The sequence below is a fragment of the Pieris napi genome, chromosome 23 (assembly GCF_905475465.1).
Source record: "Pieris napi chromosome 23, ilPieNapi1.2, whole genome shotgun sequence".
NCBI classification, from domain to species: domain Eukaryota; kingdom Metazoa; phylum Arthropoda; class Insecta; order Lepidoptera; family Pieridae; genus Pieris; species Pieris napi.
Genome location: NC_062256.1, coordinates 548960 through 609907, shown reverse-complemented (window position 1 = coordinate 609907; position 60948 = coordinate 548960). Strand labels below are relative to the sequence as shown.

General features: G+C 33.9%; 2 protein-coding genes and 2 non-coding genes across 4 annotated transcripts; 2 read left to right on the top strand and 2 right to left on the bottom strand.

Moving 5' to 3' along the window:
* Positions 1–2630: 2630 nt before the first annotated feature.
* Positions 2631–11307, top strand: LOC125061646. Its single transcript, XM_047667172.1, has 7 exons — positions 2631–2668; positions 3349–3519; positions 4844–4988; positions 5731–5915; positions 6965–7093; positions 9203–9366; positions 10594–11307. Exons 2-7 carry the CDS (start codon positions 3356–3358, stop codon positions 11055–11057), a joined length of 1251 nt encoding a protein of 416 aa, XP_047523128.1. The 5' UTR covers positions 2631–2668; positions 3349–3355; the 3' UTR covers positions 11058–11307.
* Positions 7501–7703, bottom strand: LOC125061658. The gene has a single exon (XR_007119070.1). It is a non-coding gene; the product is annotated as a small nucleolar RNA U3 (small nucleolar RNA).
* A 4043-nt stretch (positions 11308–15350) lies between the features above and the next one.
* LOC125061493 (M-phase inducer phosphatase 1-like) lies at positions 15351–48382 on the bottom strand. The gene is made up of 6 exons (XM_047666965.1): positions 48224–48382; positions 19802–20504; positions 18248–19178; positions 17762–17913; positions 17118–17290; positions 15351–16565 (listed from the first exon to the last, which is right to left on the bottom strand). The coding sequence occupies exons 1-6, from the start codon at positions 48271–48273 to the stop codon at positions 16334–16336; spliced, it is 2241 nt and encodes a 746-aa protein (XP_047522921.1). The 5' UTR covers positions 48274–48382; the 3' UTR covers positions 15351–16333.
* Positions 48383–50436: 2054 nt separating this feature from the next.
* On the top strand, positions 50437–50555 carry LOC125061653. Its single transcript, XR_007119066.1, has one exon. It is a non-coding gene; the product is annotated as a 5S ribosomal RNA (ribosomal RNA).
* The last annotated feature ends 10393 nt before the right edge of the window (positions 50556–60948 follow it).

Sequence of the window (60948 nt, the reverse complement as noted above, 5' to 3'; positions counted from 1 at the left end):
TGCGCGGTTCAGAATCAACAAACGGAAAACCAAGGAAATGCGTGCTGGAGTTGAGAACCAAACCCCATTGTTAACGCATGGTGGAAAAGCGTGAAGTATTCGGCACGATCTTGATCCAAAAATTATCGACATATTTTAGACAGAAGGTTATTTTTACAAACAAATTGACGTACATACAACATACGCCATACAACATACAACATATCGCCCCTACAACATACGCGACTCGACAAGCGAAATCAAGTACATACAACAGTAATTAAAAAAACTACCAAAAGATTTAAAGTATTTGAAACAAGAATTGAATAGGTACTGTGTCCTAATTTTACTACATATTAGAGAACCGAAATGACGTCCTTTAAAAATGAATAATGAAAGGAAAGCAAAAGTTGAGCATTTCGCTCATACCTGTTATATAGTCACTTACATGAGAACTTATATACTAAAGATACAATTTATTACGTCGTGGGTCATTGAAGAGCTTCAAGGATCAATTATCGAAGTATAACTTGGGTGGACTTTCATTTACGCAGGTAACTGGGATCACTCAAGAGATGGTCTTTTAGTCTAAATTTAAATATTGCCAGGCTGTCTGCACTTTTTATATTTTGTGGAAGTCTATTATACCGCAGCACTCCCCCAACGCTCAATGTTTTTTTACCGTTATTGGTTCTGAACTTCGGTACAATAAGATTGTGAGGGCGTCGTGAAGTGCGCTTCTGAATTTGATTTATTTTAGTGAAAGTAATGTTAGTGTGTATATAGTCATTTAGAATTTTGTAGATTAATAAGCTGGTATTGTATTGAAATAATTGTTTTATATTCATGAGTTTTGTTTCACTGTAGATTTTTTGTGTAGAAGTTAAGTATGGGTAATGAAAAAGCAATTTAATTACTTTATTTTGAGCAATTTGAATTTACAAAATCTCTTTATGATCAGTAAGCGGCCGGGAAATACCTATATTAAAGCCAATCGCTAAAGTTGTTAAAAGCTACCGAACATCGGCCGCCTTCTTCAAGATATCATGATTTTACGCAGGTTATAAATTTTATTTATATAGGGAGATCGTTGGTACATATTATTTCAAAAGTTTTGCCGATACTTCGTTGTCGTTTTTTTGTAATTTCAACTTATATGTTCAAAACTAACCAAAAACTCTACGATGATTTTGTCTATAGATATGTAGCGACATAATCTGCGCTTTCAAATCACTGCGATAACGTCACGTCACACAATCGGGGAAGACGTGGACCTTCACTTCCTACCTCGCTCACTCTACTGTCCACTGAGCTTCGGTCCTGTCCTTCAGGCGACCACCCCGGACGGCCCAAGCCGAGGAAAAAGCACCATTCCTAGCCACTAGAGCCTTTGGTTAGACTGGTTGAGGATTATCCCTTTAAGTTATAGGAGCAGTAGGTACACCATCCTTCATCCACACATAGATCATTTGCCTGGGCACAGTGAAAATCTTAATATTGTTTATTTATTATTTTTATTTAATGATAAATAATGTTTAAGATATCATTTACTATTAGTCCTTTTGTGGAAATTTATTAAAGAAACCTATGTATCTCCGGTGGTCGGATTGAGTCTTTCAAAGCTTGTGACCTGTGAATAAATAGAATCTTATCACGAGTCCAGACCCCAACAAGTAGGTCACACATGTCCGCCTCACCGGGTACATGCACCATTGAACACCCATACGATCCTTTATTAAGGGAACTGTCACGTTAGTAGGCGAGTTCATTCGCTGAGCGGGTGATTACATTCTTATTTTATCTTAATTTAGAGAATACAATCGATCAAACAAATATAGGACGCGAATGTTAGAGATGTATTATTTTAATAGGACAGGAAGCAAACGAGCAGGCCATTCGCTTAAAATAAAATGCCAACCGCATCCCATGGATTCCTGTAATGCTGAAGGGCTTACGGCTGTGATGTCGGTCTTTAAAGTATGAATACTATTTCAAAAACTTGACTTACTATTTGTAATTATTTGACCAGATTTATTTTTAAAGTTGCATGTATTGTAGTTTTAGCGAAGTTAAATGTCTATACTAAATTGTTGAATACAATATTGTGATGTGTTTCTTGAAGAGAAACGTGAGTAGAGATCTCTATCTGCAGTAAACGACGCTTTGAGGACAAGCGAGTCTGATTCATTTTGTGACAGTGTTCATGTCTTGAGACGTAAGATTTTGCCGCCATTGTTTTGTCACCAATAAAACCGCAAAAAAGAAATATATTAAATATTTAAATTGCATGTATGATTACTTAATCTTGTTTATTATCGTTTATTCTTATTGTATTATTACTTTTCCCTTTTATATTTGTAATGTTTCCCCTTAAATGTTGTGCACACTTGTTGCACGAATTTATTGTGTTTTTGTATGTCATGTGTTCTTTGTAGGTGTCTGTCTGTATGTGTTTCGTTAGTGTGCCTTTTTAAAGTAAATAAATATATAAATCCTCAATTAAGTGATTGAAACCCAACCAAAGACAAAAAGCATTATTTTTAAACGACTTCTATAATAAAATGGCGCACACGCGTCGCTCATTACCGTATCCCATAATGTTTATTCAAGCATGATATAGGCTCTAACATGTTTAATATTCAGTTTTAAACAAACCATGAGCGAATATTGGTGTCAATAATAGTGAAATGTAAGTATTTAGTCTATACAGAGACATGTTTGTGAGTTTGTAGGGAGTAATCTCTGGATGTACAGAACTGATGTAGAAAATCCGTAGACACTATTTTCGATGCGAAAAAAAGGCCGGTGTCGTACCAGCTTATATCTTTTCAATTCCGCATGCTTTTACTAATTTCCCACTAAATTTTTTCATAAATCTATCGTTAATTATTAACAACTACTGGACAATTGCCATAAACTTAACTGATTTTAAGTAGTTACAGAGCAACATAGTCAAAATAGACTTTACGAGTAAGAATATATTATATTTTGTGTTCATATTTCTGAGTACCATTAATTTTTGCCTCTTAATGATAACAGTGAAATTTTTCATTGGGCTTTTACGTCTGTTTATGAAAGCTTTATTTTATTTTTGCTCTCAAACACACATGTTAAAATAAAGACAATAAAATACTTAAAAAAGTATATACAGCTGTGAAAATGACATGAGAACTTAAGAAGATGCAGCACTAACCAGATCCATGCAACTTCCTCACAATCGAGTAGCCCGCAATATCGCAGCACAGCTCACGAGGTGACTCTTTTCAGAGCAAGCGATTACCCCCCCAAAAACAGTTATTACGTCAGCAATTAAAACTCCTATATACCATGTAACGAGCTAGGAGGTTGTTAATAAATTTGTTCTTATAGATTAAGAATGAATAAAGAAGAGGAAGAGAAGAGTCGACCGTCTTCGCGGCGTAACTCAGTCAGCCTGTCTCGTCGGAGTAGTGTCGACAAAACAGTGCATTCAACAAACTCAACACCGAAGAAAACTCAAAAGTTTGACTTTGTCGTTACGGGAAAGCAGATATTAAAAAAGTAAGTTAAATTTTTAATGAAAACAATAATAAGTTTTTTTAATATAAAATGTTTTAACACTTATTAATGTGATAGAATCAGGCGAAGTGGAAACGTATTTAGAATTTCAAGAAATTCCACTTAATGTTTTAATAAGTTATAATGAAAACAATAATATTAATTTTCAGATTTTTGAATATAAAATTGTTTCAACACTTATAAATGTGATAGAATCAGGCGAAATGGAAACGTATTTAGAATTTCATGAAATTCCACTTAATGTTTTAACAAGTTATGTAACGCACTAACCTTAAAGTCATGGAATGTTTCAATTAACTAAAAAGTAAAAGTCAAAAGTCAAATCTTTTATTTCAATTAGGCCTATTAAAAAGATACTTTTGAAAGTTAAAATAACAAGTTAAAAATTAAAAAATGATGTAGTTTCATATGTAGAAGAAAGGGCAAGAATACTTACTCTTTTAAAATAGTTTATACAATATTTTGTATACATTGGTTTGATAATTATATGTGAAGACCAGGTACTAGAGTAAATAACTACTACACTAAAATAATGGCGCATAGTGTTATAAAAAACAATGCAGCAGATGACTATATTATTATGAAGATCTAGATAATAGTACGAGTATGTGCTCAAATATTGCAACTATAGATTTTACATAATTCTTTATAAAAAAAGAAATATTTAACATACAGTTAGTATGAAATAAAAAAAAAATCTTGGCATCTTCATCATCTTATTAGATCTCAAGTCTCGCCGGGAGTAAACATTTACAGTTTAAGTAGCAGTCCCTTGGCGTTTCGTAGGGATGTGGATCTCTGCATCTTCTACCGCAATAATCTCGGAGTGTGTTCAGAGGAGTTGTTCGGATTATCACCTGCAGCTTAGTTTCATCATCGTACGAAGTCAGGATATTTATTTCTTTATACTTTACGTTACCTTATACAAAAACATACATATAAAAAAAGCAGGTTACATAAGGCAACGGGCGGATACGTTATTCCACCCGTATCACCACGACATCCATCGTTTCACATCTGAGCGTTTCTTAAAGCAGTCTTGCCGCGAACCACCACTATGTGGATCCAGCTGCCCACTGAAGTATTTCCGCACCAATTCGACAGGCTCCTACAAGAAAAGCGCGTCTTATAAGGCCGGCAACGCGCTTCCAATCCCTCTGGCATTGAGAGTGTCCATGGGCGACGTTATCACTTAACATCTGACGACCCTCCTGCCTGTTTGCCTCTGTTCTCTAAAAAAAGTAATATAGTTGTATTAAAAGTCTTTACAAAAGTCTTTAGTCAGTGTTAAAATTGCCTTTTTTAGAAGTGACAGGGCTCAATCTCTTCCTGGTGGTTTGCGGCGACAGTCAGCCGATTCGTTGAGGAAGAAAATCGAATCGCCAAAGAGAATTCAAACGAAGAGTCGTGACGCATCGTTGGACGATGATATGTGTTTGGATTTATCTCAGGTATTTATATTTTAATTAATAACAGGTGTAAGTTAATTGTTTAATAGTTAAGAAGAGATTGTTAGGGACAGATCACATCACAATGAATGAAAAGAAATGAGAAATCATTTCATATTTTTTTAATTTCCTTAATTCTCTTAACACTGCTGAATTTTAATATACTTTCGAAAAAGATAATCTACTTTAAAACAATTTGTATTCGTATTTTTTAAAACGATATCGTTTAATATTCATCATTAAAAATGTGAAAGCTAAGAATGTCCTGTATCTTATCGCAAACATTCATAATTCTAAGTTTAATTTGCGTTTTAATAATAAATTTATCCACAAATGCTTCGAAAAATTAATATTGATTCACACACGACCTTTATATTTTATAAAAAATTGTAAAATTACGTTTTCTTGTAAAAGTAAATTATATGGGAGACATGAATTGCGTGAAAACGAATTGTTAACCTATTGGTTTTATTATTAAACTCAAATATTTCATAAAACATGATTTCTTATAGTAGTTTCTGACTAGTGCATATACATATTATTAATACGTATATATAAGTAATTATGTCTTTACATTATATCTTAAATTTATCTTTGGTAGGAGCTACTTTTCAATCAAAATTAGACAAAAAGGTATAAAACCACCAATTTATTGTATTATTAACTAAATAAAAAGATATCAACAATCTTATTTCGGAAACCAACGAAAATGTAATGAAATTTAAAAACGTTTTCTTCCTCTTAGGTCTCAGATTTCGAAGATACCAATTCAAAGTATGGCGTGAAAAAGTTCACAACATCAACTCCTAAAAAGGTGCACAAGCGGCTGATTCAGAGTGTGCTGACAGACAAACACAACAAGTCACTTGAATCTCGGAGCAAGGAGAGCTCGTTCAGTCGGGACAGCAAATCCAGTCTTGGTACTTACAGGTGCGTATTAAATCAGGTTCACCAGATTGGTTAGGCAACGGTGGCCAGGAATATAAAAAATTAGTGGCGCTACAACCTTTTTAGCTCTGGGCCTCAGATTTCTGTATCTATTTCATGATCAATCGTTAATCTAATAGGCAAGTAGGTGATCAGCCTCCTGTGCCTGACATACGCCATCGACTTTTTGGGTCTAAGATGCTTTCCTTCACCGTTCGAGCGAATGCTAAATGAACACATAGAAAAAAATCCGTTGACGCACAGCCTAGGATCGAGCCTACGACCTCAGGTATGAGAGTCACTCGCTGAAGCTACCAGAAATATAATAGACTAGCAGACCGGCCAAGCGTTGTTGTGGCTAAGTTTTTAGTTATATTACATAGTAGTAACCTATTCAAGGGAAACGGTAGGAGAACACCAGTCATGGGGACCACCATGCTTTTTTGGTGGTAATGCCATTAAATTGTAGCTTAGTTGAAACGTTGGTAGGTACTTTCAACACAGCGCCATCAGTTAGAATTGTGACTATCAAATAGTAAACAAATATTTTGCAATAAAATAATATTGCGGGTATAAATTAAGATGTAAGTTATCCTATATTTTAAGTTGGATCAAACTACACACAACAACGTGACACGTAATCTATATATATTAAGATATAATAGATAATAAGTTAGATATCTAGATAGAGGCACTTGTATTCCAATTCCGGGATGAATCCGATTTCAACCACGCAAAAATGGTTTTAGTACGAGATGTACAGTTGTTTTGACCTCATAATAATAAAAGCCTTTATTCACTAACCAATTACATACATTTACATAATTTTAACCTAAGCGATAACATACATTTTAACTGTATTTTCTTGTCTTCCGACATAGGCCTCCCATTGTTATTTCCATTCGTCTCTGTTACGAGCTGATCTTCTCCACTCTCCCATCTCTGGAATACCATTATATTCCTTGTGACCCTTCCTAATTATTATTAGTAAACCGAAAAAATTGCGGGCTTAACAAGAAAATATTTTATCATTACAAAGTAAATTTTTATAGACATACAATGAGCACAGAAATGGAATGCTCATCAGCATCACCTGGCTCTGCTCCGTCATCAACTGACAGCGTGCATGGGTTCCCACCGGATACGTTAATGTCTTCAAGAAGTCAGGATCTGCTTGACAGGTGAGGCGGGAAAATGGCATTTTTTTTTTTACTTTTATTACTTCTTAAGCTGTTAATTCAGCTTTAGTCAGACAAATCCAGTCATAAAGGTTGTGAAAGGTTGGCTGTTTGCCTCATCTTTCACATCGCTCAAGACAAGATTTTGTTATGAATTGATTTAACCTAGTATTTTTAAAATGAGTGTTATATATATAAATCAGTCGTGAAGCAGTAATTTTATGATTTGGCATTCTAATAAACAATAAACTACAAGCACCCACCTTTTCGGTTTTTCGGGTGCTGGAATGGCATTTGAATTAATTTCAAATTTCAATGGGGAAAATTGCTTTAAGGAACAACTGTCAACTTTACAGTTTATACTTTATTAATTCGTAATTATTATACATATATATTTTAAAAAACCAGTAACCACTCAGACAGCGACAGTACCCCACGCTTTTCCGCAAGCAGAAAAGTGAACGATCATCGAGGGCTAATGACATACGTCACTGCCCGCCTCACGCTCAGGGTACCGCGCCACGTCTCCTCATCATGGCTGGAAATTTCCCACGTATAGTGAGAAGTTGCGTGAAGAGCTTACTATAGAAATGATCCTATGAAGTAAGGTCTTAAAGAAATATCCTTCCGCGGATGTTAAGTACTATTTGCGATATACTTCAATAGCGTGTTTTACAAACAGCTATGTTCGGTAAGTGACATCTAGGATTCGCGTAATAAAGCTAACATGCGCACGGCGGCGCACGCGCATAGGCATCGCAGTTTGTTCGCGACATCTAGTGAACCATTTTGTTACTACGCATATATACTACTATGTACATATTTTATTATGAAGGACGAAAGGGTATGGGGTAGCGCCCTAATAGAGCTTAGGGGGCAATATTATTTTAAGTGTAGGTTTGGAAATACTGGAAATCATTTAAATTAATTGGAATGCTCCACAGAATAAATATAAAGTATACTTACGTCTTTTTAGTTTTAGCAGACACAATATTTAAGCTCAAAAATAAAAAAATAGCAAGGATAATGTAAAAGCTACTAGAAAAATAATAAACGAACTTACAGGTTATATGTTAAAAGTTAAAGGGAATTTAATAAAACCGGGAACCGAGGTAACTTCTACCTTTTAAGTTTTTTAAATATGTATCTACCACTGAATACAACCAAATCCCTGGATTCTACACCTATTGCTGCGATATCATTACTAGAAAAAAGTGTGCCTAAATGTGTTAAATTAAATTGTTCAGTGTTAAATTTCAATTTAAAAAATAGTATAGTGTATATTATGGGGTATGTCAACAGTCATTATAATTTCCGTTATTGGCGATATGGAGTTCTCTGACAAAATTTATCACCTACCTATAATCTGTTCTCACAGGATCAAACTATTGTTATTCGTCAATGGTAGTCTAGTCTAACTAACACATTCATTAATCAATAAATAAAACTTTGATAGATAAATTAGACTATCAATTAATTATTACTATTTATTTATTTACTTGCTTGCCAACGCTCAGCACACAAACATAACATACACTTCAGCTTAGGCTTCCTAGAAAAGCGGTGCCGTTAACTAACGGCCGTCATTTTACGGTTGTTAATAACCGTTTTACTTTTTAACATAATGTAAAAAAACAAACATTTTCGCTCGTTCAAGTCACGTTTCCACTCATTGTATTAATTAAATATGGGCACCGCTACTCGCGAAAAACGATGAACTAATGTTTATCACCGCTTTGACAGCCGTCATCCAAATGTCAGCAACGCTATTTGACGTTACGGTGACTCTCAACGTTCTCTACGAAACCTACTCCGATGTCATTTATAGACAACGTATGAGTGACATCACCATACGGCCGTTACATAACGGCACCGCTTTTCTAGGAAACCTAAGCTTAATCAAAAAATTGACAAAGCAATTAAATTATAAAAACTAAACGAAAATTGATCTCAAAGTGCGAGGGGAGCAATATCCAGACCAGGATGTCTGGCCGTCTGGGGTATCTGGAGAGTACACGAAATTTAAATTTAGTTGTAAGGCTCGAGCAATCAACCTGATTCTTAAATATCTTAAATGCAAATGATATATCAATTTATGCTATAATTTTACAGCTGCTGCGTAAGTACGTGGCAAGAATCTGAACCGAAGCCAACTGGAGAATGGAGCAATTTTTGGGCTAATTATAATAATTCTTTAGCCAGGGTTCCTATAAGCCGATATTATGACCAATGTCCTACACCGTACCGTACTGAGGACTTTGAACTTACGGATTTTGGTAAGTAACATTTTTGGTCACTAGTATTGATTTGGAGATCACAGTTGACACTAATATAAAGTATATATGTATATCTATTATTGTCAAATATGCCTCCAAATATTTCATAGTTACATTGTGTGTTGTATCCAAACACAACTTTTAATTAAATGACAATACTGAACAATAAAGAAATCTTAAAAGTAAATTGTTTTTATATGTGATATAAAATCAATTTTTTACATAGTCAAGGACTTTCGCCTTTTTAAATGATTTTCAACAAAAGCCACATCAAGCTAAAAAAACTTTTTTTCAAATCAAATCATTTATTTCAATTAGGCCTATTAAAAAGCACTTATGAAAGTCAAAATTACAAGTAAAAAAATATTTAAAATTAAATGACTAGTTGCCCTTCCTCTTTTAACATAGTTTTTACAATATTTTGTTTACATTGATTTGATAATTATACCTATGTGAAGACCTGGTAACTAGAAAACTACTACACTAAAATAGGCCCCTACATCTACATTATTATGTAGATACATGGTGCTCACATATTTACAAATATAGCGACTACACATTTTACAGTACGTCAAGGTTGATTTCTTTTTCAAAAAAGAATAATTAAGCAATTATAACTGGATTAGCAACCAATTGATTTAGTCTAGTTTGATTGTCCTATGGAGCAGGATTTTGTCTTTAAAAAAAGTTATATTAGATATTTATGAAACTGATAAACACACATGATACAGTATTTACAGGTAAACTGTTATTTAAATAATGTAGCTTAATTAATAGTGCGACGCCTTGGCAAATAAACATAGCAATGTATTTATTAATGGCAAGTGTACAACATACCAAAAATAGCTTAGATGTAAATTTTTCGTCTATAATTAAGCTTTTTTTTTTGGGAGTATATGTGCACGTGATTTAGAACATACTTAATTAGGATCATATTCTATAGCAATAGAGCTACTATGTTTGTTAATTTGTCAATTTAATAGGCAAGTAGGTGGTCAGCCTCCTGTGCCAAAAACGCACCGTCGCCTTTTTAGGTCTAAAGCAAGCGATTTCCTCACGAAGTTTTCCTTCACTGTTCGAGCTAATGTTAAATGCATACATAGACAGAAAATCCATTGATGTATAGCTGGAGATTGAACCTGGGGTCACCCAGGGATCAGTCGCACGCTGAAGCCGCTAGGCCAACACTGTTTCTTCTTAATCATAAGTTTTGTGTTTATTTTTCAGATCTCTCAAACGAAGGCTTAAAACGCTCACCTGACGACATAACCAACATAAATTACATAATTCGCAACGAAGGATTACAACTTACCTCACGTGAAACACAAAATATCATTAAATGTACACACATTTTAGGGAATGTTCTCACAAAAGCGATAGAAAGGCAATCTAAAGAATGTCAAAAAGTTTTTCCCGAACCTATCATAGATCCCGAAAAGGATTTAAAGAAGAAATCAATGTCCTTAAATCTGAAAGAGACAGTGCTACCTCTAGAAGTAAAAGAGGAGAAGACATGGGAGTCTGTGCCAACACAAACCGACATTTCGTTGCCGAACACGAAGAGTGCGCCGAAGATTTTTGAAAAAATTCTTCGTCAATTGTCAAAGTCATCACTCGAAGAAAAGGTGTTAAGTGAAACTCCGGAAGAGAGTCAGGAAACGAAAAATGAGGAAGTTAAAGAGACAAATTAACTTTAAAAAGCTGAAGTAACTCTGAGGATTTTTTTTTAAATATTACTTTACACTTATTTGTCAATTACCATTCTCCTCATTTTATGCAATTAAACTCAAATAAAGACAGACATTCTGAGATCTCTATTTCGATCAAGAAATCGAAAATTCAGTTGTATTGTCTTCATAGCATAGGCGGTACAGGATTGCTCAATGTATAATATCAGGCGCGCACACTACCATAGTACCAAATTCGTATTGGCATGACAAAAAACAGCAAACGACTTACTCCGAAGCAGAAAATAAATTTAATTCGAATGTCTTCATTCACTTCTAACAGAGTGTTTTGTACCGTATTCTATCTTTTAAATAAATGTTTTTTGTTTCGACGTCTTGTGTAATTGTTTGCATTTTTCTTGCAAAAGTATTCTAGTCATTAAGTATGTTTTATTTATTGTATTACAAAGTTATTTGTACTGTGCTCAGTGTAAATATATTATGAAACCGTCTATGCGTTTTTCTATAAGACTCCTTTGGAAATCAAGATATTGCACGTTTCATTAAAGGAAATCCTCTACGCTCTATGACAAAAAAATATATAATTTCAAGAAAATAGTCTACCAATTCTTCCTCTACGCGCTCTGCGTGGTGTTTTGTAATTATCCAATGGTTCGTAGGGCTACATATTTAAGCCTTCTTCCTATTCGGTGCACTCTTGACAGAGCGGTCGTGATCGCTAGGAAGTAGTTGTAGTAGTAGGGGCAGATGTGATGCGTTTTACGACATTTTGCCATCGTCGCCTATCAGTGGTCATCCTGTTGCATTGATTGACAGAGTCTCCTACGGCCGACTTAATTTGGTCAGTCCAACGCGTAGGTGACCTTCCGCGCGGTCTAGTGCCTTCCACCTTCCCCTGGACGACAAGGCGTTCGATGGACTGATCACCACGCCGAGATACGTGACCGAAGAATGTAAGGATGCGAGATTGTACTGTTGAAAACAGACGCTGCTTAATACCGAGTTCTTGAAGTATCGAGACGTTTGTACGAAACTCGGTCCACGAAACCCCAAGCATTCTCCTCCAGCACCACATTTCCAGAGCGTCTATTTTCTGCTTTTCCACATCTCGCAAGGTCCACGTTTCAGCTGCGTACAGAAATATGGGGAATATAAGTGTCTTCACGAGCCTGGTCTTCGTGGCTTTTGTTATATTCCTGTTTCTCCATATTTTTTTCATCTTGTCCATCGCCGTTCTTGTGATGCCCATACGTCGTTTGACCTCATCGATGCATCCGCCATGGCTTGAAATCTGAGCCCCAAGATAAACATAGGATTGGACCACGTTGCATTTCGCGATTTGAGTAACTTGAGGCGAATTATTTCTGGCACGGTCAACAATCATCACCTTGGTTTTGCTGCGATTTATCTTTAGTCCAAACTCATGGCTCACTCGTTCCATCCTTGACAGAAGCTCTTCCAAGTGTTGCGAACTGGATGCAAGCAAAGTGGTATCATCCGCGTAACGCAGGTTCGCAATTCTGTATCCACCAATTGTTACACCGTCTGTCCAGTCTTCCAAAGTGATGCGCATTATTAGCTCCGTGTACACGTTGAATAAGAGCGGTGATATTATGCAACCCTGGCGTACTCCAGCACTAGGATGGAAATCACCCGATAGGACATCATCTGTGCGTACTGAAGCTGTGCCTTCTTCATAAAGCCGTCTCAAAAGGTGCACAAGATGTTTTGGTGTACCCATGTCTAGCAGAGTCTTCCACAGCACCGGCCATCTCACAGAGTCGAATGCTTTTGAGAAATCAACAAAGCAAATGAACACGGGCTTATTAAATTCTCTTGACTTCTCTATGATCTGGCGTAAAATAAGAATTTGTTCCCGAGTGCCTTTGCCGGAGCGATCTCCTTAGAGAGGTAGGCTTTCAGGCGCTCGTTGAGAATATGTAACAATATTTTGCTAGCGTGTGGTATTAGAGCAATGAGGCGGTAATTGTTACATTTCTTCGTTGAGCCCTTCTTATGCAGGGGTGTGAATATAGTGTGTGTCCATTCTGAAGGCCAAACTCCTGTCTGCCACACCTTATTGCAGATGAGATGAAACATCTGGTCGCCACGTTCTCCTAAGGCTTTAATTGTCTCTATAGGAATTGCATCTCTGCCAGTTGCTTTTTTGCTTTTCAGGTGTTTTATGGCAGTTCTTACTTCGGACAAAAGGATGTCTGGTTCCAAATTCTCTGGCTCTGGTTCTGTGCTTATAGACAGTCGCGACTGCGGATCCAGGAACAATGACTGGCAATAGCTCCTCCACGTTTCAGAGATCTGTTCGAGTTCTGTTACCACTTCATTTTTGTCGTTCTCGATAGCCCAGGTTTTAGCAGGTAGAGATTTAGTAATTAGACGAATTTTGTGGTAAAGGTCTCTAGACTCGTGCTTCATAGCATGTTTTTCAAGTTCGTCACAAATGCTATGAAGGTGGGAATTATGGTCTCGCCTGCAGCAGGCTTGGATGTTAGCAGACAGCCGATTCAGTTCTCTTATGTCTGCTCCTGCGGCTTTCTTAAAGCGCCTCTCTTCTATAAGGGCAAGGGTACTGTCCGTCATCCAGTGTTGACGTTTGCGCGTTTCTGATCCCGGACTAGACTCCGTGACTGCATTTTGGATGAGTTCTTTAGCCTTATTCCATAGCGTGTCTGGTGTAGCTTCGGTGTGGTTTTACATATTTAAGCCTGTTTCACCTAATAATTTTCGTGAAACATTCAGTAGCTTACTGCAATGCGTTTGCAATAAATGCTTGTAGGAAACATTTAGTTTCGTGATTTACCAGAAGCAATTTAGACGCTGGCAGCGGAGTTTGAGCGTTTTCGATAGCATCAGTAAGTCAAGTAATAGACCTTTATTGAACTGTTTTGCCACGCTATAAGCGATATTGATAAAGAGAAAAATAAATAAAATATTCATATTTTTCCATAATTTATTTGAAATCTGTACACAGTTAAAATCTATTCAATAAAATAACTAAAAATAATATATTACTTAATTTAAAATTTTGATACTTTGGGAGAGAAATGACACGAACGAAAACCGATCTTATGGAAAAAACACTGTCATAATGCGTTAAGCATATCTATTCCGAAAGTTTAATCTGAAACCAGCGAAGATATAGCTGTAGAGAAAAGAACAGTTTAAGACTGGATCATATGCGCTTGCGACACTATTAGGTATTTACATTTATCGGTATATATGTTCATATTTTCACCATAAGACCGATTTAATAAAACGATATTTACAACCAAAACATTCCGACGACTATAGCTCTTAATTCATAATTTCAACTACAATTGCTTGCAAATCATTTGAGACTTTTTCATAGAATTTAATTTATATAGAAAACTATGTTTTATTAACATCGGAACAGATTTTCCGATTCTGTTTCCAAATATTAAAACTGTTTTTTTTTTCGTCCATTGTAAAATTTATACAAATAATAATTTTGAACTCAAAGTTTTTGGATTATGTCTCAAATTATTTGCAAGTAACCCAAACTAACACTAGCTAGAATAATTCTTAACAGATATAAACATAATAAGCGTAATTAACGAGGAAACTGAACATTGTTATTTGTCTGAAGACATGATTAAATTATTTAAGATAAATATGGATTTTGTTGAATCGTGTCCTGAATCGATATTAGATAACTACGACCATTTTTTTGAAATGTATAAACACCCTAATTTGACGGACTTCTAAACAGGAGGTGTATGTAATATTTCAGAATTAAGCTTTTAAGAATGTGCTAGTGCTTGCTCCATAGAAACGTTGTGTAAAACCAAAAAACTTGGCGATTAAAAAGAGTAGCGTAGTATTGCCAGTTCTTCTTTTCCGTTCTACGCCCATTTGAGAACTGGCAGTAAATGTAAAATTAGAAGCATTTAATGTATATTTCATTTTTGACGTTCATAAATGTACATTGTGTTACCTATATGAATAAATGATTTTTTACTTTGACTTTGCTAAGTTGTATCGTGATGAACTTTGACAGACAAAGACGTCTCGTTGTTATGAATGCAATTAGACTGATATGATTTTATTAAGTACAAAATTTTCTATTAAAAATATCCTAAACATGCTCTTATTCTTGTCACTATACTAAGAAAAAATATCGTAAACATAATAAGCAATGTTTATTGGATAAGGCCGTGCCATTTTTATACATTTAAACTCTGAATCATTCATTACAAGATAATTATTTCATGAAATGTTTCATTGTTCGACTGTTTACTAAAAATTAAAAAAAAAAAATTCTTTTGAAAGCAATTTGTTTTTAGATTTCTCTTTAATGATGTTATATTTCGTTAGTTGAAAGTAACACTCTGAGTACGGCTTTAAGTTAACTAATATTTATTTGAAAAATCCTTTAGAAATGTTAATTGAGTAAGTCCAGAAATGTTAAGTTTTTGGAGATGAAATTTTAAATTAAATCATGAAATTGTGTTAAAAAGAAATAATTTAATCATGTCTTCAAATGCAAATAACATAAATATATTTTGTAAGCGTATATTATTGCCACGTCGCCGAATCGGCAATCCTCTCGGGCAGACACATATGTCTGTTCAGAGGCCCGCAACTGAGTATTCCTCAACCAAATATAAAACTAATATTAAACTGTATTAAGAAATTATTTTCTTGGAAATCGAACAATCTCCAAAATCATCTGCTCAAATATTCACACAATTTGAGACTGTATTAGCATTATTTTTGGTTTTATTATGGCGAATTATTATGGCCACATGTCACACATATTTTTTTGAAATTTGTAATCTTAAAAATCTATGTATAGCGGGCCTCACATTTGTATCAAAACCTATGTAAAAGCTACGAAATTGTCATGATTCTTAAGTATTCCTTAAAATATATTGCATTATTCCTTAAAACTAAAGGTGGGATATTCCTATAATAATATGGCATCATTAAACTAAATTTAGTCAAAGTCTCATTTAACTTAGACTGGAATTAATTTAGTCCAAAGACCGAAATTAATGTACGAAGTCTAAAGAATCCATTTACATTTAAAAAATTACCTTAATCTCTCTTACCCTAATAGAATTCTGGCCTTTTATATTTACACGGTCTTTTCGAAGTGGCCTTAAACTGGGTTTTTAAACCGCTATATACAATTGGTATAATATCTTTTGCTATACATGGTTCCAATTTTTTTTGGTCTTTCATTGCATTTTACAATACTGGTCCAATTTAGAATCGGTCTTTTCTCGGTCTCTCAGTCTCTACAGTAACAGCCGATTGCGTCTTCCGGACGGCTGCAAAGACCGGTGTTTCCGGAGTAAGTGGCGGTGTTTCGGATCCAGCATGGCGGTGTATCCGTTTGGCGAGCAGAGTTCCGGATAATTCTTGAAGAACGATCTGTACCCGGCGTGTAAGAGATAGATCTCTGGATAATGGAGGTTGGGATAGTTTTCTTGGTTCTTTGCTCGATCCGAGGAACGGAGGAAACGCGATCTGCGGAAGAAAGATTTATTTTAATATGTTTAAAAATATAGATATATCAGTAATCCTTCCTGTATCACGGTAAATTGCTTCGCGTCATAAGAAACGCGTTGAAGGAGTATTCTCGCATAACGCGCTTGTATGATTCTATTAACTTTTCCCGTTGAAGGGTATTTAAATCGAATCAAGAAAATATAGTGCGAAATAAGTGCGTACAAATCTTTATGTACAGAAATATAACATGTGATATCCCCGTGTTATACGAGAGACTGAAATCGCGTAATATGAATATACGTTATAAGAGTACCGTGTTGTATGAGGGTGTACTGTATTATACTTTTTCTTAGAATTTGAATTGGAATTCATTCGAATTTGGAATATGAGACAAATTTAATGACTAATGTAATCATTAAGACTAGATTTAATGATTAAGACACGAAAAATTTAGAATGATAAAAAAATAAAAAATGTGCCTGCCGTGCATTATGAGTTTGCCCCACGTGGGGAATGGGGTTAATATAAAAAAAGACAGTGTTTTTTAACAGTTTATAAGCTAATACTTACAACTTAGGTCCTCTCTCAAGTGAGAATTCGCAGTGGAACACCAATATCCTCCGCTTCTGGTCCCTGTTCAGGGGTGCATTCATCAGTTCCAATACTTGTTCTGCTGTAGACAGATTCACTGCGCCCAGGATATGGCCACCTTCGAACTCGTATGGGTAACGGCAGTCTATCACCTGGAATAATTCAATAAAGTTATTAATTATTATTATAAAAAATAAATCAGTGGCACTACAACCTTTTTAGGTCTGGGCCTCAGATATCTGTATTTCTTTCATGATTTGTCAATCTAATAGGCAAGTAGGTGATTAGCCTCCTGTGCCTGACACATGTCGACTTTTTGGGTCTAATGCATGTTAAGTGCGCACATATAAAGAAAGTACATTGGTGCATAGGCGAGGATCGAACCTACGACCTCAGGGATGAGAGTCGCACGTTTAGCGTGCTACTGCTCTAATTTTAATTATAATTGACTTAGTAATAAAATTATCAATAAACTTTTAGTTAAATGTTAAACATAAGTTTAAATATAACATTATGGCGTTATAAGCAACTTAATAACTATAAAATATTTACATAATTTTTAAATTACTTTTTTTTTCTTAATCTAAAACTTAAATTGATACAATTATTATAATAATATTTACCTGAAAGTCGTGAATGCTATCAGAATAATCTCCCCGAATTAAACCGGCAAGTGTATCACCGGAAATTGATTTGAGGTCTGAGTGGTCTCCGGCTGTGAGTGGAAGTGCAAAGGGAGAACTGAAGTCACCGATCAGGTCTGGTTCCACACATGCTGGAATTAAGAAGTTTATGTTAGGAAAACATAATCTAAAGTACATAACACACTTTGGTTTTTAACTAGACTATTAATTGCCCATTAAATTTCTTTTTTGTGATATTAAAATATTTTTGGGTTAATTTTTTTTATGTGCTTATAATGTCTAGTTAATAATTATATATGTTTGATAGTTATTAAAGGATTATTGTTTTGAAATAAGACCATTGTTACACGTCAATAAAATGTTTCTAAGAAATGAACTTAGTTTTAAGATTTTAAGTTTTGAGACTATTTTGCTTCAACCAAGATTCAAACCTAAACTCATAAACACAAAGATATGTTTACTTACATCTCGCTAACGCAGACATAATAGATGCATTATTCTCTGAGAGAGCTCGTTGTAAAACTGGCCTTTGTGGAGCCAAAGTCGTTTCAGACTTTAACCTCTTATTCGAACTAGTCGGTTCATCTCTCAACCTCTTTGAAACGGGATTGAAACTCAAACTCCTATGCACACAAGGCCGAAGCTTCTCAGTGAAGCTCTCCTTAATTTGACCGGATAACAAGTCACTGAAGTTGGAAATTTTGGGCGAGCTGGAGATCTCTTCCATGTCCAAGAATGGTTCTTCAAATTCAGAAATGAAGCCGCTCTCCATAGATTCCGATGTCAACCGCTTCGATATGCTCGAACAGGGAGACTTGGATGTGCTACTCTGTTTCTCAAATTTCGGGCTTTCAGTGAACTTCAGAGATTTTTTAACCGACACAGTCTTTCTTGGTGTGGTATCTTTAGTCATCGGTGAGGTGAATTCGAAGCTCTCTTCAAAGTTGCTATCATCAAAACTGAGTTTAGTTTTAGTCTTTGAGTTGAAGTCAAAACTTTGTTCCGGATCAAATTCCATTTTATCAAAACTAGACCGGCTCTCGTCGAAGTTCAATGTACGGTTGGATTTCGACCTTTCCATCCTCTTCTCGAAATTGAGAACTCTGGAAGAGCTCGGTCGGTTAAAGGAAGTGGATGTTTCGTTTTCAGACAATGGTGCCCCAAAAGCGAAATTCCTTTGGTTGACCTTTCTGGAACTCGTACGACCACTTGAAATAATATCAGGACTGTCGGTTGATATAATTTCATACTTGGTGCATTCATCAAAGTTGTTAGAATCGAATTCCTCTTCTAAATCTTGTAATGATTCCATATCTGGCTCCAGAGAGGTGGTCGTTTCTGGTACCAAGATATCTGCGTCCATTTCTTTCTCTTTCTTAATGTCAGAGAAGTCGAACTGTAATTGTACAAAATGGACTATTAGAAACAAGTAAACCGAAATATAATTTGTATTTTTATTAACAAAAACGCACTCCAAAAATTTGGTAATGAATTTAAGGAAGCTGAATTACAGAGAGAGAAAAATAAATTGTTTGTTTAAATTATGTATAAATTTATAAACAAAAATGTCCTGTCACAAGCAGATCACATGTTGTAATGAATGTACTGAAAATTATCATACATCTAATATATAAAATTCTCATGTCACAATGTTCGTTCCCATACTCCTCCGAAACGGCTCAGCCGATTCTTATGAAATTTTTATGTATATTCAGTAAGTCTGAGAATCGGCTACTATCTTTCAAACCCCTAAGTTATAAGGGGTGTCCACCCCAAAAATTATTTTTTTATTTTTTAGACAAAATCTTTTGTTTTTGTATTATACAGCATACAAAAATACATACAACCCTTGAATTTTACCCCTCTACGATCAACCCCTATTTTTTATTATAATAGATATTTATTTTTATTGAACTAAAAAAATTTTCCCTATAAATATATACATGGCAAAACAATGTTTGCTGAGTCAACTAGTAATCTTATATAATTATCAAAGTAAAATAATGTTAAGAACATTACCTTAGCCATGGCCCGATCACTTTTTTCCAAGCCAAATGTACAATCTTGAGTTTCCTCTTCAATATTAAGATTTTCATTCTCCTTATTGGCTTTAAACATTGTTCTTTCTTCAAATATCCTAGACAGGTTACTCCATTTTCTCTCCCTTAAGCCTCCCGAAGGAGATTTCTTCTTAAGTCTTTCCATAGCTGGTGAATTTTTAATGTACAATTGTGGAACCTTTGGAGAATACTTTTGAGCGGTCAAAGGTGTTGTTGGCGAATTTTTAATCCTTGACATACCAGGAGATTGGTTTATCCTCGAAAGACCAGGGGAGTTTGAGAGAGAGATTCCAGGTGAGCTATGAATTTTAGAGATTCCAGGAGTGTTTGGGATCCTTGGTGAGTATGTTTTTGGTATCACAGGGGAGTTTGGAATGTAGGATATTCCATGTAGACTAGGGGAGTTATGTGACTTAAAAGTTAAAGGGCTGGAGTCTAGTTTGTAGCTGGGAGAGTTTTGTATTTCACCTAACACTTTTCTTTGAGGTGTTAAGGCCTTTTGTATTTCCCCTAGAACCTTGCTTGGTGTATTAGGAGAGTGTGGGGTGAAATCTATTGAGTGTGGTTTAATTTTGACTTTATAATTGTATGTGAGTGCTTCTTCCTGCTTCCGTTTTGTGGCATTGTTACCAGAGTTTATTCTGAAGTTTTCAGTTATTAGTCTGAAACAAATAAGAAATATTTTAAAAATTGAGACCATCTATTATTATTCACATTAGATAAGTATGCAGTATTTCAGAGACATAAACAAAATAATGGTTTATAATATCAGTAAATATTTTTAGTTTTGTTTCTACACTTTATGAAAAGAGAAGATGATGAAACTGCTTTGATGAACTTGTAATAACTAAAACAGGAAAACAGAAACATCTTAGCCTTAATAACGAATACTGCTTAGAATTACAAGTATCAATGGAACTAGAAATAAAGGCCAATATTATTTTTAATAAATGCATAAACATGTAATAACTATTTTTTTTTTTCATTTAAATTTATAGACTTTTTACAAGTACCTATACAACATTATGTAGGGATAAAGTAAAATTCATCACTTCAATACTAAATATATATTTTTTTTAGTGTCTACAATGATGTAACTTTTTAAGAATTAAGAACTAAGTATATAATTTTTTTAAATTCCTAAATATTTAAGTACTCATATAGCTTTGAATTCAAATAAAAAGAAACAATAGTTGCAGAAAGTTTGCATTACGGCTACGAAAAAATAGGTATTCTTTACTCGGTAAATAGAAATCGCTAATTCTATTATTAGAAAGATTCTCACCCGAGCTTTTTTTAGTGCAAAGGGTTGATATCACACCCCTTATTATAAACTCTCACGATGTCTTCCTCAACAATACATAACAATAACTTTTTTAACACAAAATATCGATCAGCAGCAAAACTGGTTCGATACGATATTTCACACGACTCCAAAGGTTATGAGATTTAACAATTTCGGCCTCAAAAACCACGTCTTATATACTTTAAAAGAGCCTTATTTATTTTTTGAACTTTTTAAGTTCATTTAACGCTAAAAACATGATATTTATGGACGATTAATTAAGTTATTGTTAGGAAATTATCAACTTTAAAGTAGTCATCAGGTGGTAATTTCGCGCGCTTTGACGAACATATGGCATTGACAATGACATTCAAATGGCGTGAAATCGGATAATCGCACATGCAAATTTTTGGAAGTTTTAAAATAAAATTCTTATTTAGCTGCATTAACATTACTATAAAACAGTAATAATCTCATTTTAGAAATATTTACGAGTATATCGATCAATTTTTGTTTTAAATATTACTCAATAAAGATTTAAATTTGTTAGTTAAGGTTTACAAAAGCAATTTCCTAGATAATTATAATAAATCGGCCCATGACAAACTAGTTTAATATTAATGTATGCAGCATGTTGAATAGGAAGATGCATCCCTTCAAGAAATCAAGGTAATCAATATACAGCACATTAAAAACGGGGTTTGGCGCCGAAAATCATGAATAAAACAGATTTAACCGTTAATTTTTAACGGATGTAGGATATTGCCGATAAATTGAATAAACCTATTCTCTTTATAGTGTCATTATTAGGAATTTGGTTATAAAAAAAATAGAAAGATTTTGTTTCACAAATTATTATTAACCATACTTTTAATTAGTCTTAACAGTAAAAAAAATAAAAATTGCATATGTAATTTGGAATTGAAAAGCACATTTAAAGACATAAAAAATAACAACATACGAATGTTTGCAATTATAATAGTATTTAATGTGCAGTATGCGACGACTTCCAACTGGTTAATGATAATAATTATTATTATCCTTCGAGTTAAAAAAATTAATTTTTCCTGCTAACTGATCATCTCCGGTCTACCAGACATACCATGCATTAACTTTAATAATAATCTTACATTTTTTTGACAGCCATTGACTTTCTTAAGATTAAAAAAATCTATTGACACTGACCAATAGTCAGCATTTTGGCAAAGTTGCGTTATATTTCTGTACTAATTACTAGGTTGGTATCCATCCGGAAACGAAGTAACTGATAAACTTACAATCCTTCAAATGACACAAGAAAATTAGTTGAAAAATGTTTGTCAAAACATGCCTATTTAATGATAAGATTTTTTGTGTAGTAGCGGAGTCTTGGCTACGTATACGTTAATTTTTTAACGTATAAACGAGTAACGTCTGGAGAATTTGTTGCCCCCTTTGCACCCCTCGTACACAATAACTGCACATTCTTATCACTGCAAGGGTCGTAACGGTATAACGACAAAGCTCTTTTTTAATTTCTGGTTTGACAAGATGAAGTAAAAGCGTTATATAGTATTTCAATTTATATACTTATATACTTTATACTTTGGAGCTCGTTTGATACCAGATCAAAAAATAAAATTGTCTATTGTTGCTAAGGTTATTCAGGCAAGACAAAACGTCACTTCGCTTGAAGTTCGCGTTTGCCTTTTAATTTTAATAATAAAGGTAAATACTTTTTGTAATTCAACCACGGTTTACAGCGCCGGATAATTAAGATATTAAGTCTATGGACAATAATAGACAGATAATATAAAATATCGTTACTATCGTGCCACAGCCATACTTTAAATAACAGTTTTTACTAAATAAATTAGTAATATCTTCCTAAGAGGCCTACGATGACGTGTTAGAGTAAGATTTAGAGTCGAAAATGAGTCCTGTATCAAAATTTACTTAATTTCGCCTCTAATACTTACCTATGATTACCGTCAAATCTACATATTCCTTTATAAATCAGCATGTATGTTCTATAGACATTAAAATATACACTTTTCAGTTATACATAAGTATCCAAGTGTGGACTTACAGTCTGGATTATTAATCTTACCCTTAAAGCCTATCAATAATAATTTTTCGATAATTTAACTGATTTACAAAGTATTGCGAGAAATTGGCTATAACATTTCAACTCAAAAGTAAGGATTTAGTATTCAAAACCAAAAACAATTTCACAGATTAACAAATCTCGGAGCAGGTGTTTAATGTTTCAGGGGACAAAAATCGATCTATTTTTAGCAAAAAACCGTTGCGGCGGAAACCAGACCGAACATATACCTCATGTTAACAAGGTTATAGGAAGGATATACGATCGACTGACAAAAATCATTTGACAACGCGTGATTTACAGTTATTTACGAATATTTTCTTAGTGCTTCGAAACCGAGATTTTATCCACGGGACTTAAACCCGAGAGCGTTTGTAAATGAGACGAGTCCCTAATTATAATAATAATTTATTTATTGCAAGAATATGGTACAAAAATGTGTAAGGTGGTACAATCGTAAGTTCGCATATTCTGCCACATAATGGCGCGCAAATTTGTCTTCAGGCATTTTACATTTTACATTATCAATCAATTCATATATTATTTGTATCGTACATATCATATCATACTTTATTAAATTTACCCACTTCAATTCAAGCTACACAAGAATTAATTAGACAAAACTGAAAAATAGTTAATTAAACGGCCTATTGACAATTTACTATTTCTGTGTCCCTCAACCACTGAAACCATATAAGTGTTATTAATACCCTTGCACCCTAACGCATACCGAACGGTGGGGTGACGATGCCGTTACGAACCGTTATCTGTCGATATATCGATTGATAACGGCCGGGATTTCGTATTAGAATCTAAATATACCGTTGTGCAGCATGGTCATTTTCCTATGGTTTTTGACCAACTGAAATTGTATGAGAGAATTTCAAAACGAGGGAAATACTTCGCACTTATAGAGTAGGACTCAAGTTCGAGACAACAATCGGTGACTTGTAGAAATAAAAAAACGCTGGCGCTACAACCTCTTTAGGTCTTGGCCACAGATTTCTGAATCTGTTTCATGATCATTTATAAATCTAATAGGCAAGTCACGCAACACACGCCGTCGACTTTTTGGGTCTAAGACATGTCGGTTATCTCACCATGTGAAATTTCCTTCACCGTTCGAGCGAATGTTAAGTGCGCACATAGAAAGAAAGTCCATTGGTGCACAGCCGGGGATCGAACCTACGACCTCAGGGATGAGAGTCGCACGCTGAAGCCACTAGGCCAACACTGCTCTTGTAGGAATAAGTGCGATATATTTCTCTATCGTCATAGCTCTAAGCCAACTTAGCTCAAAGTATGAGTTTGACTTTGATATATAAGGGTCAGAGTTAGTGCTGATTGTTACCTTAGATACCAGAGACCTCAATGGCCCAGAAAATGCACTTTTAACACTGGTTTTCGTTGATAACGTTACTTTCTAGGGTTTACTAGCGACACGAGAAAAATAAATTCAAGCATTTTCTGCGCAACTTCTTTAAATCGTAATGTACTTTAATTTTTAAAATCAAGTTTATTTTATTATTCAATAGAGCTTTAGGTAAATTTATGTTTATATAAAGAGACTTTGAAGGGCAATTTGCAATTTTGCCAAACGAAATTTTTATTTTATCTAAAAAGGCATGTTGACTTCTTATATGGCATTGATTTATCTTTTGTCAACAAAGTCTAGACATCAAATTATTGTCAAAACAGCTTGCATTCGGCACGTGACACACACCTGATTAAAAAAAAATGGAATGAACTCCCGCGCACGTGCGTAGGGGAGTACAATAACTGTAATCCACGCGAAAAAAATATAATGGTATGGATTTGAGTGCATTACGATTATGAAGTATTTATTTAAATAGCTTTTGTAAAAGAAGTGTTGGGGCTTCTATGCACTGAAAAGTGTCCCAAGTCCTATTTAATATCTAGGCACCTTTAAAAACTAGTAAACATAGTTTGTGTAAAATATTTATATATATATATATATATTAATGTTGCTGTTGCTGTCTGGCTGAACTCACAAGAATTGCATTATTTATAATTAGTTATAAAAAGGTTTTAAGTTTTCTATTGCATTAGTATTAAGTTACTGTAAAAATAGAAAATAAGGAAAATAAATAAATGTTTTAAATTATAGACACAGCAACACAGAAATGTTATTAAAACAAATTCAGTTGATAAATATCAATAACTCCACAAACCTCTCTTGCACTCCATAAAAACAACTTTCAAATAACGTAATCATTTCAAACATAACAATAAAATTTCGAAAACAGAACAATTTTAAATACCGAACACGTCCGCACACCGCGGTATCGCGACCGTGACTGACCATCTTGAGACAGTTTGATAAGGAAGCAGAATTTTGACAATACCCTCGGGTCAAAGTTAACAATGCGCTCGTGCCACGGCAGCTGTGAGAGCAAGTGGCATCTGCAACAGCTGAGAAATCTCGGAGAGGGTGGCAAGATTGTAACCGTTAATCAGACAATGTAAGGAGGTTATTGTGATTAATCGAAGATTTTCAAAGATTGGGCAGATGCGGTCATATCTAGGGTAACGGATATATGATAGTACTATGCAATGCTTTAATAGTTTCGGATGGACTCTGAAAGTGTGCAACGTTTAATTACTAGACACCGAAAGAATAGATTTCCATAAATTGTAGGTTTGGAAAAATTATTTCGTATTGATAGAAGTAGAAAGGCTTATCCCCAATACAACCGACACAGCCTTATCGTGATATATTTACGCGTTTAAAGGGTATACAAAAAAATACTATGATAAAATACATAAATTGTATAAGTTATTTGAACATAGTTACACTCCTACACTGAACTTTCAACCCTCGTTTAGCGAGTGGCGGTTAGCGATCGATATGCTGGCATATTGTTCAACAAGCTTTCACCCCCGGCTTTGCTCGACATTTATATCACAAGTATATAGTTAAGTTCATTATTTGCAGTGATACATTTTTTTTTATTAATGTGATAGTAGAGTGAGCAGTGAGAGCAGTTTAGAGCCGCTTGCTACCCTCATTCAGGTCGTTTGAATCAGGTCTTGGCACCAATGGACTTTCCATGTACGTATACATTTTTTTTTTTTTGCGTCTGAGGCGCAAACTAACTGTTGTGGTCTTTGGCAGAATGTCCAGCGCTGTGGAACACGTCTGCAGCGGCAGGCTGAGCCAGGACCAGTGACAATCATAACACACACACATTACACACTTAAAATGTACCTTATTCCTTAAAAATTTTTTTTTTCTTTTTTTGATTATTGTTATTTTGTGTGTTTTTATGTGTGTGCTTCGTTTGTAATACATAAATGTTATGTCTATATACGCATTTTACATTCGGTAGTACGGTCAAAAAACATCGTAAAGCCAAAAAGACGGCATGTGTCAGGCAGAGAAGGTATCTATTAAGAAAATGTGTTCAAGAAACAGATAAAGAGAACGATACGTAGAGTAAAGAGGTCTATAACTATACAAAAATCTATTTATTGCATGATTAAGATAAAGTTACGAAATAAACGCAAAAAAAAGGATTCAAAAAAATTTATCGATTGATTGATCAAACAAAAAACCTAAATTAGGTGTCATCGGCTAATTTATATCGTATAAGATAATCATTCAATAATAACAAATCATTCAATTCTTATCGCAAGCGCATCTGCTTGGCCCCTTGCGTTTCTTGCAAAAAACTTCAAGTTATAAAGGCGGGAATTCATTCCAATATTTGTTTGACGTAAATTTGGCATGTGTTAAAGAAATAGTGCTAGAACTGTTAAGCGTAGAGGATCCTATATCATTGGTGGTCTATGTAAGCTGGAAGACCTGTCAAAACCGGCGTGACTCAAAACTTGGCGATTAAAAAGAGTGACGGAGAGTTTCTTGCCCTGTTTACGCCCTTGATTTACGGTAGTAAATGTAAATTTAGAATCAATTTAACATGTTTTCTGTTGACGTTCGTAAGTGTACTTGGTTACCTATAGGAATGAAATTATTTTGACTTTGAGTTTGCGAATGATTCCCGTACGTCAAAAACTTACCTATTACAGACTCTTAGGTATGTCAAAACATACCTAAGAGTCTCGACTCGACTTAACAGTCATTTTCTTTATTAGAAGGTGTTATAAAGCAATAAAGAGAAAATATTTAACATATTACTCTGTATTCGTTCAAAGACAAAACTGAAGTTCATTCAACGTCAAATCTTAACGAAAGTGAATGGGACATTACTGCACGTGCTTCCGGCTGCATTATTTACATTATGGTATCTGTTGTCTTTGTTTCATCAATAGACAATATTTATGGTTAGACCTAGACAATTGACTTCACAATAAATGCTCATAAGTTACTAAACAAATCTCAAAAATAGAAATTCGTTACAAATTAGAAATTTTAACATTTATTGCAGACTTGAATAGAGATTTTTAATGTTTCAAGGAAATCTTAAAGTAATGGGGCAAGGGGTCAGTAAGTAATTTTCCTCAGAGGAATTGTAAAAGGGGTTAACAATCAGAGGAAATGGTCACCCCATGTGTAAGACAATATAGGTAATTGGACCGCAATTCCGCTCCTGACCGCATCCGTCCCAAGAATGGGACAATCACAGTAATATACACTTCATTCTTGATCATGGATTGCATTATGTCGTCGACAAGTCTAGTTTAGTCAGATCTATATATACAATATATAAATGTTATGTTGGTTTGTGTACGCTTCAAAAACTCAAAAAATTCTGCACCGATCGAACTGAAATTTTAGCATGGTATATAATCCGCATCAAAGATTGTTTTTATCTTTTGTTTTTTTTTTCACAAGTATTGCAAAAAGTTAAACTTATATGAATTTTTTCCTCTGTTTTGTTTCTCATTTCTCAACCATTCAATCACAATGTGCGGTGAGCGTGTTTATTTATTTTATTAACATTTCGTTGCATTAACATAATAAAAATTGAATATAATTAAATGAAGAGGAGGCCAACAGTTACCGCTTTGGAGCGATCTGTTCCAGGCAATCACTGTTTTTTTATTATTAAATTAGATAAGGTAAGCAAGAAGTGCAAAAATACACAAAACATATATAGCTATTAAAACAAAACTAAACAGGTAAAAAAAATTATGTAATACTTCAAAACATTAATTAAGTCACCAATTTTGACAAATCACTTAATCTTTACCAAAACGTAAAGTTTCAGCTATATGTCCAAAATTTTTTGATAAATTTGAATTTGAAGTTAACAACGCTTCGTTAACCGTAAGTTATAGGAACTGAGTAACCCATCGCACATATGCAAATTGAGGTGAAATTAATCGAATTAGTTCAACTAACATCTGTTTCGAAATGCCATATGGTTCTTGCATGTCACATTGGCTTCGGGGAGGTCGAATAGTGCTACAAACTCATCAGACCTAAACGTCAATTTTAATAAATACGTGTTAAATTTAAACTCTACAGTTAACCAAATATCCATAAAGATTTTTCGGTGGTTTTTTTGGCATCTAATCTTATCTAAGTTAAAAATAACTACAAAACGTTAACCGCATCTAATCAATGTCCTTGAACTAGCAAAACGTGAGGACCACACTTGAGATTACTTTTTAAAATCCTTGAAAACTTAAAAAAAGAAGATACAAGGAGCCGACCAATTACGCTGTAACTTAAAATTATCTGGTACGAAAACTAGTCACCATTCGAAGTTATCTGGTCTAGTTTAAGAAGTTGAATTGTATTTAGTATGTGTAGACCATTATCACCAAGTGCTAATAATCTCTCAATAGTAATGTCTAATTTGAATTATCATTTGAAACTTGACACAAAGTCTAATATCTTGACAATGAACTACAGTAGATTCTTTCAGAAGTTTACAATTTATTATTAATTCGCCAATGTTTCGGGTTTTATCTAATTACTCTAATTATGAGGATGTTGATATTTTCCACCTCACCAAAGAGAATGTGAGGAAATATAAGAAGAGGCGGGAAGACTTTTACTTTGTTTAGCAGTAACAATTTAGTTTTTTCTTTGAAATATTACCAAAGTATTAATTGTCGTTTGTTTAATGTTACATTTCAGTTTTCTTTCCTTTTTTTGTGTATTATGTACTTATTGTCTAAGTGCTTTGTTTTATAATGTGTTACATGCTGTAAGATTACTAATAAATTATTGAATCGGCGATGAAAATCTCTTGAGTTACATACTGAACTATCTTTTCACTCTATATATATATATATATATTTCTTCATAACAAACATAACACAGGCATAAATAGTTGTCAAGTGGTTCGACCTAAAAAAAAACAATCGTCGTCTATGTGCCTAATTTCATCCTTGGCACAAATTGGATAGAGTTACGACCACACGCCTTGTTTGTTTACACTTGGTTACCGATTTTACAACTAGATGGCGCTCAACTTAACTGAACTTCTTGGAGGCAAGTATTTTAAAGATTAGGACTTAAAAAGCGTACGAATTCTTTAAAAAATTGCCTCATGACGTGATTCTATACGCGTCTGTTGTTTATAACGTATCAGAAATAGTACATGTCACACCAATTATTCAGTCTTTCCAAATTTTACAATTATAAATGTTATGACGATTACAAATCCAATCAAAAACTCGAAAAAACATTTTGCAGTGGAGAGGTCAATGATCTTTGCGAGCTGAAATGAAGATTTTAGTCGGTGAACTATAATTTTAATTCGTGGACGTTATAAAGTAGGTTAACATTATTTGTTTTATCAAATGCTCTTAATTCTAATCGAGTATAATTAAAGCAGATACTGTGTTATTGTAGTTACACCATCACATTTTAAATCATATGTGAGCGAACTATGCACACATACCTATTACAGTAATGTACGTGGGGCCCTGGCTAATAAAATCTTCCAGACATTATAAGTAAAGGAGTAACCAAAGTGAATTAAGTTTCATACTTCGATTCAATATGATTATTTATCCCACCTTTTTGGTAGCTACACACCAACATATGGAACATTTTGCTATGCTACTCCATGGAGACTGTTCGCTTTTCCGGAATAAAAGCCTAATTAGTATTTTTTTATTTTTTCTAATTTTCTCCATAAAAACCTTCCCCAATATTCAAGGAATACTGGAATTGGTCCAACCGTCTTCAAATTTTGCGCTTAGCAACATATTTTTCGTTTTATTTTTATGTATTACCTACATAAATAGCAAAGTAAAGTCTATATGAAGTCAAGAGCTCACACTTTAGGTTCAAAGTGATTAAGGCTGTAACACTCCAATGAAAACCCTTAAATCAGTTGAACCTAAAAAGGTTGTATTTCTGTATCTGACTCATGATCATTTGTTAATTCAATAGGCAAGTAGGTGATCAGCCTCCTGTGTCTGACGCACGCCGTCGGCTTTATGGGTCAAGCCGGTTTCACCGTTCCAGCGAATGTTAATGCGCACATATAGAAAGTCCATTGGTGCTCAGCCGAGAATCGAACCTACGACCTCGAGGCCAACACTGCTCATCAAGAGTTAGTAAAATCTTAGCAGTTGCCTAGCAACAGCAAACGTCAACTTAACCCAGTTATTCGCATTCAATGCCTAATTATTAAAATGCATTTTTACGCCATAATAGCCTCAGTCTCCAACAAAGTTAAGAAGGGTTCATTCTTAACGGCAAATTGCGTCTTCATTGTTCGAAATTCGAATGCGTTCTATTGTTTATGCGCGTTCTTTGGCGTCAATGTTGGCTAGACTACGAAATGGCCGCAGATTTTGACGTTTCTTCGTTATTAATCACGTTAATTTTTAGTACTTTAAATAAAACATATCTTGAAGTTAATTGAAGGTGTAGTAATTGTATACAACGGCAAATTTGCCATAACACCATACTACGCGAATTTAGTTAGAAAAACGTGTCTAGTACGTAAAATGGAACGTGATAGAACTCGAGAAGGTTTATTTGTGAGTAACTGGTTCCCAAACGCAAAAGAGGAAGACAATATATAAGGTGGATAGACCAGATCAAGAAAACAGCTGATACATGGCAGAGATTGGCATAGTGCAGACAGAAATGGCGGGATTTGTAGGAGGCATAGAGTTAACAGATATCTAGAAACAATGAGATGAAATATAAATGTATTTAAATGTTACGTATCTGAATTAAAAGGCGTTTATTATTGTTAAATTATTGACGTGACAACGTCTTATAATTCGATGGAGCCGGCTGCACGCACGAAAAAACATGACTCATGCGGCGTTACCTCTGAGGCGTTCCATTTAAGGCTTGAAGTGCAAGCGAGAGCACTCGTTCCGCGCTCTCGCTTGCACATAAAAATTGACATAATTGTATTTATGCGTACAAATAAATGTAACTTCATCAATTCAATTGTGATTTCCATTTACCTACTCTATATCCATACAAAATATCTATCAAACAAATAAAATAAAATTTTTTTTTTGAAAAAATACAACCATTCCATCAGTATTTTCTTATGACGTTGTCACGTTCAACTATCGTCAGTAAACCGACTTTACAGACAACCGATTTTATTTGAATATCTTTTTGCAAACAAAGTAATTACTGTTCATGTCACCACAGTCTCGGTAATGAGAAGACCCGGTTAGAAACTCTAAAGCAAATTATCACTAATAAAAAACATTTCATCCTTAATATATCGTCTGTATAAAAAATCTATTCGAACAAAATTGTTTTTGTAATTTCTTTTATATCTTAAACTGGTTCCGTGGGATCCTTGTGTTATAAAAAATTAATGCGCATAAAATTTGCAAATTATTACCTTGTATATTTAACGAACAGATTTAGCTTCTAAGACTGACTACTGACTATCGCTTAAAGTTATAAGTTTACCTTAAAACGTACCTTCTTCTTTAAAAGAAAAAAAAATTGTTATCTCTCATTCTTTTTTAAATCTTTTTCTTTGATTATTTTGTGTGATTATGTGTGTGTTTTGTTAGTAATAAATGTTATGTCTATGTCTAGTTCGCAAATGGAACAGTCATTCAAGGAAGGATCGTGCTAACAAACCTACTAACTAATTTTTGACATGCGAAACTTATTACCGAGCTATTCCTTCATTTACCATTTGTGTTTCATAATTTTCTTTCCATAAACACCGTCCTTATCAAGGAATAAATAAAAAATAGGTGTATATAATTCTACAAATTTTAAAAATAGTATTGAGTCAAACTCCGGAAATGCCATAAGATACAACATATATTTGAAATTGTAATTTAATAACAATGAAATAAGGTATATTTTACTATGCAATCCATTTTGATAAAACAAAAATAATATTTAATATCCTTATAACTCTAATCATGATTCAATATTGTGGTTAATTAAGAATAGTTAGTTGGCTCTATTAATAGATTTAACCAACGGTTTACCTAATCACGCCAATTATTGTGGAACATGGTGTAAAACAAAAAACTTGGCGATTTAAAAGAGTGGCGGAGAGTTAATTGCCAGTTCTTCTCTTCCGTTCTACGCATTTGATTTGAGAACTGGCAGTAAATGTAAAATTAGAAGCATTTAATATATATATATATTTCTTTTTTGATGTTTATAAGTGTACATTGTGTTACCTATATGAATAAATGATTTTGACTTTTTTTACTTTTATTAATAATGTTATTTTAGAATTTTTATATATATAAGTGCTTATGATAGAGAGAAATGGCATCAATTGGAGGAGACCTAAAACTCGTATAAGACATCAAAATTTAACAATAATTTTCTGTAAAAGTGGACGAATGTTTCAAAGAATAATCATTATTATTAATTACAGCTGAGGTCAAACAAAGGTTAATTGAGTCTTCAATACCTAATCCTGTGATGTCAGACCAGTATAAGCTTTAGTTAATAACAACGGTTTTATTATCAGCGAAACGCAACAATAACATTGATAACGTTAAATAAATACATCCGTTCGATATAAAAACAGTGCATAATGCCACGCCTTTTTACTGGTTTTTATTGTTTTTTTTTAACCTACATGCGTTTCCGATTATGCCTCAAGTATATTACTAATAAAGACCAGTTAACGAATGTGTAATGACGGAAAAACTACTTTAAAAATGTTTCGTAACTGTTAAAATGGTGCAGAACTATAGTTCAACGGCTCACTAAATTTATGGAGCCATGGATAATTTTTAAAGAAATAAAACGCAATAAATCCAAAGTAACAAGGAGGCTGTAACGGAACACCAAACAATAGAAATTCTAAAATCAAAAATTCATAGACAACTTCCGCATCCCTCGGGGTCACGACCTGTCAAACAATGCGCGCGAATTCCCGTGCGAATCTGGATCATCTGATTGTCTATTGTTATTTTTTTTTAATTTGGGGGTGACGGAATGAGAATTTCCAAGGAAGCAATTCTCATGACATTGACCGGCTGTTTGCAAATGCAAACTCGGACGTACAAATTGGACACGATATCAGATATGCGTCGGATACGGACAAGCAATTTGGACACGCGATGACTAATATCAAAATTGACCTAATTTGCGTGATTGTTTATGGTTTCGACAAGCGTTTTGGAATACTTTGAATGTCTACAGTTTGATAGTCAATTTGAAAAGTTTTAATATCTGCCGAATCGATTCTTCACAAGTTTTTATTACTTTACGTAGAATTATTATTAAAGAAGATGATTTATTGTACTTCAGAAAAATGTATTTTTTAGAATTTTCCCAAGTAGCCGGATTACAAGTCGATTTCCATAGCAAACTTATTATTAAAAGGAAAATCTACGTAACTACAACTACTGGTTCGTGAACGAAAGGCAGTTAGTTATGTGTGATTAAGCAAGGAATTTTGTCTATGAACATCGCTATCACAGTGTGAGGATATGATGTGAATTAATATATTGTTTTAACAGGGCCCTGTGAGAGGAAGGATGTGTTAGCGGACTATGTCACGTGCTGCACAATGTCAACACTAGTTCAACAACCCGACACTGTTTGTTAAGTCTTTATCAAGCCAGGATGTAGGCAATAATGTCCGACGTACAGGCGATGAAAAAAGTGAATTTATAATATTGAAGTAGAGATCCCTTTGGAGTAGAGATTCTTGGGCCCCGGGGTCTGGTAGATATTACCGATGACCCCAGAGATGATGCTTAGTTATAGGTATACTGCGAGAGCGACCAAAATTTCTAAATTCGTTTTAATTTTTTATTTAACAATTTTTAATTATTATCACTATGTAATATGTATTAATTGGTATTATTATTAAAGTTGGCAAATTTAAAAATTAATTTATTAATACATATTATAATTTATCTCGAGAATATTACTTCAATAAGATATAACAATACCAAAGACAGTTCTAAGCAAGTGTATTAGAATAATTTGACACATCGAACCTTGTCTACATGACTGTATTTACATTTCTTCATAGCCAAGTATATAAGTATACTTAAGACTTAAGAAATTAAATTCTTTATCTAAATTGCTTAGTTTTGAATAAATTAACCGACTAGAAAAAGAAGGTTTATTATGCAAGTTTTGGTAATGTTTCAGGATTATTACGTAATTTTAACAAATTGTCTTAAAAGGTTTCAAGAGGAATTATGGATCATAGTTGCCAAGCTCTCAAATGAAATCATCCAGGCAAATAAACGCGGTCAAAACCAACCTGGCAACGTTATGCATAGATAAAAGCAGCTGGAATGACCTGGTGTTAAAAGACTTGCCCAAAACCGTTGGTTGTCTACTCCAGGTGCCCTATAGCATGGAATAGAGTGAAGAGGAGACCGTCTTGTATCTGACTGAATCTGACCGACAAGTGTTGGCCTCGTGGCTTCAGCGTCAGTCTCTCACTGCCTTAGACACAGGAGGCTGATCACCATGCCTATTAGATTGACGAATCATGAAACAGATACAAAAATCTGAGGGCCAGACCTAAAAAGGTTGTAGCGCCACTGATTTAGAATAATTATTATTTGTTAGAGGGCACCTGGAGTAGAGAACTAACGAGGGCACATTCTACCTATTTTCTATTGGAAAATACAATTTGATATCTTTCTAGCATTTAAGCATGTTATCTACAAATATATTTTTGGTATTTTTCTAACCTGCCATTGAACTCTGCAATTAAAGGTGAAGCTATAACAAAACCAATGGAAAAAAGTTGCTCCTGGAACGTCGCCGTTCCCACATTGATTTGATATGGCGCGAAATGCGGATAAAAAATATGGCGACATATAGGGATTGGTTATGGTTTAGTCTATGAGGAGAACGCTCTGTAATGATCTAACTTGTTTATGGTATTTATTAGAACTTGCTTAGGACTTTTAATGACAAGATTGCTTATACGTATTGTGTTTTCTGTGTGGTTTATAATAATTTGCCTTTGTTAAATCTATAATTGGTATTTTGTCAAGATCTGTTCACAAACTTAGTATCAATAATATCAAGTCCCATAAACACCAGCACCACCACTATGTGGAACCAGCTGCCCACTAAAATTTCCAAACCAAGAGCGTACCAATTCTTAAAAAAGGCCGCCAACGTAATTGCGAGCCCTCTGACATTGAAAGTGTCCATGGGCCATCACTTAGCATCAGCGAAGCCTCCTGCCCATTTGCCCCCTGTTCTATAAAAAAGGACATTTCTGTCGCTTTCTCTGATAGGAGGATTTCCCAAATTCTTACCTATCTGCCAAAGAATCATCATGGGTCTTCATTAAGCTTAATCGGCGTGGGTGTTGAAACTATAATTCTATAGGAAATGACCTCATGTTATCAGTTAAATGAACAGCTGCTGCAATTTGAGTTATTAAGGGAGCCATTAAATAATTGTGCCACCATTGTCTTTGGTGACACTACAATTTTTACTTCAAAAAACTTGTGTTTTTTTTATTATTGTAGAAAATTGGTTTTTCCTAACGCTATTTATAAAATGGCAATTTAATTTCGAGTACCCTCTAGATATCCATCCCATGATCCTTCAGAAGAACGCGTTTTGGCTAAACATCCAGTTTTTGGGATTTTAATTGTTCTGTTTAATATAATTTATAATTTGAAATCTATTTACCTTTAGTTTTTATTGTTTCATATTTTGGTTTAATTTTTAAGTGTTTGTCACATTAAATCAATGGTGCCAAGCGTTAGCCAGTTTTTGTTTATAAAACACTACTATTTTAGACTTAAAAAAACTCTACGCTATTTACAACAATTAACTGTAAAAACTCTTTTACCTAATTATACGTTAAAAGGCTTACTTAAGTTAATCTTTGTATAATAAAACGACACACCAAAGTAATAAAGGAGATTACAATTCAAACCTAGCCGCGGGTCATAGACAATGGAGAAAGAAAAAACTTTTTGGACTATGGTTTTTTAGAACTCGTTTTATTGGTCAGTGGGCGTATCTCCAAACTAGTTTTGAATTCATGTGATGTGACCGAAAAAAGAAAAAGGATGTAAACAATTTAACTTTTGACTCTTCATTCAACGTACTTAGTAAATAGGATTCTGGATAATATTATTTCTAATATATAAAATTCTCGTGTCACAGTTTTCGTTGCCATACTCCTCCGAAACGGCTTGACCGATTTTGATGAAATTTTTTGTGCTTATCCGGTATCTATGAGAATCGGCCAACATCTATTTTTCATCCCCCTAAATGTTAGGGGTAGTCCACAAAATTTTATTTTTAATTTTTAAACAAAATTTTTAATTTCTATTTTTTTATGATACAACATACAAAAATACATACAACCCCTAACTTTCACCCCTCTACGATCAACCCCTATTTTTTTATTATAAATGATATGGCAAAACGACGTTTGCCCGGTCAGCTAGTATTATTATAAAATGGGTTATATTAAAGTTACATTATATAATTGAACTTATTGAACATATTTTGTCGAACTGCTCTGGAACCGTTCCATTGTTTTACTTATCAGAAACTTTCTGACAATATTTTTTTAATCTAGAACGACACGCGTCTCCCTTACTTGATGAAACTTAACATACATACTAAGGTATGTTACCTTTGGTCTCTAGAACAGCTATATTAAATTTTTCTGGAAAATATGTTGTTTTCGTCAGAAGAGGCGAGAAAAATATGACAAAGCCTCAAAATTGGTAATTCTTGATTACCTTATATAAAAATACTTTCTTCTGTTGGTCTGTTCTATCTCCGTTCGTAACCTATTCTGAAGATCACATAGAAAAAAATACCTATTACAGCCAAGTCAAACAAGCTAATAACAAAATTGTCTTAAAAAGCCAGTACAAACACAAACTGACAGTACAGTAATGTACACAAAAATATTGACATTTCCTCATGATTGCATAATGTTGACACATCGGTTAACACAGTTCATTACCACCTGTCAATGTCATTACGAAACCGCCAAGTTTGAACTTGGAGCTTTCTATTTACTGTTTGGAATGTATAACGTCTTCCTGCCATAGAGTTGAGATTTGGTGATTTTTTATGTACTCTATAGTCGATGCATCTGTATTATGCGACTCGAGTGATTACAAAAAATATCAGGCAACTCGAAAAAAAAGTTGCCAACATACGAAATCGGGCTTTAAGATGTTGTCATCGGAGAATCGTAAAAAATTATCTGATTTAAGATATTTTACAATCAGGTTGATTGTCCCAACCTTTTAACAAATTTAAATTTCGTGTACCATCTAGATTCCCTAGGTATCCCATCATTATATCTGTCCCATTCAGAAGAACGCGTTCTGGCCAAAACTCACCGATATCCAGATTGAGCATTCTGATAAACGAGCTAGGTCTGGATATCCGTAGTTGCTTTCACACTTTAAAATCGATTTTCGCTTAGTTTGTATAAATTTTTTTTATTAGTGTATGTTATATTATGTTAGCCTATAATTGCGTTTTTAACATTTATTTTTCTTGTATCAGAGTGCCGAGCGTTGGCATAAAATAATACACGTACATTACTTAGTTGTTAAAGATTTTTGATGTCGAAAAGTTGAAAAGCATTTGTATTTATTTCAGTTAAATATACTCGTTTAATCAAAGACAATTTTTGATTATATATCTTAGATTAGATTATATATCTTCGGCTATAAAGATAATAGTGTTTTTGGATCTTAATACACGAATATTGAGTTTGTCCTTCAGGAAGTCCGTTAGAGGAAGTCACGACGTGATCGGAAATAATGAAAACGAAAGTTATTTTTAAGCGTAACGTGTAACGACACGTAACGAATCAGTTGCAGCCGTGAAAAGCGAGAGTACTACTATCTAGTAATACATAATATGATAAAATGACATAGTATGTAAAGTGGCTGTGCACCAATGGACTTTCTTTCTATGTGCGCATTTAGCATTCGCTAGAACGGTGAAGGAAAACATCGCAAGGAAACCGGCTTGCCTTAGACCCAAAAACTCGATATGTGCAGGCACAGGAGGCTGATTACCTTCTTGCTTATTCGATTTATAGATCATGAATCATGAATCTGAGGCCTAGGCCTAATAAGGTTGTAGCGCCACTGAATTATTTAATGAAGTTATTAAGGTCCCACAAGTATAATCATTTTCCAAGACTAATCCAGTGTCTCCATAATGCTCCAGCCTATCTATGATTCCTATAGGAACAAAGTAAAAGAGGAAGACTTATTAAATGTTTCTAATTTTACATTTACTGCCAGTTATCAAATCAAGGGCAAAGAATGGAAGAGAACAACTAACGATAAACTCTCCGCAACTCTTTTTAATCGCCAAGTTTTTTGTTTTACACAACGTTTGTAAGCTGCAACCATTTGACATCTTAAGTAATTAATAAAAATAAAATAAATTAAAAAACAAAGACTCTATCAGCAGGAGGCAGTGTGAAATAGGACCACTGTTTTAATTCTAAATAGAATCAACTCACTATTTAATTCATTGGAATTACTTTCACATAGATCAGTTTGCAAAACGCGGATCGATATTTACAAATTAGCTAAAATGAACTCTAGTGAATAGAAATAAGATATATTTTCCGTTGCTCATATAACAACCCCGGGCAGGTGGTGAGTATCGATCGAAATTCGCCATAGACCAAAGATGGGCCATTGTTCAATTAACTTTATTGTTTATGGTTTGATAAATGACTATTCACTTTATATATCGCCACCGTGGCTTAGCGGTTATTACCTATTATGCAATTAGACAGAGAAATCCACTTTCCAGTAAGAAAGCAATAATATCGTTCGATTCCCGGTGATATTTTTTTTTATTAATGACAATTCACACCAATTGACCTAGTCCCATGCTAAGCTGGTGAAGCTTGTGTTATGGGTACTAGGCAACGGATATCCATACATATTATAGATAGATAATAGACATATTTAAACACCCAAGACCTAAGCACAACACCAAATGCTCATCACATCGATGTTCGTCTCAGCCGGGGATCGAATCCGGGACCCATGGATTCGCAGTCAGGGGTACTAACCACTAGACCAATGAGTGATATATTTTGTGATAAACACAGAATTGTGATGACAGGCTAAATAATTAAATGACAGATTTTTCTTAAAGCTTTTATAACTTTAATTAAACGTTTACTATACATTTGTAATCTAACTATTTTATATAACAGTTGTGATGCGCATGAGTGGTGTTCACCCTTAGTCCAACGACCCCGACAGATGCCGCCCCCTATAGGGGTGTTAAATCAGAATTATTCGAGATATGAGCGAGTTAAAAAAATCAATAATAATAATAATAATTTCCTTTTCCTCAATAATATATCTAATATATAAAATCCTCGTGTCACAATGTTCGTTCCCATACTCCTCCGAAACGGCTCGACCAATTCCCATGAAATTTTTGATGCAAATTCAGTAAGTCTGAGAATCAGCTGCTATCTATCAAACTGAACACCAAAAAAATTTATGATACAGTATACAAAAATACATTGGTACAAAACCCAATTTTCATCCCTCTACGATCAACACCAATTTTTTATTATAGTAGATCATAGTTACTTTTATTGAACTAAAAATATGTTTCGTAGAATATTACATACATGCCAAAACAACGTTTCCCGGGTCAGCTACTAATATTATAATAATAATCTGATAAGCAATTTAATAAATAATTTCAAATAAATACGTATAGACCTAATCAAAATCTAGATTCTAGCCTCCTTGATCCCTTATATAATAAAATTTCAATGCTGTACAGATTCACCCATGAACTAACTGAGATATGGAGCCCATAATCAATGAACGAAACCAAGGCACACGCTAGTGAACCCGTCTAAGCGTCAAGATGCGTAGATCTCAAATCATTACAACATTCTTTCAAACCGGCCTGTTTTTTTCAACTCACGCGCATCAACTTACATCATAGTTTTTTCTTCGGGATTATGATCAAGTCCTTGTTTTGTTTCGATGCACGGAGATTTTATAAGCCCGGGATAGAACAGAATGGTCGAATGTGTCTCAGACCACAAAACTGGTTGCTTATAAGTTATTGTTTTTGTTTTGTGAAGTCAGTTAATAGAGGCTTTATGTAATATACAAAATTCTCGTGTCACAATACGTTCCCATACTCCTCTGAAACGGCTCGACCGATTCTTATGAAATTTTTATGCATATTCAGTAAGTCTGATAATCAGCTACTATCTATCTTTCAAACCCCTAAGTGATGGTGTCCACCCCAAAAAAATATTTTTTAGACAATTTCATCCCTCTACGATCAACTCCTATTTTTTATTATAGTAGATAGTTATTTTTATTTAACTAAAAAAATGTTTCCTAGAAATAATAAACATGGCAAAACAACGTTTGCCGGGTCAGCTAGTTTATTCATAAAATAATGCATAATGGCCAAAAGTAGGGCCTATGTCAGAAGACCGGACCACAAAACACAAGACACTTTTTACAAAACTTTAATTGATAATTTTTTTCATAATTTTACATAGTTTTTTGTTTTGTAAAATAACGGTGTATGAAGAGTGGCTAAAATAATAATTAATAGAGCCCAAGGCCATTTCTGGGTTATCATTAATTCTTGTATTGGGAATCGAAGGATATAATACCCCTTTCAACCCCTTCAACCTATCCTAAGTATATCATATCTTAAATCAAGGTTTTAAATTTATAATAGCACGGTCCAATTAGAATAATCCTAAAATTCTAGGAATTTTATATTTAATGTTAAAATAACTAGAACTGAGACATAATACTGTCTATGGATTTGGAGTAGAGACTCTTGGGCCATGGGGTTAACGTGCAAAGTGACAGTACCGGTGACCCCAGAGCTGGTGCTTTCCTCGCTCAAATTCTCTATTTATTAATTTATTATTATTACTATGTAGGTAAAGAATATTGTAAATATTGTATATTTGTGTGTTGAAAATAAATAAATCAATATATATAAGAGAACTATACAAAACTAATTCTAAATTAGATTGTTTAGTATCTGGGTGTCTTGTTCATACATAATATGGCCCATGCCCTACTATGAGACCGTTGGTACATGCAGTAACAAGTGTAAGTTATCAATATTCTATTCTAACGACTTGCCATATGCGTCGTTACGTTAACGGCGCGTTACGGTACGGTACACACACGTTACGTTTACTCGAACCGACATTTCTTATTTCTATTTCCGTTACCGAAGGCTGTTTTCACTATTTTTTCTAGATTTATCACTTGACCTTTAGTTAACGATAAAATGTATCATACGGAAAGAAAGTTTAATTAATATTTAGTGCGTTTAACCCAACAGACAACAAACTCAAGTTTCTTATTGGAATTTGTTTATTCTGAAGAGTATTATAAATACATAGTTCTTAATACAGTTTTTATTTAATTTGACAGATTTAGTTTCATCCGTGGAACTACTGAATCCATCTTGACAATTATATTTCAATACTTACTATCCTATAATAATAATAAATTTATTCAAGTAAACAATAATAAGTCCATATAGTTATTATAATCGTATAAATAAAACCTAAACATCACAATATAATATACAGTATTTACAATTTTCTTAAGCTACATAGGACTAATTATAATTACTAAATAGAAAATTAAAACAAATTTAAAGTTTGGTCCCTGTGGCACTACCTTTAACGCTGGCAGCATTTCCTCGCTGTATTGCGATACTTATTCGTTGAGCGTGGAAAGCACCAGCTCTGGGGTCACCGGTATATCTACCAGTATATTATATCAGTTATATATAGTACTAGCAAACTCGGCGAACTCCGTTTCGCCACCAGATGGCTTCGTTTTATGTAACATTTCGTTTGGTGATCCCGCTTTTCTGTTGAAATTTTTCCTGATTTTTCTTTGCTATAAACCTCACGGAGCCCGAGACCTTTCCAACGAATGCAAAACCGTGGAAATCGGTTCGTGCGTTCTGGAGTTATAACGTCAGGAAGGAAAACCCGACTTGTTTTTATATAGTAGATTAGGTTAGCTTTAATGTACCGGTACAGTTGTACCTCGATATACAAGTGCTTCGACATGAGAGCAAGATTTGAGACACGATGAATCGCACATTTCACTCTACACGAGGTCTCTTTGCTAGTTTTCGAAGAATTTTTGATAATTTAGGTTCGCGTTTTTTGCTTTTTGTACATTTACAAAACATTATCACATTTTTTATAACCATGTGTCCAAAGATGTCTGCTTAATTAAAGCGTGAAATTATTTTCTTATTCAAAAACACTTAAAAACAACTGAAGTGGTGTTTTAGGAGCTGGATTAATGACATTTCAAGTAATTTCAATGGGAAAAATTGCTTTGACATACGAGAACGAATTAAACTATGTCGAGGTACCACTATATATATATTATATAATGTATACCATAACATAATAAGTAACAAAAAGATACAAATAAGGGTATTCTTGAAATCGCTTAATTTGGTTAAAAGCCTTATTAAAGTTAAGCCCAATTTAAAAAACTCTTAAAAGATTTTTTTGTGAACACATTGTGTAGAATACAGTTCGTGAAACTAATTAAGGATCAATGTATGTATGTATGGAAATTACCTCAAAACACACCTTATTTTGTTGCAGAACGAACTCAAATGTAAAAGAAAAATTCTTGTAAAAGTACTTGTGTAAATCAACATACAGTGGCGCTACCTTTTTTGGTCTGGGCCTCAGATTTCTGTATCTGTTTCATGATCATTTGTCAATCAAATAGGCAAGTAGGTCAGTCTTCTGTGTGACTTGTAGACATTTTGGGTCTTAGGCCCTTTCTCCACTGCTCCGGTCCGGCGTCGGATACCGGAATGAGTCATGACAAAAATATCGGGACGCCGGATTGCACTTCTCCACTATATCCGACCCGACAATAATCGATACTTGTATATTTATCATGCTACACTTATATTAACTAAAACCCACATACTTTATTTTTTAATAAAACGTTCTAAATTCTGAATATGTATTTAATTGCCCTGACAAGTTTATTACTTTTTTTTATATTGTCTATCTTAAAATATTATAATCTACTTAATAAATAATTCTCTAATACTGTGGTATAAAAATATACATAAATAGCAACATAATTTGGTTTGGTCCAGGTTATCCAGATTCTTTCAAATTAAAGAAACTATAAATAAACCTGTGAATAATAATTTAAAACTTGGATACATAAAACACCGCGTTCCGATCTAGCAAGTTATCGGATCGTTAAAAACCGGATGCCGGAGTAGTGGAGAAGCACGTAAGTACTGTTGTGAGTTTCTAAATCGGATCGGTAATTAACGTTTGACGGACCGGAGCAGTGGAGAAACGGCCTAAGGCAAGCCGGTTTTCGCACGATGTTTTCCTTCACCGATTGAGCGAATTAAATGCGCACATAGACAGAAAGTCTATTAGTGCAGTCGCACGCTGAAGCCACTAGGTCTACGCTGCTCTACATACATACAACTTAGACATAACGATATGCGAGATACGGCCCTATCTTTATCTATTAGCAAAATATAAAACCTTTAAAATGAGGCTTTCGTATCCATAAAAACGTGAAAGAACCTTATTTAATACTTGTTAATTAAGTAATCAAAATTAGTGATTTTTATGATTAGTTTAATAATTTATCTTCATATATTTAATTTATATAAAAATATTCCGTTAAATGGTAATATTAAAATAAAACAAACTCGTGATTTTTGCGTTAATCTGACGTTCAACAACGGGTCGTTGAACTAACGTTCTGTTATCATTCGAAAATTAGATACTTCTCATTTCTAAGCATATTAGTTAAGAGTAACACGAAGTCTTTCTATTCCCAGTTTAAATATATCCAACGTATAAGAAGGATTAAATACATTTTTACAATACAAAGTAGTTTTATGTCGCATTGGCAAACGGCCATCTTGAATCGTTAATTTTTTATCTGTAAACTTGTCATTTGATGTTGCTATTTCCCATATTTCATGGATATTATTGCATGCTAATAACATTAACAGCAACTATTTTCGTCCGTACATACTTTAGTATTTGCCGGTGAAGAATTCTGTGAATTTTTTTAAGTTATATATAGCAACTATGTAAAGATATTTATTTCCAACACAAATATACAATAATGACAATACATATTCTTAACATTCATAGTAATAATAACACAAGTCAACAAAAAAAATATTTTTTTTTGAGTCTGTTATTTAGTGAATATTTTCTGATTGTATACATCGAAAAAGAAGCAGAAACTCTATTTATAATAAATAAAGTTTGCTTTTGTACCTTTACACAATGTATATACAATACAATGTAAATAGAGCTCTTTCATAAAAAATAAATTTCGTTGTAGTAACTACAAAAGCAAACTTTAATAGATAAAAATATTTTTTCTTTAATTAGTTAGACATAAGTAATAAAAATCAGAGGTACAGAACGCAGACTCAAAATTCGTGTTGACCCGTGTAATTAATACATAGAAAATTAAAACGAATTTAAAATGTTTGGTCGCTGTGGCAGTATACTTTTGCTAGCATTTCCTCGCTGTATTGCGATACTTATTCATTGAGAGAGGAAAGCACCAGCCGGTACTATCAACCAGTCGCCAAATTAAATCTTTAATTAGCGCCTGTGCACTTGAACCTCACCAAGAGTCTCTACTTTAACGGGAACAAACCTAAGCAACAATTTTAATCACCTAAAATTTAATAATAAACTTTAATATAATCATTTAATACCATATATATAAAGCCTTAAAAAAAGGTCATTTCAAAAACAGTTCTGTCAGGATTCGACTATTTGGTAGTTCCTTGACACTCAATTTAAACTAGAGTAAGGAAATCTGTTTATAATGATAAAAAAGTTAAAAGTTATATTTTTAAATTAAGGTCAATCCGAATTCATTCATTGCAACACGATAAACAGACCTTGTCAATGTTTATCGTAAGTAATGGCCCATTTTAATTAATTTTTGCCGCCAAAAGTGGGCCAGGTTAAAGGCTATCAATTGGTGTATATAAGCGATTGGACTTTTCACTTTAGTTTACGATCAGCCCTTAATGTCGGCCTATGATGTTCTCCCCTTATAAGTTTTAGTTGTTAAAAAAATAAATGGACCTGAACCTAACCGACAAGTGTCAAATCTATTGCTTGACTTGAATAAAAATCTGATAATTATAAAGCCACTTTAATTCCATATTATAAAACTTACAAATTAAATCAATCAAGGCAGATAAAATAACCTTTAAAAGAAGAAGATTTGCTACACGCACTTTATCTATGGTGGAATCATGTCTTATTCATAATTCAACGATTCCTTATCTACCCTTCAACATATGCTATGTCATGTGGTATAGAGTTTGATCTATATATATTGTCTATTACACGAAATATAATTGCATGTTTCTTCTTCTCTGTCTACTGAACGTCCTGCCTGACTCGCAAAGCTCTAACCGATACATCAACTTGCTGACTCCACCCCGATCTATATATATATATATGTTGAGACCCATAATTGTCTTAATTTTGTCAGACCAACGGCTATCGACCCCATCTTCTTCTGCCATCACTGTTCCCCACCAGCTTGTCGAGACTATTCGGTTCCCTCCTGGCAATATGGTCAAAGTAGTTATGCACCCGTTTTAAATTAGCAAAGTTTATGGAAATTTAAAAATACTTAAGAGGTTATACTTATAAATGTTATGACATCATAAAATCGAGTCGTTCATTCATAAGTTCGTAATTTGCATATTCCACTTTTGACAAATACTTGCTTGTGTGTCTCTTATATTTAACTTAAATAAAAAAAATACTTTACTAGTCTGTATTATTAAGTTTAGCCAACGCATTATAATTAAAACTAAAATTTATCATAGTACAGCAGAGAGAGAACAATAGTCACATAATATTATTCTTTCTATAAATATTTTTATTATTTAATTCCCGACAAAGGCTTACGCAAAACCGGCGTTAGCCCTGTGGCTAGTGACTACTAATGAATCTGTCATTTCATTCATAGAAAATCAATAAAACTTTATGGTATTGTTATATAGTAAAGATAAAGAAATATTTCTAAGACTAATAAAATCGATATCGGTGGTCTAACGGTATTATAACAATGGCTTGTTTCTACCTGCACTTTTACTAAGTCAGATTAAAATATTGAATATTATTTATGTCGATTAGTAACTAAATTTAACGTACTAATTATCCTGGATGATAATAAAATAAAATTCCCTGAAAGCGTGCAAAAATTTTGCACATGACATCACCAGCTTACGTTAAAAGCTGTGAAATGAATAAAATAAATTTATGATCACATTTTTAAATTTAGAACTCTTCTATGAATGGACAAGGATTTGTTAGCTAAGATATTGCAACCGTAGATACTAATCGTTATTATTACTTTATTATAGAAAAATCAACGTCTCGTAGTAATTACGACTGCTTTCTTGGAGGCAACGCCCAGGTTTGTAGGTAATTTCTTTAGGTACTTTTTTACAGAGCCAATATTAGTAATATCACAGATTACTATTAAATTGATTATACAATCACAATTTAGGACTTTTAAAAAACCGTTATTAAATTCACTTTCTACGACAAAATTGAAACTTTCGCGCGTATTCAAACTTTTTGAATCAAAAGAGGTCATTCAACTCTGCTATTGTCAAGGCCAAGTTAATTGCGTAACTTAAGTTATTTGGGTATTAAGATCCGGGGCGGTTCAAAAGCGTCATAACTAAATAGTGTTTAGCCGTAGGTGTCCCTTGAGTGTAACGATACAAACTAGGAAACTACTCGTAAATTTTTTGATCGAAATAAAGAATTTAGTTTTGTAAGTATTATATTAATCTAATTTATTATTTTTTGCTGGCTTCACATAATGTGTACTGAACTTTTTTTTTTCTATCCAGACAAGTCGCACAGCCATAAAAAGTTTTATAAAGCCTCCTTGGTAGGTCCGTGTGTACCACAAAAAGTTTCATCTCAGACCATAGAGCATAATGACCTCACTTCCGTCCGTTGAGAGTAGTTCCTAAGAACCACTCTAGGTGGCGCTGAGGACCCACCCACACAAAAATTCCTGAAGGATTTAATCTAAGCACGTACTTACCAAATGGTATGTTAAATGCCTAACTTGAAACGTTTGTCCTAAAAGTTAGGCATCGGGATTTTGGCTATGTTACAATAATATCACGATCTTGCAATTTATTAGAAGCTTAATAATTGTACCAAATGATAAATATTCACATGTTACGATTTATTTCCTGATCATAGGTGGGATTTGTTTAAAAAGAGTTAACATCAAGTAATCGATGATGTTAACTATTTTATGAACGTACTTGTAATAATATACAATAAATAAACCAAATGCTATTTTTCTGTTATCTTGTATGTTATTGTTTTGGTTTGTCAGTGTCAAGATTATTATTTAACGGACGTATCCGATCTACTTATTTAATGGTAATTACTGCAATATAAATAGTGATAATATAAGATCAATATTTATATTATGAATTAATTTAAGTTTTAAACTTAATTTAAACGCGGAAGTTTCCTGTCATCATACATATTAAGTTATCAAGGTTAAAGAAATAGTAATAAACTCACCCAGAGCACTGGCAGTTATTCTCACAATCTTGACTGTTTTCTCCCCACATATTCACTGAATTTCACTTATCAATTTTATTCTAAGTCCATTATTTGTTTATTAATACACTGGAACACGAAGTACGCGCTGCGTCCGCGGTCAGCCGGCGACTGACTTGAATGAATTGGTGACTCGAGCTACCCGTCCCGCTAACGTGCTTACTTCACCCCTCCCGCGTTCCCGGGGGATTGTCGAAGCTTGATTTTCTACCATTTTAGTAGATTGTAAAAGAATAGTTAATATCGATTTTACTAATGGCACCAAATATTCAAAAATCCTAAAGAATAGTTTAAAAACTGGATTAATTTATTAATTCGCCAATACTTGGTTTCTTTTACAAGTTAAAACCGTATAACCTCAAATGAACTAAAATACATTTTTACCAAGCTATGAATTGATATTAATATTAAGGTAATGTGTATTTCTTGAAACAGGCTATGTAACTAATTAATGTATGCACAACAAATATCATTTAACATTGTATTCTTTCTCTTTAGGTTTTAAGTATACATAGTTTTAGATCTTATCAATATTTAAATGATCGATTGACGCTGAAATAATGTAAATTAAGAAAGGACCTTGGTAACTAGTTAAGAAAACGTTTGGAAGCGTCATAAATTAACATGATTACTACTTAAGAATATTTCTAAATTCTTTACAGTTAAGACTGTGCAGTGTGCACTACTTAATAATAGTAGTATTTTCTACTATTTAGCAGTACACATGGTCACATTATAAGTCTAACCGATACCAACCCTGACGAAACAAAGCATTTGTCTCTTTATTAAATGATAATAGAGTTGAAACTCCAATTGGACAGCTAAGGAGGAATGTCATTTAAAATTATTATGGGAATCTGATCCTGTTTAAGTAAATAATAAATTACAGCAATTTAAACTCTATTGCTTGGCAAGAAGATCTAGTTTTTAGAAAAGGTAACATTGCCGCGGTCGCACACACAGATACCTCCTTCTCAGAAATCATATGGTTAACATTGGGTATTTTTTGGTAAATTAGACTTCATTGCGTTGTAATAAGGTTGAAAATGGTCTGTTCTTATACTTCAACCTGACCATATGATGGCTAATAATAATATTGTTATCGAAAAAACGAAATATTTTCGAAACTTGAGTGCCTTACCTAGCGGTAACTTCGGTACAGTGCGAAAAAAATAACTTCGAATGAACAAAGCTAATCTCTTAATTACAAGAAATATGTTAGCTTCTGCACTGGCTTCGTTTGGGCTTAATCTGGACCAAATTATTTCCTGAAACTACAGGAACAGAACATTTTTCATCGAAAACATTTAGTTTTATCAAAATTTTAGGTTATCTGTGGATTTAATTCTAACATTTTAACATTGTCACATGTTACGTCACAATTAACAATTTACGAAGAAAGTTAACGGCCATGGTCTAGGCAGGCGTGACTGACTGAGCTTTCCCTATATCTTACCAACTATGAAGATAAGGTTTACGCTTGATTAATCTTTATTATTTGTATTATACATAATATGTACGGATAGACGTATTAGTTGTATTATTATTTAAACATCGCGCGAAACCTTCAATATTTTTTATTAAATAACCGGGGCCAATCAGGCAGGTTCTCATCTGATGTTAAGTGATACCGCCGAATATGGACAGTCTCAATGCCAAAGGGCTCGCGAGTGCGTTGCCGGCCTTTTATGCATTGAGATTTTCTTGAAGAACTAAGTTGAATTTGTTCGGAAATACTTCAGCTGGTTCCACAAAGTGGTGATGCGCGGCAAACACTTTTAGGAATTCTATATTTCTGCACAATGGAACGAAGTTCCTTATCGCGCGTTGCGAAAGGGGGCTAGACGGAAAAAATTCTTACGAAAAGTTGTCACGACACTTTTTTGCTATTTGCTATTGTAATACACCGGTTCTCGTCCGATCACCGAAGTTAAGCAACGTCGGGCGAGGTCAGTACTTGGATGGGTGACCGCCTGAGAACACCTCGTGATGTTGGCTTTTTTGTAGGAATAAGAAATGAAAATTATTTTTGGAATCACTTAACTAAATTAGTCTTGTTGGAACGAAGTTATCGAGCGTTGCGAAAGGAGACTAGACAGAATAAATTAAGACCAAAAGTTGTAACGACACTTTTTGCTATAGTTGTTATATTTTACATTTTCGATTTAGCTATCGCCAACGTCCATACCACGTTGAATACACCGGTTCTCGTCCGATCACCGAAGTTAAGCAACGTCGGGCGAGGTCAGTACTTGGATGGGTGACCGCCTGGGAACACCTCGTGATGTTGGCTTTTTTTTTCGTCGTAAGATTGGTGTCGAGAAAATCTATCATACTGTTATGATACCAATTAACATATAAATTAATCGAAAGGAATTTCGTTCCATCCGGGTGTCCCTTGACACCTCTAAAGTTTTTTGACTTTTTTTTTATTTTTACCATTAAGTTCACAACATAGACTGACTTTATTACAATTGACTGAATTACAATCTAGTGTGTATGTTTTGACACTATGTTCGTATACACACAAATATTCCGAATTCCTTTTCTTTAATAGGCAATTAGGTGACCACTGGCAAAAGTAGTGGATTTGGGTTTAGGCCACATTCTTGAAGCAGAAAAAACATGGTAAGTGCACAGCAGGGATCTGAACGTAGAGCTGGGTCAAAGTTGGTCATTTAAACAATCCAACACTTCCCATTCCTGCCATTATATTTTTATGAAGCTGATATGCGCGGATTTTCATAATTTATCCAAATTCAAATTCAAATTCAAAAATCATTTATTCACGTAGTTAACACAATGTACACTTATGATGCGTCATTAAAGAAATACATATTAATGCTTCTAACTTTACATTTAGTGCCAGTTCTCAAATCAAGGGCGTAGAACGGAAGAGAAGAACTGGCAATAAACTCTCCGCCACTCTTTTTAATCGCCATGTTTTTTTTTTTTACACAACGTTTGTAAGGAGCTGCAACCATTACACCATGTTCCACATGACATCTTAAGTAATTAATAATAATAACATAAATTAAAAACAAAGACTTGTCCCCTATCAGCAGGAGGCATGGTGAAATAGGAGCACGCAATTACATTCTAGTGGGAACAACACGCAAACACATAGTCGAAATAATTAACATCACCGCATACACGAATTCAAGTACGACCAACCTATTTTAAAACAGATCAAAGACCACTAATTACACTTTCCAGTCGGCCACTCACGCTTTGGAAGGAGGTTCTTAAGGGAATTTGTATTATATTCACTGGCTTTCAGTTTTAACTCAATTGTGTGTTCTCACTTAAAATAAAGAGCTTCTCAATTCCAGGAATATAGTGGCCAGTGAGGATTTTATAGGTTTCAATGAGATTATAAAATAAATAAAATTAAATATATTTACTCTGGAACATAAGTACAGGTATCACTTATTCCACGTAATTAAATTTGAATCTGTAGGCATCCCTACTCATCGGCAAAGAAGACAGAGGCTGTAGGCCGTGAGAAAAATACCGGCGTAAAAAACTTTCGGTACTCTTCTAAAATAGCAAATCATCAAACAACACTTAGTAGCCTGTCTAGCACTAGTCTCAGGCCCTTTTATCAACTAGAATCTAGATAATCGTTAACGTTAACCTCTTACACTTCCTAAATTTCCAGAGGCTGCTTTCAGAGTGCTTGCTTTTCTTTGAAGCGTTTCAAGGGAAATATTATTTTTGCTATATGGGCCACCCATCCTAAGTATATCGTTAGATAACTGCACATAACTGTTATCTATGTGGGGATCCTTAAGGTTATCGTCAAAGATAACGTGACGTCACCGTAACGGTCGTTACAGCCCGCCAAAAGTCCAAAAGTGGGCCATGGGCACTATCCGCGAATAAGAACAAAGTATGACTCTTGTTGGTCTAAATCTTAGTCATATTTTAAGGTAAATCTTGACTGTTCATCTTATCCTAAGACCAACACATCAGCGTGTGTCAGGCAAAGGGGTTTTACGAAAAAATATCAGGGAAATAGATCTATAAATCTCAGGCCAAGAACAATTTGGTTTTTAAGTACTGTAGCATTAAACTCTCCTTTTCATTATCTGACCATAACTTTAATAGATTTGCCTTTGGAAATAATATTTATAATTTATGGTTTTTGCTCTCTATGGTCACGCTCCAAAGCAAAAAGGCGGTAAAGTACAGGAAATGGCAGTTTACACTTGTTGGGAGCAGATAAAGAATTGTCAATTCGTGGAATGCATTAGTTCGGATAAGTAGCGCCTTTGAGTGGGTTTCAATATACAATTTAACATTATGAATATATCTTACGATAGAAATATAGTATGATAACGTTTTACTCATTAATTTTTCATATAAAAGTCAAAAATCATTTAATCATATAGGTAACACTGTACACTTATGGACGTCAAAAAAAGAAATGTATATGAAATGCTTCTAACTTTATATTTAATGCCAGTTATCAAGGGCGTAGAACGGAAGAGAAGAACTGACAATAAACTCGCCGCCACTCTTTTTAATCTCCATGTTTTTTGTTTTACACAATGTTTGTAAGCTACAACCATTACCATGTTCCACATGACATCTTAAGTAATAAATAATAATAACATATATATATAGCTATGCTAAACTTTAAAGTTACAATCGATCAAGATTTCCATCTGGTCAACTCAGCCAGTAGGTATACTACCAAATCTAATACATACATAAATATATAGGTTTGCGCTGTGTGTGATGTGGTGTGTCCATGGCTAGTACTGCCCTTTTAGGCGTAATTTAGTTTGACCCCCTATACTATAAAAAATGTGAGTGTGATTTAATTATTAACACTTTTATTAATGAGTTTTTAAAGCGTATTAACACAACAATGCTTTAGCTCTAATTAGTTAAATTAGATCTAAATTAGGCGAGTTAAATTACGTAAAAGTTATTTAGGCTTAAATAAATATATAAATGAATACCATAATCCTTTACGACATCCAATTTCTACGGCACAATTGCTTCGACGGAGTCTACCTGCATGTAGTTACGGAGATTAGCTAACAGACTGACGGACATACAAAGACGGTCATAAATCATTTATTTAAGACTTATATTTATGATTAAAAGATCTTCTTTAAAGGTAACAGTTACGTAATTATCGCAATATTATTAAAAATTTTAACAATTGAATGTACAGTATTTTTAATTTTTTAACCTACATAAAAATAATTCAAAATAATACAACAAAAAATTAAAACAAAATTTAAAAGTTTGGCCCCTCAGTGTAGCTTTAACGCTGGCGTTATTATAAATAAATAAAATAAAAAAATAAAAATAGCCTTTATTCGAGTACACTATAACAACAGTAAGTCCATGTCTTTTAAGGTTTACACTTGTAGGTACCTCCGACGGAGTGAAGGCCTCCTCCAGATTCTTCCATTTGTCTCTATTTGTTGCGACAATTTTCCAGTTCTTTCCACCCAGGCGTAGAAGCTTGCCGAAGATAGTGGAGAGTGGAGGAAGCTGTGCGGCGCCCTATTCCACTGAAATGAATAGTGCGACTGAAGAAGTGTTAAAGCAATTCTTACAATTTATTTAACATTTTCCTCAGATAAAATGAAGTTTCAAGCAATTGATTCGATTCCTAAAGAAGAAGGTGTCTTATGGTTAAGCAAATTGACCGAAATAAAACGTGAATACGTCGCTTAAACTTCTTTTAGGCGATTCTAAGCTGAAAAGGTTATTAAGTTTTTTGAATGCGCAATATTCAGGAACGACTGGTTGAAATTTAAAATTGATACCTGTCAGTTTGATTGTCTATTAAAGTAATTTGGTAAATAATTAATATGTCAAATGGAAGAAACTAGCTGCCCACGACACGTAATCCTAGTGTGGCGTTAGTGCAGTTTCTCTTCTAACTATACAACCTATTCTACTATGTGTTTTTTCTTTCGTTCAATTTATCGAGGAAGGCTATATAACAATACGCCACGTAAGTAATGTGAGAGAAGAAAGGACATGATATACTTCAGATACATTGATTAATTGAAACTACATAATATATACCTATCTACATTGCGTAATATACTTTTGTAACTTATATTCATGTTTATTTATTTATTAGTAATCTTAGACAATATATAAAGCCAAAACAGATTACATAGATAAACGAAATATATTAAACAGAAAACATAAGCACATTAATAGACAAAAGAAAAAAAATTAAACTGAAATTTAGCATTAAACAGATGACAATTATTAATACTTAATATTTCAAAGAAAAAACTAAATTGTTACTAAAGTCAAAGTCAAAAATCATTTATTCATGTAACACAATGTATACTTATGAACGTCAAAAAAGAAATATACATATAATGCTTCTAATTTTACATTTACTGCCAGTTCTCAAATCAAGGGCGTAGAACGGCAGAGAAGAACTGGCAATAAACTCTCCGCCACTCTTTTTAATCGACAAGTTTTTTTGTTTTACACAATGTTTGTAAGGAGCTGCAACCATAACACCATGTTCCACATGACATCTTAAGTAATTAATAATAATAAAATAAATTAAAAACAAAGATTTGTCCTCTATCAGCAAGAGGAATGGTGAAATAGGAGCACTTAACATTCTCGTGGGAACAACACGCAAATACATAGTCGAAACAACGAACAACTACTGCTAAACAAAGTCAGTCTTCCCGCCTCTTCTAATATTTCCTCACATCCTCCTTGGTGAGGTGGAAAATATGATCATCCTCGTTTATTCTGTATTACATCCTAATAATAATTATATATATAATACCAAGGTACGCGCTATCAAATTTAACAGGAACAAGTTAACTAGTATTTGGATACACTATTTTGTGTTAAAAAAAGGGTAAATTATTGTTTTTGATCTTGTGTAGTAAGGATTTAAAGTCAATATTACATAATGGTTATGCCTGCTTACAAAAACCGTTCATAAATAATTATTGTTACTTAACTAAGAGAGCCAAATTGGTAACAAGTGGCGGGCGCGTCGCGGGATAGCATTCCAGATTTAAAAAGTTAACGCCCCCAACGGTACCGTAACCGACGCGCTCGTTTCGCGCGCTTTTTGCCACAGATTTATTAGGCATACATTATGCATAGATACAATCTATGGTTCATTAATTATTTCGATTTGCAAATTATAAACGAAATTACAGATTAATCAAAGTTTAATTAATTGTAATTAATAAAAGTTGACAATTCGCGTGTGAATATGAATAATAAAGTCATTAAATTAATTAAGTAATCGAATTACACAAATATTATTTAAGTGTAATAAATTTGTACAATAAAGTTTTCATGTGTACTTCATTTTCATAAAGCAAAAGGAAGAGATTTATTTGATTTTTTTATACTGTTAAAGAACAAATATAGCTGTTGGCATAATTTAATAGAATAATTTTGTATGTGTTTGCAAAATGACTTCGGCGTATAAAGCTTTCTGAATACTTTTGATCTAAATTTAGGACGTGAGATAACAAATACACGATTATTCAATGTCAAAGTAAGTGTCCTTCAACCAACGTTTGGACTTAGGCCTGACAAAAAAAACATGATACAAGTACATAATATATGCATGTATTTTTAAAAGCCAATAGCCGTTCGTTTGTGTATAATAAGAATAAATTCGTACCAAAATTGCTACCCTGCATGAGTACTGAAAATTACTATTAAAAATAAAACAGTGAACAATGCTATTCGGAAAATAAAACATAATGAACTCGTTCCTTCTTGGCTTAGATTGTCAGAATGTACTAGTTCGGATAATATAGTGTATGCTACTTTTGCGCCAGAAAAGGGAATTAATAATTCACTTCCATCAATCACCAAATATAAGAGCACTGCTATATGTATTGGATGATATAGTCTGAATCGTCGTGCTGCTTTTCTCGTATTGGGTTTGATTTCCGGCAATAATTCTTCTTATAAAAAGTTAGTCCCACAAATTGTGTGTCTTATGTCCCTGGGGTGAAGTTACCAAAATTTTATCCATCCCTTACAGATGGGAATCTATTGTTAAGAATAAGCCAAGGTTTATCTAAATTATTTTTACCACAAGTGCGTAATAAAGTGAAAAACCATTATAATTCCTGCACAAGTTCAGGAACAGTGGTACTTCTTAGTTTTTTTGCTCTACCTGTCGCGTCGGGACGATTCAAGCTGTGGGACCGCGAAACCAGTGGCAGTAAAACCTTTCGGTCTGGGCCTCAGATTTCTGTATATGTCTCGTGATCATTTGTTTCTGTACCTACCTGACACACGCCGTCGACTTTTTGAGTCCAAGACATGCCGGTTTCAAATGTGTATTTTTTTAACAGTATATCAGGGATGAGAGTTGCATGAAGCCCATAGATTCACTTGAAACTTTAGCGACTCCAAAACTTTATTCTTCTATCTATATATATAGTCTTCTTCAATAATTAATAGAAGAAGATATTTGTATAGTCTCGTCATGTAACTTGGCTAGATTTCGCGAACTGGGGAAATTTTGCGCATATACTTTTAATCGAAAAAACCTCAAAAACGTTTTCTGCGCCTCATATGACATTGAGGGTGGGGTTAACCTAGTGGTTCAGCGACTTAACCACCGTAGCTTCGAAACCCGGCTGTGCACTTTTTGCCTTTGTGCACATTTTATACTCGCTTCTACCAGAAACCATCGTGTTGTGTTCATCTGCATGTCGAATGCCCAAAAAGCGCGAGTATGGTGCAACAGGCTGATTACCTACTTGCCTATAAAAAAAATATCACGGAAAAGATACAGAAATTTTATAAGAGCCACAGGGATTTTTCACTTGCATGTTAACAGAATATCACATTACATCATAAATATTAGCATATGTATAACGGTTTTAAAATGATGATTGCATTTGAGAAGTGATCACGAATTGTTTAATTAAAATTTGACGTCTCTGTTAACGTCACTGAAAAAGATTATCTATTAGACTAGATCTATGTTTCCGAAACGAGCTGTTTATTGATAGAGGATTATGGGTTGAAAAGATAAATTGTACAAATCGGTTACTTTTTATATAGACAATATTTTAATGGTATGCGTGTATGCGGGACTTATACATATAATTTGATTGTGAACTACCTAAAAAGAAGCAATTATGATATGAAAGCTTATCCCGTCATTACATTGTAACATGAATTTACTATATATACATTTAGTAATTCTCTGTAGCAACTAGGCCTATAGCTGTTGTTAAATGTTTTACGAATCGAACATCGTTAAAAAGTCAATGTCCGATGCATTTTATTATTAAAACCTCATTTAAATCAAGTTTTGACAAAACCATTATCAACCATAGACCACGTGTCTGTCAGAAAGCGCGCGAAAACTTTCGAGTGCAAATTTGTACTTTATCTGTGTTGCTTTGGGTCGAGATTGACAGTTTGTTTTTTTAATCGCGATCGACTCGTCATAATGTGGATCGTGAGAAATTGGCGGGACGTTATCAATCTACACTGTATTACCAGGGAATACAGCTTATAATAATATATAAACCATCAAAATACCTGTTTATTGACCGACTATGACCTCTTAAAAGCGAGGGAAAACCTTGTCTTAACAACCATATTTTATTGTACTTTGAGTTTTATCACTTAGCATTAAGGTCGTTTTTCAATTTGTTGTCAGATCTGTGATGTATGATTATGTAATATTCTTTTTTATCTATACCCATGTGTTAAAAGAAAACAAAGGGATCATTTCGTATCTATACCAACACACGTGTGCGCCTCTATAGTCGATGCGTGTGGTATAAATCCTCTTTAGTACAAAAAATAATAAAAAAGCATCAGAGTCTTACCTTGTCTAGTAATTATTTAGTCCAGAATCTCTATAACTCATTTAAATTTTGGCATCGGTTTCTGCCCTGTCCACGAACAGTCCTTGTCAGATAACGGCACTTCGCATTTGAACTTTATATTCTACAATTTGAAATATTCTTTAGCTAGAAATCGAATCGTGAACATAATATGATATAAGATACTTTAGAAGTCCTGTTTTAGCCTGTCATTGTTATACAAAAGACTCATCCCAGTAGGAAATAGCCCGTTTGGTTAGGGACAGAAAAAACATCTTGGTCCTTTCTATTTTTTTTTCATTGATATCCTTGACTAAGGCTTTTTATCAATAGTCAAAAGTCAATAATCATTTATTCATATAGGTGACACAACGTACACTTATGAACGTCAAAAAAGAAATATACATTAAATGCTTCTAATTTTACGTTTACTGCCAGTTCTCAAATCAAGGGCGTAGAACAGAAGAGAACTGGCAATAAACTCTCCGCCACTATTTTTGATCGCCAAGTTTTTTATTTTACACACGTTACTATAAGTAACCAAACGTGGGGTACTAATAGTAACGTGTTGGTTACCATGGTTACGATATTATTTTTATGTAAAATTTGTTTAGTTTGTCCACGTTTTTACAATACAATACACAACTATTGCTACTAAACATTTTACTTATATTTACGATCAAGACTTTTTTCCCGACATCAAACTCTATTCTTTACAAGAACAGTGGCGGTATATTTGTAGTACTAAACTCTATGTAAAAATAAATTCAAAGATTAAAAATTGTTAAAAGAATCAGCTGTTCAAGTCGGAGATTTTTTACGTTTTGTTTCACAAAACAATAGACGAAATGGTTTTATTACTCTGTGAAAGTAGCTTTGTGATCGGCATGATTATCTTTTATTCTTTATAGTAAGGTGCCGGAAGAATTTGTGAAGTTTTCTTTCTATGTGTACTTTTGACTTGGTCGAGGAAAACACGCGAGATGTTTTTACTGTGGGGTGGGAGAGTAGCGAAGGAAGTCCAGAAGGAAAATAAAGATCATAGCATTAAAGAAATGAATAAAAAGATATTCCCAACACCCGTACTGTATTGGCAATAGGTCGCGCGTATAGCTCGTTTCGGAATATCATGATAAATTTCCCTAACTACCTAAGAAAAGGGGCCCTCGGCCCGGTCAGTGGTTAAAGGACTTCGAAGTTAAGTTGAACCAAAGGCTGACTACCTATAGACAATTCAAAACATCCGGTGCAGGCAGACATATGAGATAATATCGTATGTACCAGTTATTATTAATTCCTATGGTATCTTATCTTACGCAGTGTTGAGGTGTTACCTAATATGTAGTTAAGACATTTCATTCACTCACTCATGCCCTCAGGCGTGTTGGAATCAGTTGGAAAAAAAAAGAAAAATAAAAAAATATATAATTAATTATACATATATATATAAGTTTATGGAATTTACTATTTTAACTAGTGGCGGAGAGTTTCTTGCCAGTTCTTCTTGCCCGCTCTACGCCCTTGACTTGCGAACTGGTAGTAAATGTAAATTTACAATTAATTTAACTTCTTTTCTGACGTTCATAAGTGAACTTGTTTACCTATATGAATAAAGTTATTTTGATTTTGACTTTATTAAGTTTGTTATGGAAGAGCTGTGAACCCTTACACAGGTTTTTTTTTTTACTTACACATTATAATTATTGTCAAATGAACAAACACATTTCATTTTATTTATATTATCTTCTAGGTTTTTGGTACATTGATATAATATTATATCTTTACTAAATTATAATGAAAAATTATTTGTATTTTTGTTACAAATAAACAACTACTGGAACTGTTACCTCAATTTTAATAATATTATCTCTGATTTTTTTTTAATCCATGCATGAGAAGCTGACAAAATAGCAGTGGCGCTGTAACCTTTTAGGTCCGGGCCTCAGATTTACCTGAACCTGTTTCATGATCATTTGTCAATTTAATAGACAAGTAGATGATCCTGTACCTGCCACACGCCATCTACTTTTTGGGTCTAAGGCAAGCCGGTTTCCTCATGTTAAATGTGCACATAGAAATAACGTCCATTGGTGAACAGCCGGGAATCTATCCTACGTCCTTAGGGATGAGAGTCGCACGCTGAAGCCACAACGCCAACACTGCTCAATTAATAATACCTACCTTTTAATTATTTTGTAGACATTTTTTTTCAACGTGTGTTAGTATAGATACGAAATTATCCCTTTGTTTAATTATTTTGTAGAAAATGAATCACAAAATATGTTGCTAAGCGCAAAACTCGAAGACGGCTGGGCCAACTCGAGTAGTTTTATTAAAATTAATTATTCCTTGAACTGAAGGCTTTTATGGATAGAAATTTTTTACGGCAAAACTATTTCGGAAAAGCGAACAATCTTTGGAGTAACCTTGCATAATGTTCCATATGTTGGTATGTAGCTACTAAAAAGCTTGGCTATTCAAAAAATAATAAAGCGAAAAGAAGTTCGCGTGGTGATTATCTAGCAAAGTATTCTTCATTAATTTTAATCATTACTTGGTGTTGGTGGACTACGTGGTTATACGTTAAAACTTTCCCCACATGAAGCTGGGTTCTTTAAACTGTGGATGACATTCGGCTTGGCGGGAAGTTCCGTACCCCACAGATGTTCGGGCCTTTTGTTCTAAATTCACAGAATTTTAAGAATGTATTTTCGGGCAAATTTAACTGAACTTTAAAAAATGTATAAATAATACTTGAATTTAAATGTGTGTTCAATTTTGCGTATGTTTGCATAGATCCTGCCATGATCATGCCTGAAGGCGCGCTTGCGAGCCTTCAGGCTGTACTTCAGA

Excerpts from the sequence above, each read along its gene's own strand:
- LOC125061493 (XM_047666965.1), bottom strand. The coding sequence starts at position 48,273 with ATGTGGGGAGAAAACAGTCAAGATTGTGAGAATAACTGCCAGTGCTCT. Across the intron at positions 20,505-48,223 it reads AATAACTGCCAGTGCTCTGG|ACTAATAACTGAAAACTTCA; the intron begins GTGAGTTTATTA and ends TATTTGTTTCAG. Across the intron at positions 17,291-17,761 it reads ATAGCATTCACGACTTTCAG|GTGATAGACTGCCGTTACCC; the intron begins GTAAATATTATT and ends GAATTATTCCAG.
- LOC125061646 (XM_047667172.1), top strand. The coding sequence starts at position 3,356 with ATGAATAAAGAAGAGGAAGAGAAGAGTCGACCGTCTTCGCGGCGTAAC. Across the intron at positions 5,916-6,964 it reads TCCAGTCTTGGTACTTACAG|ACATACAATGAGCACAGAAA; the intron begins GTGCGTATTAAA and ends AAATTTTTATAG. Across the intron at positions 7,094-9,202 it reads AGTCAGGATCTGCTTGACAG|CTGCTGCGTAAGTACGTGGC; the intron begins GTGAGGCGGGAA and ends ATAATTTTACAG.